General features: G+C 47.9%; 1 protein-coding gene across 8 annotated transcripts; it reads right to left on the bottom strand.

Moving 5' to 3' along the window:
- Nucleotides 1-18,847: 18,847 nt before the first annotated feature.
- TLE3 (TLE family member 3, transcriptional corepressor) lies at nt 18,848-70,712 on the bottom strand. 8 transcript variants are annotated; one of them, XM_080982134.1, is made up of 20 exons: nt 69,630-70,712; nt 68,879-68,979; nt 67,524-67,587; nt 65,016-65,060; nt 48,173-48,235; nt 46,513-46,617; nt 37,430-37,634; nt 36,254-36,270; nt 33,789-33,908; nt 33,417-33,467; nt 32,757-32,909; nt 31,208-31,340; nt 29,714-29,898; nt 28,857-28,933; nt 26,999-27,248; nt 26,028-26,275; nt 24,518-24,665; nt 22,570-22,720; nt 21,138-21,214; nt 18,848-20,422 (listed from the first exon to the last, which is right to left on the bottom strand). In XM_080982134.1, exons 1-20 carry the CDS (start codon nt 69,651-69,653, stop codon nt 20,315-20,317), a joined length of 2,325 nt encoding a protein of 774 aa, XP_080838260.1. In that variant the 5' UTR covers nt 69,654-70,712; the 3' UTR covers nt 18,848-20,314. The 8 variants fall into 8 exon arrangements, with proteins under 8 accessions (XP_080838260.1, XP_080838263.1, XP_080838265.1 ...); XM_080982137.1 differs by having other exon boundaries at nt 37,430-37,631; XM_080982139.1 differs by having other exon boundaries at nt 37,430-37,631; nt 46,543-46,617.
- Between the last annotated feature and the right edge of the window lie 411 nt (nt 70,713-71,123).

Genomic DNA, 71,123 nt, shown 5'->3' with positions numbered 1-71,123 from the left:
GGGTGTACGAGACATCCATATCTTTCTGGTATAATTCCTCTGTGTATTCTTGCCACCTCTTCTTGATGTCTTCTGCTTCTGTTAGGTCCTTACCACTTTTGTCCTTTATTATGGTAATCTTTGAACGAAATGTTCCTTTCATATCTCCAGTTTTCTTGAACAGATCTCTGGTTCTTCCCATTCTGTTGTTTTCCTCTATTTCTTTGCATTGCTCGTTTAAGAAGGCCTTCTTGTCTCTCCTTGCTATTTTTTGGAAATCTGCATTCAATTTCCTGTATCTTTCTCTATCTCCCTCGCATTTTGCTTGCCTTCTTTCCCCCGCTATTTGTAAGGCCTCATTGGACAGCCACTTTGCTTTCTTGCATTTCCTTTTCATTGGGATGGTTTTTGTTGCTGCCTCCTGTATAATGTTGCAAGCCTCCATCCATAGTTCTTCAGGCACTCTGTCCAGCAAATCTAAATCCTTAAACCTGTTCCTCACTTCCGCTGTGTATTCATAAGGGATTTGATTTAGATTGTATCTTACCGGCCCAGTGGTTTTTCCTACTTTCTTCAGTTTAAGCTTGAATTTTGCTATAAGAAGCTGATGATCTGAGCCACAGTCAGCTCCAGGTCTTGTTTTTGCTGACTGTGTAGAGCTTCTCCATCTTTGGCTGCAGAGAATAGAATCAATCTGATTTCGATGCTGCCCATCTGGTGATGTCCACGTGTAGAGTCGTCTCTTGTGCTGTTGGAAAAGCGTGTTTGCGATGACCAGCTTGTTCTCTTGACAGAACTCTATTAGCCTTTGCCCTGCTTCGTTTTGCTCTCCAAGGCCAAACTTGCTAGTTGTTCCTTTTATCTCTTGATTCCCTACTCTAGCATTCCAATCCCCTATAATGAGAAGAACATCCTTCTTTGGGGTCACTTCAATAAGGTGTTGTAAGTCTTCATAGAATTGGTCAATTTCAGTTTCTTCAGCACCAGTAGTTGGTGCATAAACTTGGATTACTGTTATGTTAAAAGGTCTGCCTTGGATTCGTATCGAGATCATTCTATCATTTTTGAGATTGCATCCCAATACAGCTTTTGCCACTCTTTTGTTGACTATGAGGGCCACTCCATTTCTTTTGCGGGTTTCTTGCCCACAGTAGTAGATATGATGGTCATCCGAACTGAATTCGCCCATTCCCGTCCATTTTAGTTCACTGATGCCCAGGATGTCAATATTTATTCTTGCCATCTCATTTTTGACCACATCCAACTTACCCAGGTTCATGGTTCTTACATTCCAGGTTCCTATGCAATATTTTTCTTTACAGCATTGGACTTTCCTTTTGCTTCCAGGCATATCCGCAACTGAGCGTCCTTTCGGCTTTAGCCCAGCCGCTTCATCAGCTCTGGATCTACTTGTACTTGTCCTCCGCTCTTCCCCAGTAGCATGTTGGACGCCTTCCGATCTGAGGGGCTCATCTTCCAGCGTCATAACTTTTATATGCCTGTTATCTTTGTCCATGGAGTTTTCTTGGCAGGGATACTGGAGTGGCTTGCCGGTTCCTCCTCCAGGTGGATCACGTTTGGTCAAAACTCTCCACTATGACCTGTTCATCTTGGGTGCCCTGCTCGGCATAGTTCATAGCTTCTCTGAGTTCTTCAAGCCCCTTCGCCACGGCAAGGCAGTGATCCATGAAGGGGATTCTGGAGTTTAGCCGAGGTCAAACGAATATTGAAATGCAAGCGAGGCTCTTCTGTTGGATCTCTGTCCACTATGAGTTAATGCCTTATCTTTAAGTACATTTGCCATGTTACAACCCCCCCTCACCCCCCTCTCTCAAAAAATATGCAGTAGCTGGAAGGATCTAAAAATGATTAATTAGAAAATTACATTTATATAACCCTTTAATCTGCATTTATAGGTTGCCAAGGGCAGAAGGTGAGGTAGGGGAATTACATCCAGATTAGCTTTGATCCCAAAGAAGCCGAGATCTGAGATTATTTTCCAAGAAAGAAGATGGAAAGTACGAGTAGTGTGCTGATTTGGGCAGGGGGTGGGGGTGTGCTGGGGAAAAAAATTAGGTTGCTCTTCTCATTTGTTCCTTAGTCAAGAGGAGGCTGGTTGGAGGGAGAGAGGGGAAAACAGCCTCAGGGATGCCTTGATCTTCCACAGTTTACTGTGTGGCCTGAGCAGTACTGGTTCCAAAAAACAACTGGGCTATAAAGCTTGGGAGGAGGGGAGATTACAGAAAAAGCTTATTTCTAGCTGAGCACGGCCTTCAGCTTCCTAAACAAAATTGCTTTTATTCTCCTCAACATGTGTTCAAAAAGATTAAAGAGCTGTAAGCTTGCACAGCTTAATAAGAGTGTGCATTAGAGGAGAAGGCCCAGAACAGCAGAACAGCCCACTCTCCGCTCTGGCGACGAGGATTTGGAAATCCTGTTTATTGAATTATAAAGAACCTTAAAGGATAAAGGATATTGAAGTAGGGATTTTAATATTTTGTAGCATTTGGGGGAGTTATTTGATCACAACAATCATTTAGAAAGTATTTTGCTTCCTTTTCCCTTACTTCCTTTTAAATAAAAGCAGGGAAGCCAAATTGACCATTAAGAATTAACGGGGGTGGAGGAGGATGCGGTGGCAGCGGGGGCAGGGAGGAGAGAATCCACTGTCCATGTGGCACTGGGCAGTGTAACAGTCCAGAGAGTGGCTCCTCAAAGAGAATAGCTCTCCCCTCACTCTGTCAGCACCAGGGCACAGGGTCAGGCCAATGCCCATCTAGTCCAGCATCCTCATACTGGCCAACCAGATGGCCCAATGAGAAGCCCACAAGCAGGATTCAAGCACAAGAGTCCTCTCCCCTCCTTTTGGTTTCCAGCAACTGGTATTCAGAAGCATGGCTGCCTCCAGATGTGGAGACAGAGCAGAGCCATCATAGCTAGTAGCCATCATAGTCCTCTCTTCCAGGAATTTATTTAATCCATCTTCTCCTCCTGTGGGAGGGAGTTCCAACTATGAGCTGCGGGAAGAACTTTCTTTTGTTTTCGAAACAACTTTTTGTTTACAAAACAGCTTACAGAAGTGTTTTTCTTTACTAAATTAAACCCTGTTTCATCTGTTCAGGTGGGACCCTGACTGAATAACGCTTCAGATGCTGGGAGGCAAGGCAGGAACGAGCAAATCTATCAATTTCCTTTCATTTCAGAGGCTTGTCATTTCTGATGTTTCCACACCACATTTCTTAAAAGTCCTCAGAAAGTTTCAACAGCGGTTTAGTGGGGATTTTTCAAGGCAATGTTGCCCAATATACACATTCCCCCTAGTAAGGTATATTATTATTATTTTGCACATTTCCCACTAATTTAGATGAGCACTTTACCCTAGCATATAAATGTTGGTGCACATTCTTTGTCTGGAGAACTGCATTGCAAAATTTGGAGAAATTGAGATTTGAAAGGGCAGCTGCGTTTCGTGTACTATTTCAGAAACCACGAATTAGGCAAATTGGCCTTTTAATGCAAACTGGATCAGATTTCTTTGCTGTCCCTGACCGTGAGGTGAAGGTGGAAAGCTCTCTTGACAAGTGCCCATGAGGAGCTGTCCAAAGATTTAATGAATTTTTGGTCTAGAAGGACTGGCTGGGGGGGGGGGGAAGATTCATATCCCTTAAAGAGCCACATTCCCTGTGTTAACTTACGCTGTTCTGCTGTATAAGAGGATTGTGCAGATTAAATGAAATCATGAGACATGCCATACAAATTACATCCCAAATCAGATTTTCTAGCAGAGATTAGAGGTGTGGGGCCCAGGCGGGGTGGAGGAAAAAAGAGAGACCGAGGCTGTGTAGCACCATACATTTGAAACACATCTCCCAAAGCATCCTGGGACTTCTCCCAAAGCATCCTGGGAATGGTAGTTTCCCCCAGAGAACTACAATTCCCAGTACCCATAACAAACTACAGCTCCCAAGGTTCTTGGGAGGAAATCATGCGCTTTATATTTATGGGGCATATGCAGCCACAGAGAAAAGGCCTCAGCTACAGGATTATACATTCTAAAAAAACAACAACCCAAAAAACCTTCCCCCTCATTTTATTTGTGTGCTTTTCCGTTTTCCTACCAAGCTTGGGGGAGCAGGAGAATCTCCACCAGCAGGGAGAAGTGGAGCGCTGCCTGTTCACACTCTGCATTATGCAAGCTCAACAGGGGGGGGGGAGCCCTTTAATTACATCTGGGCTCCAGATCAACACAAGCATCCTTCATGCTTTTAACAGATTAGGGCCTTTGACAACTGTCTGCTTCTCACACAGGGCATCTGAGAACAGAGAGAATTGTTGGGGGGGGGGGGGGAGAAAGCTGCTATGTGTCATGAACCTTGCCTCTAAGAATCTGGGGTGTGTGTGCTCAGCCTCCACTTTCTTTGTGTCTTTCTTTTTAAAATAATAATAATAATCCCTTGTGTGTCCTCCATTTTGGACCACTGAATGATGGATTAGAAAACAAAAAGACATTAGCAGCTCCCAGCTCTCCCACTTTCCTAATCCACCACAAACTGATCTCATTTTCAGGTGTGCTGCACTCTTCCTGCGACAATTAATTAGGGATCTAGTTCTTCCTCTGAACTCTGAAATAACTTGGTCATCACCATCATAAAAAATTTTTTAAAAGCCCAACCTAACATTGCATTTGTTCGTAGGAAGGACATTCACGCTTGCAGCAGCCTCAAAACGATTTGCTGCCTGATGAGAAGTGCTACTTATTTATTTCTTTCATTTATATCACCCACCTTTTTTCCTCCATGGAGCTCAAGGTGGTAGACATTGGTTCTCCTCATCTTCATTTAACCCTGTGAGGTAGGTTAAGCCAAAAGAGGCAGGAGACTGGCCCTGTGAGGTTCCTGGCCAAGTGGGGGATTCGAAGTCAAGAGTCTAACCGCTAGGCCACACTGTCTCACTGGAAAGGTGTGCAGAGAGTGTTGTGATAATAATAATAATAATAATAATAATAATAATAATAGTAATAAATTTATACCCCACCCATCTGGCTGAGTTTCCCCAGCCACTCTGGGCAGCTCCCAATCAAGTTTTAAACACAATACAGCATTAAATATTAAAAACTTCCCTAAATAGGGCTGCCTTCAGATGTCTTTTAAAGATAAGATAGCTGCTTACTTCCTTCACATCTGAAGGGAGGGCGTTCCACAGGGCGGGCGCCACTACCGAGAAGGCCCTCTGTCTGGTTCCCCATAACCTCACTTCTCACAATGAGGGAACTGCCAGAAGGCCCTCGGCGCTGGACCTCAGTGTCCGGGCTGAACGATGGGGGTGGAGCCACTCCTTCAGGACCGAGGCCGTTTAGGGCTTTAAAGGTCAGCACCAACACTTTGAATTGTGCTCGGAAACGTAGTGGGAGCCAATGCAGATCTCTCAGGACCGGTGATGCCTTTCCCTGATGCAAAGTGCTTAAAACACATACATTTTCTGTTTTCACAGGCATTTGGACAGCACAGTCATGAATATGTTTTTAATAAGTTTATGTGTTTTTACTGCTCGGTTTCATTCTGGTTGTAAATTGCTTCAGAACTTTTGCTGGGGGCGGGGTACGATTCACCAACCCAGCAAACCCAACCTGAATAACAATTCCATTCATATTCTCAGCAGGTTGGGACCAAAGGGAGGCCTTCACAATTCTGTCTCTGTGGGGCCTCTGTCCTGATCCAGAACATTTTCCCTGCCACTAGCTCCCAGCATAGAGCCCTCAAACTGTGCGCCCAGTGTCGCCACACTTCGGTAATGTGGGGAAAACCCTGAACTCTACATTTTGTCATTAGCTCACCTTATATTTTAGGCCCTTTTGCCAAACATCCTCCTGGCTCCATCCTGCTTGAAAAAAACTTGGCTCCTTTTGTGCTGTAAATCAGGGTTGCTACAATTTAAGCCCCCTGCTTAAATTTAAGCTGCCTCCCAAACGCTCTGCGGTGAAATTTACAAAGAGGCTTTTTAATAAGAACAGTCACACTGTGTGTGTGTGTGTGTGTAGTCAATCCTCAATGTCATTCGGTCTTGCTTCAAACCTCCCCCCGCCCGCCCCCTGCCCCTGACAACTCAGGTGGATACGCCTGCAAAGCAGCCAAAGATTTTATGAGGTTTAATTTCAAGGGATTTGGTGGTGGGGTGAGGCCGCTTCACCCTCCTATAAATCTATATGTGTATATATCAAAAATCTGCAGAAGGCAGTATATGGTGTTTCATTCACATATAACAGGTCCTCAGGCTGCAATCAATTAATGAGCACAATTGTGTCACTAGAGCTATCCCATAAATACAACAGAGGGCTTTGCCAAGTCCTTGGCTGGAAAGCTCATTCTTTAAAAAAAAAAAAAAACTTGGGTGGAATGATAAACCCAGTGTGTGTGTGTGTGTGTGTGTGTGTGTGTGTGTGAGAGAGAGAGAGAGAGAGAGAGAGAGAGAGAGAGAAATTTCATATTGTTCCTAGCACACACTCTTGGTGAAAAGATCATTATACAGCAGGAATATACAGCGAGAAATCTTGTTTTGTCTGTTGCTGTACAGATACGTCCCCCTTGGGATGTTAATATCCAGCCTCCGTGATGAGCATGGAGAAGATTGGAAGATGTGCAGGCAGCGCATCTTTTCAGCAGCCTTTCCCAGGGTGGTGCCTTCCAGATGTTTTGGACCACAACAGCTGTGTTATGCTGATGGCAGCCCAACCTGGGGCTGCTGGGAGTTGGAGTCAAAAATCCCCAGCTTGGGGGAGGCTGTTTTAGAGCAAACCGGGAGCGGAGAACCTGCAGCAGCCCTCCAGGTGTTGGTTGCCACCTGTCCTGTATAATACAGGATTGTTCCATATTTCAACATAAAATGCTAGGCCCTGTATTGATACAGTTTTGTCCTGTATTTCAGGTCTTCTCTCTCTTTCTCATTGTCAAGTTAGGGATCCTCTCCAAATGCATGAATTTGAAAGGGTGTGTGAAAGGTCCTGTATTTAAGCTCTGGGTAGCCAAGCACAGCCAAGTCCCTTTACCTTTACCTGGGATGTGGGTGGCGCTGTGGGTTAAACCACAGTGCCTAGGGCTTGCTGATCAGAAGGTCGGCGGTTCGAATCCCCGTGACGGGGTGAGCTCCCATTGCTCGGTCCCTGCTCCTGCCAACCTAGCAGTTCAAAAGCACGTCAAAGTGCAAGTAGATAAATAGGTACTGCTCCGGTGGGAAGGTAAACGGCGTTTCCGTGCGCTGCTCTGGTTCGCCAGAAGCGGCTTAGTCATGCTGGCCACATGACCCAGAAGCTGTACGCCGGCTCCCTCGGCTAATAAAGCGAGATGAGCACCACAACCCCAGTCGGCCATGACTGGACCTAATGGTCAGGGGTCCCTTTACCTTTACCTTTAGCCAAGCACAGACAGATTTACAAATCCATGTGTATGTGTGTGTACATGCATGTGCATTCATGCGCATGACAAATTCCAGAGGGGCATCCTATTAGGCTGCAATATATTGTAATGGATTGCTTTGAAGCCACTTCACACACACACCCCAACCATCCCGCCCTGTCCTGTATTTTGCAGAAATAAAGGTGGCCACCCCAGGTGCAGTTCCCATCACCTCTGGCCATTGGCCATGCTGCTTGGGGCTGGAGTACTACAGCATGTGGAGGGGCAAAGGTTAGCTGCCCCTGGAGGTTACTCAATGCTTCCTTCACAAAGGTACTTTGTTGCCTCCACACACACCCCAAAAACCTCAGGCTGCCTCCTCCTCCTCCCTTTCATTGCCTCCATCCTTTGACAAAGTGCCTGAAATGTATTCAGAGTCGAGAGTAGATTTCATGCTCTTTATTCAGCTCATAATGGTGAGGAGGAATGGAAGTTCCCCCAGAATGTCTGCTTTATATACATTATTTACACAATGGGCCCCACGTGATTGGCTAATTCTGGGATTCTCCTGTAGACCAATCAGGTTGCGGATTCACTTCCACCTGGAGCTGGATTGGGTGGCTCCTGTGGACCAATCAGACTCCTGATTCTGAATCCTATTGTTCTAGAACCAATCAGACTCCTGCATGCTGAATCCTATTGTTCTAGGACCAATCAGACTGCTGCATTCTGAATCCTATTGTTCTAGGACCAATCAGACTGCTGCATTTTGGATCCTACTCAACTCAGTACATAACAGTGCTCCAAACCTTTGGAAAATCCAAACCCATCATTTCCGTTCTGTCAGCTTAGCCTGTTAGGAAGCTGCCTTGGGCCACATCAAAACATAAACAAACGCCGGGCATGCACATCAGATTCCCCAAACTGAGTTGCTCCATGTTGCCAGCCATGCTCACCCCACCTCTCTCCCTTCCCTTTACCAAAGCAGAAAGCAATGGTCTTAAATGTAAGGACTCTGCCCCACACCCCAGCCTTCCCTCTAACAAATCCCACCAGCAGCTCTTGGACGCTCCTACTTCTCTGCAGTTTCATTGTTGATCCAGATCTGCCCGGAGCTTATAATTGACATTTAAATTACTCCGCAGAACAACAAATCAATATTTATGGATTGCTGGGCCAATGTGTTGGCCAAATGAGTTGTTCTGGGATTCCATCTCCCAGCAAAAAGGCCGACCAGGGTCAAGGTCAAGGCTTTGGCTAATGAGGAACCGAGGCCCCGTCAACAAACCACCAGACGGCATTTAGCAGGGATGGAGTTCCCGTTAGTCGTTTGGCATAACATATTACACTCTTTGTTCGTCTCCTGACTTATCATTTTTTGCCTTGAGAGCTGCTCAGCAGAGATACAAAGGCTGCTTTCTCCTCCCACAACAGACCACAAAAACTACTCGCCTCAGCTAAGACCAAGGAACTAAAATACTGTACAGTGGTACCTCAGGTTACATATGCTTCAGGTTACAGACTCCGCTAACCCAGAAATAGTACCTCGGGTTAAGAACTTTGCTTCAGGATGAGAACAGAAATCGTGCTCCAGTGGTGCGGCAGCAGCAGGAGGCCCCATTAGCTAAAGTGGTGCTTCAGGTTAAGAACAGTTTCAGATTAAGAACGGACCTCCAGAACGAATTAAATACTTAACCTGAGGTACCACTGTACTGCTTTTATTCCCTCTTTCCCTCTCTGTTCACAAGATAGCATGTCTACCCCCTGTTGACATCTGGAATAACTGCTACACTTGGGTATATTGACTGAATGTTTTCCTGTGTGTTCTTCATGGAGCTTAGAACAGATCTTACAACAACCTTGCAAGGTAGGCTGAAAGATGAGGTAGTGGCCTTAGAGTCAGGCCATTGGTCCATCTGGCTCAGAAAAAAAATGGCCAAATGGAGATGATGAAGTGATTCCCCTATTACGAAAGGTTGCTGCATTTGGGACATTTTCGTTTAGAGAAAAGAGTCACATGATGAAATTATGTATGGCACTGAGTAATTTTCTCCCGGAGAGAGGATGTTTTTCTGCATCTCTCCTAACACAAGAAGTTGTGGGCATCCAATGAAGCTGAAAGTTGGGAGATTCAGGGCAGAGAAAAACAAAGTCCTTCTTCATTCAGCAGTATGGAACTCACTTCCGCAGGAGGCACTGATGGCATTAAAAGAGGATTGGACGAATTCATGAATGAGAGGGCTATTGATGGCTGCTAGCCATGATGTCCATGCTCTGGCTCCACTTCCCACAGGCATCTTAACCCTAAATCAGCCTTTGCCAACCTGGTGCCCTCCAGAGGTTTTTGGAAATGTGAGCTGCTACAACCCTCAGCCCCAGCTAGCACAGGAAGGTCAGCCCTAGGAGACCTCAGGCCTCAGTGAGTATTGATGAGTTACATGAGAATTGGCCTCTGCCTGTGAAGGACGGGTTAGTCCTTCTCCTCTTGAAGAAGCCTTTGTCCCTGGAGAGCTGACAAGAAACAGCAAAAAACAGGCAGGATTTAGGCCCTCTTTAATTCCCCATCATTTTATAATCACCCCCCTGGTGGCACTGGCTGCTTCCAATTAACCCCAGAGATGCCCTTGACTTCTCTAAAAGTTTTTTATCAGCTGGTACAGCCAGAACCCCCAACGGCCAACCTCCAAGGAAAGGCGGGGAGACCCCAAAAAAACATTCCCTGGGAATCCAAAACATGCACCCACACTCACACCGCATTCAAGTCATACGGTGGAAAATTTCTTGAGGGTATTAAAAGGCAGGGAGGAGCGCTGCGGCTGCTTTTGAAGTCCTCTCTTCTCCCCTTTCCACATTTTAGGAGACCAAACGGAGGATGAAACTCCAATGACATGGAGGAATAATCCCCTATTCAGCCCTGAAAGGATTATTCTAATTACTTTGATTATTAAAAGATCAGACAGGTCCCTTTCTGCAATCCTGCTTCTCCTCCCCGCTCCCCGCACCCACCCACCGCACAGCCAAGCCAGCCTTTAAAAAAAGGGCTCTGCAGTGGGAATTGGAGAACGTCTTAAGTAAACAGAGAGAACAAATGGAGGCCGCCAGAGGCCCTGGGCAGCTCCTGTCTGCTCCATGAGCTGTCCGCCCAAGCGCTGCCTCGCTGGGGCCTGGGTCTTTTGTGAGCACCTCAATAGGTACTAAACAGGCCTTGAAATCGGAACTCTTTGGGGCTTCTCAAGTGCGCAGAGCGTGGCTGGCTGCCTCCTTTATCTCCATGGCGAGGTGGCGGTGTCAAGCAGAGCCGCCATGAATGAACCAGAGAATGGCGGCTTTCATGGCCGTCTATTTCCCTCCCCTCTCTCTGCTAAGCCTCCTCCCTCCTCCCTTGGGAGTGGAGGGGAGAAGAGAAGCACAGATGGTCTCTCCTGACCTGCTATTTATCATCCTGGCAAAAGCTTTCCTCCGCTCAATGCGGCGGAGCAGCCCATGGAAGGGAGCCTGTTTGTTTCTGCTGATGAGGACCGTCAATTTGCACAGCCGTCTCATTAGGCCTAAACCGCCAATTAATTTCTTTTGTTCTCATTAAACTGGCTGATTCCTAAACATTTCGGGCCTGGCAATGAGGGGCCCGGCGAAGAGCTTCAGTCCAGGAGGCAATAGCAGACACAAACGCCATACACTTGGCCAGCCCTCTGGGCAGCTGCACAGAGTCCTCACCAAAAAATGCCTCTGGGAGTTGGGCCCGTTGAATTTCTCAACTTTCACATTCCAAAAATGAAGGGTGCTGAAAAGTTGTAACATGACTTGGGAATTTCAAAAGCTATTCTGAGTTAAATTGATTCAGTGTTGTTTTGCATGGTCCATAAATTGTATAGAAATCATTAAAAATGACCGCCGAGTTTGCATTTAGGAAGGGACATTTCCTGAAACAATTCTCCTTTCAAAATTTGTACTTGTTCAACCAGGTAAGGTGTCCCCAAATGTGTATGTTAGGTAAATAAAGATCCATTTGTGAAAATTGCATACCATATTTTTCCGTGTATAACTCGCCCCCATGTATAAGACGACCCCTATTTTGGGGGGACAGCAACAAAAACCAATCACATGCCCAACTGCCGCTGCCAATCTCCTGCTGGCTGCTGCCACCAATCACCTGCCCCCCCTGCTTTCCGTGTATAAGACGACCCACAATTTTTGCCTATTATTTCCAAGGAAAAAATATCGTCTTATACACGGAAAAATACAGTACGTTGCTGCATTGGATTATGCAGAAAAATGTGTCTGTTAAGAAAAAAATATCACTAAAATGCTGGCAAATGTCCAGTGAGGACTTTCTTAAATAAATAAATAAAATTGCAAACAGGTGTGGAAATATGGAGAATGGAATGAGAATCGGAAGGAAATTGAAACTGACCGATTTGCCCATCCCTGCCCCCAACAGGGGAATTAGCTTTACGCTGCTCAAAGTGGCTTGTTAAAGGGACGGTTGGCAACTCCAGACTATTAGAATCAAAGAATCGTGGACCTGGAAGGGAGCCTAAGGGTCATCTAGTCCACCCCCCCTGCAATGCAGGAATCGCAGATAAATAAACACTAGCAATATTCCATAGGGCCCATCCTTACAGGGGGAGTTGCTAAACTAGTAATCTGCCAGAAGCCTCTTTTGGCACTGAGTGGCACATGAACAAATAAATAACTAAAAAAAATTTTTTTTGTCCAGTAGCACCTTAGAGACCAATTAAGTTTGTTCTTGGTACAGTGGTACCTCAGGTTAAGAACTTAATTCGTTCCGGAGGTCCGTTCTTAACCTGAAACTGTTCTTAACCTGAAGCACCACTTTAGCTAATGGGGCCTCCAGCTGCCGCTGCACAATTTCTGTTCTCATCCTGCAGCAAAGTTCTTAACCCATGGTACTATTTCTGGGTTAACCGAGTCTGTAACCTGAAGCGTCTGTAACCCAAGGTACCACTGTATAAGTTTTCGTGTGCATGCGCACGAAAGCTTATACCAAGAACAAACTTAGTTGGTCTCTAAGGTGCTACTGGACAATTTTTTATTTTATTTTTTATATTTTGACTGTGTCAGACCAACGCGGCTACCTACCTGAAATAAATAACTGTAAGGCAGAGATTTTGCAGCTCGGTTGTAGCTGGAGACAGAAAAGAAGGGTCTGAGTTTTTGGAAGAAGCAACTGCCTTTAATTCATACCCGCTGCACTGAAAGGAAAAAAGCCAAGAAAGCGTTTGTGCATCTTGGCCCAGAGAGCTAAGCAGCCCTCCTGAGTTGTAAGTTTATGGTTTCTGTTTCACGTCCTCTTTCCTCTTTCCTCCTTGCTTCTGCTGCAGCTAGTAATGGCTGAGGTTGGGGGGGGGGGTTTGATGTGGGGGGAGTATGGTTGAGGTTGTTAAGTAAAGGATCCAGTTTACAGTTTATAGCTGTGTCTGTCTTCCATGTAGCAAGATTTTTAAAAATAAAAATAAATTCTACTCTGCAGCATGAGTTTGGGAGCTATGTGGGAAAGCTGTCAAATGTGGGGTGACACCACATTTGGGGGGTTGTAAGAACTTGGAACCAGTTTACCTATGAGATGCCTTATATAACGCTCACTCGACAGATTTGATTGGAGGAACTGGCCCTGTTATAGGTGCCACATAATATCTGTTCCACGTTTGTAAGAACTCAGCCTTTTAGAGTGGTAGGATCTACACTTTGGAACTCCCTGCCAATTGACACCAGGCAGGCGCTTTCATTTTTTTCGGCACGTGCTAAAAAACATTCTTGTTTAGACATGCCTACTCAGATATTTAGAAAATTGTTGTGAGTTTTAATCCATTATTAGTGTGCTCATTTTAACTTTTCAAACGCTTTAAATTCTCGCTGCAAATTCTTCTTCTTGATAACATTACCGCTTTATCCTTTTTGCAAACCACTCTGAATTACAGTGGTACCTCAGGTTACATATGCTTCAGGTTACAGACTCCGCTAACCCAGAAATATTACCTCGGGTTAAGAACTTTGCTTCAGGATGAGAACAGAAATCGCGCGGCGGCAGCAGCAGCAGCAGCAGCGGGAGGCCCCATTAGCTAAAGTGGTGCTTCAGGTTAAGAACAGTTTCAGGTTAAGAACGGACCTCTGGAACGAATTAAGTACATAACCAGAGGTACCACTGTATTGTCGTCTTTACAATCAAGTGTGCAAATTGTATGAATTAAATAAATAGTCCAACCTGCTCTGTTCTGGCTGAAAATGTGACATTTGTAAACACACATTACAACACACCAGGAAAATCTCCACTCTTTCTCCTCCAAAGACAACTCGACCTCTATTTAGGGTTTTTCCATAAACTATCACCATAGCAGATTCAGAGAAAAGGGAGTCAGTGGGGTGTGTGTCTGTAGATTTCCAAACAGTGCCTTCCCCCTTCCCGCAAGGCCTTTCCACACCTCAGCAGAAGGGTTCGTGGGCTGCTGCATCATATACAAGGTGTGCCTGCCTTTGTGACATGCTCACATTGAAAGAAGATTCCACCTAAACATTAGGAAGAACTTCCTGACAGTAAGAGCTGTTCGACAGTGGAACTTGCTGCCAAGGAGTGTGGTGGAGTCTCCTTCTTTGGAGGTCTTTAAGCAGAGGCTTGACAACCATATGTCAGGAGTGCTCTGATGGTGTTTCCTGCTTGGCAGGGGGTTGGACTCGATGGCCCTTGTGGTCTCTTCCAACTCTATGATTCTATGATTCTATGATTCTACATTCCTGCTCTGGAAAACAGCCAAGCTCCCTGGGGGGGAAGCTGGTGACGTTAAGTGTCAGTTGATTATTGTTTTCCCCTGGATGGGTGAGATGATTTATGGTGTCACCATGGTATGGAAACCTGGGAAGGAGCGTCCCCAAGCAATGTGTCCCAAGTGGCCAAATTGATGGGACGGAGCAGAAATGGGGCTGTAGTGGCGATAAGAACCACTTTCTGCAGGGTGTGGGCCAGGTTGTCGCAAACAGCAGAGGAGGTGGTGACCAACTGGACTCTTTGCACACAGCTGTTGGACAGTGGAACGCACCACCTAGGAAAGTAATGGACTCTCCGCCATGGGAGATTTTTAAGCAGGTTGGGTGGGTGGCCTTTGGACTAGATGACCCTTGGAACCCCCTCCACAATTTCATGATTCATATATGCTGGCCTGCACACAGAACACAGCCCCCCTTTTCTCAACATGCTAGTTTTGAATTTGTATGGAACAATGTTCCGTTTTTGAGAAGCCTGTGTATAAAATCTTGCATAATTTCAATTCCAGTAATGCTCAGTTTGCTCCCATTTCCCCATGAAAACTGATGTGAGTTTGAATCTGTTACAGGGTTTCCCAAACTTGGGTCTCCAGCTGTTTCTGGACTACAGTCCCCATAATGCCAGACCACTGGTCCTGCTAGCTAGGTTCTCCTTCTGGTTCTCCATCCTTTGCCACCCTGACCACCCCCACCTCATCCTCCTGCAATGTCAGGGCCTGGCCATTTGCCTGTTCCTTTATCTTCTGAAGACCATTGGAGGAGGAGATCTGCCCTGTCCCCCGCTTTCATCTTGCTCAAGGTGCTCTATTTTTGGCTTCGACCTTCTCTGCTTTGATCTTTCTTTCCCTTTGATATCTGGTGTTTTTAGAAACATATTGACTTCCTAAATTCCTCATCCTACCAGGGACCAATGTGAAAGTCAGTTGGTGCCTTGTCCCCATATAAAAAACCCAAGCACAGCCTAGCAGATAATCTAACAATGGGGGAGAACACAGTTCAGATGCCTGCTTTGCAATAGCCCACAATGGATGGGCCAGAACCAAGTTTCACGAAACTAAAAATTGCTTGCAACCTGAATCCCTAACCCTTTACCCCTAACCCGAACCACTTCATCTAACAGTCATCTAGTCCAGCCCTGGCAATGCAGGAATCTCAGCCAGCGATTCCTTTAGCTCTGCCATTACGGCATGTCAGCAACCTTCAACCCAGCAAATAGAACTGGATGTGTTTGTTAGATGGAGTGTGGAATGCATAGAAATTCCCCCTGCCACTGCAGACAATGGCACTGCGCAATCGTTCATTATAACTCAATTACAGTAATTAAAACGGGTGGGATGCAGCAGTGGAACAGATGAAGTGATGGGGGGGGGAGAGACCAACAAAATTTTGCACGCTGCCATGTCGTCAACTCAAGAGAGCAGCAGCTGACGGCATGCACCAAGCTGCCTTCTGCCATCTGCTCCAGGATGCAAGAGTGGCAGGGCGGTGATGCTGCCATTGTGCACTCCACAGGGTTAACTTGAGGGGGACGGGGACAGGTGACATTAAAAGGCACAGAGGACTACTCTGCATAGAGATGCCATCGGGAGAGGCCGCAAATATCCATGCAGGCTGTGGATGGAGCAGACATTTCATCCAAAACGAAATGTGGGCCGGCCCATCTGTTAGGCAAGCAGTACCACAAGGGCGGGTGTCAAATCCTCCTGTGCTCTCAGACCACCTGCCTGCAGAGCTGCCTTCCACCCAGTTTGCTGACTGCCAGCAGCACTAGCCAAATGCAGAAGCTCCTCCCTGGGATCCCAAGAACCAAAGAAAAGGCCTGCAGAGTCCAACATCCTGTTCTGGCAGCGGCCACCCAGATGCCCCCCTGGGAAACCTGCAAGCAGGACCTGAGAGCAACAGCACCTTGGTCACCTACAATTCCCAGCAAGTGGTATTCAGGAACATCCCAACAGTGGAGGCAGAACCCAGCCACTGTGGCTAGGAGCCATTGATAGCCTTCGTCTCCACGAATTTGCCCGGTCCTCTTTTAATTTGCCCCATCCCGCTCCTCCTTGTGGGAGCAACCATTGCTGTGTGAAGCCTCCAGCATTCAGCTCCACTGGGTGCTCCCAGTTCTGGCATGAACAAGACTCTTCCCCATCCCTTTCTCCACTTCCTTGTTGCAGCGAAGCAGCCACAATAAAATGCTCCTCGAGGCCAAGGCCTTCGTCTGAGGAAGACTTCATTGTGGACGAGGTGGCTTTGGCGAGCGCTTGGTTCACACTGCAGTACTAGGGAACTTTATTATTTGCCTCTTCAAATGTGCCTGCAAGGCCAGCTTGCTCCAAAAGCCGGAGGAAGAACCCCATTCCATAGAGCAAAGCAAGGGCAATGTGCTTCCAAAGGCAAGCAGGAGGCGACAGGAAGTGGCCCACTTTACCTCATGAGGCAAATCTAGTGCCGGCCCTGACTTCATTGCTATTTATTTATGGCACCTTTTTCTTCAAGGAGCTCAAGGTGGTGTACGGCGTTCTCCCTCTCCTCATTTGATCTCCGCAACAGCAGCCCTGTGAAGTAGTTTACGCAGAGGCAGTGACTGGCCTAAGGTCACCCAGTGAGTAAGGGGATTTGAACCTTGTTTGCTCCCAGGTCTGCTACCGCACACTGGCTCTACTGAAGTCTCTCCAAGTCCATCTCTACAAGCACATTCTGAACAAGAGGGGGATGAATGTCCATATTTCTTTTGCCTCCCACGAGGCCTGGAGATCTTTAAATCCATCCTCACCAACATGGCTCATTAGCCATGGAATGTGGCTTGTCCGGTGCTTAGCCATCCACCTTCTTTCGGGGGTCCATGCCTGGTTTGGTGAAGGCTTCAAGCCTACACACAAACACCATCTGTTGACCTGCCCTCACAACCGTTTCCTGGAATCGCTTGAGCGTCACAGATCTATTCCCCCACTGTTGCCTGACATAACAACTTGTATCAAATGGAGCCACTGTCAGACTTTTTCCGGAAATGAAGCCTTAACAAGACACAGAATTGACTGGGATATTAATGACCTGTTATTTTAGAGCTTAGTGTCTATTGGGGGAAGAGTCTAGCCATGATGCTCGGAGAGTGTCAACGACTGCCAGGAATGGTAGGGATCCTGAAATTTGGACCAGGCACTGATCTCAGCTCTCCTCCTCCTCCTCCTGTCCCTCTGGCCACATTTCCACCATACATTTTTAGCACTAGAACTCCCCCAAAGAATTATGGGAACTGTAGTTTGGGCAACGGTGCCAAGTGTCGTTGGGAGACCTCCATGCCCTTCACAGCACTGCAATTCCCAAAATTCCCTGGGAAGAGGCCTTGACTGTTAAACCACTCTGGGAATTGTAGCTCAGTTTTGGAATACAGTTGTTATTTGAACTCTCATTGTGAATTCTGATTACACCTTTCCACTCGTAACAAATGTCCAAGGCAGCTTATATTAACAAAATTAAAAATGCAGGACTCTATCCTTCCAGATTCAGTTCATTAAAAAGAAAGAGATTATCCTGCAACTCGCCTTCCAAGTCAAGTGCTGAAACTCACAAGATTTACTCATCATATGCCAAGCCTCATAAAACCAAGGCCATTTTAAGCAAGCAAGCATAAATATGTTTTGCTCCATCCCATGTTATTTTAGAGTTGTATCACCCAACACAGAGCATCTTGAAGAGCTAAAAGCATCCTTAAAAAACAAAACAAAACATGATAAAGAGGAATTAGTGCTCCGAGTTCTCAAAAGCTGCAATAAGACCCAGAAGAGACATAGGCAGGAAGGGCCTTTGAAATAGTGGCAAATGGAAAATGGATTTAGGTTATCCATAAATTTAACCTTTCCAAAAGTGCTGACTAGGCAAAGGTTATAGCAGAGATGAATCCGCTCATAAAGGGCAGAAGACTGGAGGGAACTGGCGGATGCAACACCTTCTGCACAGACTGTGCCAGGAGGGGGACGCCACTCCCAGCCCACAAATCCATCTTCATTCCTTACTAAGGCTATTGGGGGATTTCCGGGTGGGGGCATCTCCCTGGCCATAGTCCCAGCTACCTTGTTCCTTTCCCACCTACAACTCAGGCTTCACCTTTCACTGTGGTATATTTTATTGGAAATGTGGGTGGTTGCTCTGCTCTTTCCTCTTCCAGCCGGAGAAAGTTCGGGAACCGCTGCTGTAGACTATTGAGCTAAATGGATCAATGGACTGCATAAGGCACCTTCCTGTGTCATCTCTAAAGCAGAGCTGGCCCTATTAGTAGGCAGAGTGAGGCAATGGCCTCAAGTGACAGATGGAGGGGGCGCAGCAGTGGGAGCTGCCTTCCAAAAAAAACCCAGGTTGACAAAGACTTGAGTACAGAACAGAAGAGAAGGCACACAATGGTAAAGGGCCCCCAAAGTTATTTGCTGCTGCTGCTGCTGTTGAACTGACCTGCATTGCAGGGGGTTGGAATAGATGACCCTTGGGGTCCCTTACTCCTCCACAATTCTGCTTGGATGCCAGTTGCAATTTAAAACCACCACCACAATCAAAGCACACCCGATCAATTTCTGTACCACCGCCATTCAGAGACTTCCCTTCCACTCCATCCGTGTTCCTAACTAGAGCTAAGGAACACCCCCACCCCCACCCTGAAAGGCCCAGGCCACCAAAGAAAAGAACAACCAGGAAAAGAATCTCTCTCCACTCCATCGTCCTTTATGCACCGGCATGGCCTTTAATAAAAACAGGTAGTTTTTTTTTCACCTTTTAAGCCATAGTGTTTTGTATTTTTTTTAAACCAGATCAAAATCAAAAATTAAAAAATAATCCATAAAAATGTGGTATAAAAATTCTCTTCCATATGCTACATTACAGGGCAAGATCTTCTGCTACACAAATACGTAGATTTTTTCCCGTGTTTAAATCTTATTTTCTCCTTTAGTACAAAAAACGTCAGGAGGGCGAGTCTCCCTCCTCCTCCTCCTCCCCTCCCAACTTTCACTTGATCCAAGAGGCTGGGAGAGGGAAGATTTACCAAAGCCACGCGAAACCCCCACTAGATGCCAACGCCACCCCCAGTCCCCGTCGCACAGAAATCGCTTCGTGTTAGTAAACTTTTTAAAAACAACAACAACCTGCATTTAAACGTTACCATCTCTATCACTTTTACTTTCATTGGAGTGTTTAAAATAAAATAAAAAAGCCCACACAAGTTGCTATTTTCTTTTTTTTTCTCTCTGGCTCCCTGAGCATATTGTTGAACGTTGCTTTCTTGAAACCCCTTCCTCAGCATCTAGGCCTGAAGGTCTCACGTGACAGGCATGGTGGGGTCCAAAACCTAACCGGACACGGACCTCTCATTGCTTCGCTCCAAAGACAGAAGTGCTTTTAAAAAATAAAAAGAAGAATTCCTATAGAAGATGGTGGTGATTGTTCCGTTGCTGCCGCCCATCAGCGGCTAAAGGTTGCAATCCAGACAAGGGCTTGGGTCTTGGAAAAAGAGACAGCGGATGCTTCACAGGTACGGCAGTAGAAGATGGGATGTCGGAGGGGAATTTTGCTCCCGCTAGGGGCAAGTGGTGGGTCAGCAGAGTGTCTCTACCAAATGAGTGTTTGGAGGGGGGGGCAGGAGAAGGATGGCCACCACCAAAACCAAAAAACCAAAACCCCAGTGGAATACAGTTACAGCAGACCAAAGTAAGAGGAGAAAAAAAAAATACACAGCTGGCCCCCGAGGCCAGAAGGAGTCCCCCACCGTATTAAAACTCGTCCGCTATTTACATTTCCCACAAGTCTTACAGAGAGACAAAGAAGGACGAGTCTCTGCCGGGAAGCAAATCTGGTCCGGAGTTTGCTTCCCTGAGATCACAGGCATGAGAACCAAGAAGTTAAAAACCAGGAAAAACCACAAGCCGGCTGAGGTCTCCGGAGAAGACGTTTGCAAAATCCCGCACAGTTGGACCAAGCGCCAAGGTCTCAATCGCCACCCGAGCAGCAACCCTAAGAGGGCGATGGAAGATCTCCCCCCGCCCCACAGCCAGGTGGCGCAGCTTCCACAACAGAGAGCATCATGGGAACGTGCTCAGGCACTCTCGCCATCTGCCTGCTGGAGTCCCAACCGCCGCCTGGTCGGATCGCAGTCTGCCTGGAGTGTGGTGGCCCCACAGAATCCCCTGGGCTCAGTAGATCACCTCGTAGACTGTGGCCTTCTTGTCCCCCGAGCCCGTGACGATGTACTGGTTGTCTGCCGAAATGTCGCAGCTCAAGACGGAAGAAGATTCTTTCGACTGGAGGCGGGAAAAGAAAGGGAAAGGGAAACTCAGCAGGGCTATAATCAGCTTCAGCAAACGCTGAGGGAAGTCAACATGTCAAGATCTAGCAATACTCAGAGACAATAAGGGTATAAGTGACGTATCAGAAACATGGTGGAAATGGTGAGGGCTCAATGGAACACAAGAGTTAAAACTGGGTTCCCCAATAAGGTTTGGGTTCCCAGGGTTAGACTGTACTGGTGGTGCTGTGTCGTTCTGGAAAGTGCCGATGGATGCAGATGATAGAACTGACCAACTACAGACACATCTGTCAATGCTGCTGCAATGGATCAAGCCCTCCCCTCATCTACAGGGCTTGCCAAGGGCCTCAAGGAGGTATCCTGCACCCTCAGGCTCTGTTTACAACCCTACCCCTTTCCGTCAGTCCTTTATCAACCCAGCCAATTCGCTTCAGTTCCACTTTGCCTTCCAAGGTCTGTAACAACTCACACCCCACTCCACCCCTGATCTGGTTACTCAAGTTAAATGGGGAAAGCACTCTGCTCATGCTCAGAGGTGCTATTTCCTGTCCCATCAAGTCACACTTTCCAGCTTGCATCTTGGCACCAAGATGGAATGGTAGAATCTGATCTGTGCAGACACACACACACACACACACACACACACACCCTTTCCATTCAGATGGCACCCAAGGCAGGATTTGGATCCTGGTAGCAGGAATGACCCTTACCTGGAATATGCTTGCTCCATAGGGAGTCCTCCAAGCGTTGAGGAGGTTATCTTTCCCGGTGCTCACAAACCACTTCCCTAAAGGCACACAAAGCAGAGTTTCAATTCTCCCAGGTCAGAAAGGAGGCCAGAATAGTGACAGAATCCAGTGACGTGATCCCCAGAAACCCTACAAAAATCTCAACCAGGAAATTCAGCTCTCAGTAGGATTTAACCTAGGAGAGGGAAGACTTGTGGGGTCTCTTTTTTTAACTAGAACCACCAAGAGTCAATGTGGCATAGTGGTTAAGTGTGTCAGATTAGGACCTGGGAGACCCGGGTTCAAATCCCCACTTAAGCCATGAAGCTCACTTAATGACTTTTGAGCCAGTCACTTAACCTCCCTCACAGGGTTGTTGTAAAGCAGCAAGGAGAATTATGTATGTCACCTTGAGCTCCTTGGAGGAAAAGTGGGATAATAATGATATAAAGAAATAAAAAAGGTCTACCAACCAGGGCATGGTACAAAAGGCGTAACACTTGGAATTAAATAATTCTGAGCCCAAGATTTTGCTTTTGGGGACTAGAACTGAACTGGACCCACAAAAACCTTCACTCCTGGTTCCCCCAAAGCTTCTTTCACTTCATAAGTAGAATTTACTCCCAGGGAATGGGGAGTCATTTACTTGTTGCCATTGTAAAACCATGGGAAATCCTTGCAGATCTACCACAAATCACCCAGAGATGGACTGGTTGACTCCAATTTACCACCTTGTCCACCACTCCGATCTAACTTTTGTAAATGACAATAATGGGTTCATACTCTCCTGCAACATATTCTATGACATCCTTCCCCAACCTGGTGCCCTCCAAACATTTTGGACCACAACTTGCGTAAGCCCCAGCATCCTAGGGCTGGCTGGATCTAGTGGGAGTTGATGTCCTGAACATCTGGAGGGCCCCAGGTGGGAAGAGGCTGCTCTAAGTCACAAGAGCAGCCACATCTCAGGTTCCACCATGGAAGGAAAGGAGGTAAATAAACAAAAGCAAGCCACTCCATCATGTCAAGACATGTTCTGATGTTGCTCTCCTATACCTCGTTCCTGCCACCCAACCAGGAATCTCCCCAGAAATTAAGGTAAGGAGCAGACCAGCATTCACCCCTCCCTATGGGGCTCCCTACAATGCACCTCCCACGATGATAAAATTGTCTCTTAGCAAGCAATATAATCCAAGCACCATTTTGGCAGCTGCTTTGCACTGAGTCTGTGGTTTATCAAGCCCAGTCCCCTCTATTTGGAAAGGGCAGAGGGCTCTCCAGAGTCTCAAAGAGAGAGAAGGGGGACCTTTCTTGGTGCAGCTACACTGAGGATTGAATCTGGGACATTTCAGACCCTGCAGACCCTTCCCCAAGAAAGAGGCAACTAACTCCGTTAATATTCTGGGCCCCTTACCGCAGTAGGCAAACTTCAGCGACAGGACACAGCTCTCGTGAAGGTGGAGCTGGTATTTGTCCGGCTTGGTGTGGTGGAGAACTTCCACGTTGCTGCTCTCCATGCCCACAGCCAGCCATTCACCTGTGGGGCAGTAGCCCAGCGAGAAGATCTGTGGGGAAGAAAGGAGAGCAGGCCTGAAAGGGGCGTCTCCTCCAGGAAGCAACCACACTTTGAAGTCTGCTTGGGAGGACACACACATACACTCAAGCTTTAAAATTCAATCCCACTGTATATGGCAAGTGGAAGGAAGAGAAGTTGCACACTGGTAAGAGATGGGGAACTGGAGGAAGAGGGTGTTGGGAGTTTCCATTCCACCTTTAGTAGCAGACATGGGATTGTAACGTGTCACATGTCTGTTTCTTTGTCTTGATTTATGATTAATAAATCCGTAGGTATTAGTATGTATCCACAGCCTCAGCCTCTTCTGTTTGTGCGGTTTACACTGCTACGTATAGTGTGCTCAAGTCAGCTAGCTTGAGTCGCTGATTTACGTCAGAACCAGAGGTTGATGGAGCTCTGCAGCGTGATGACTGAGAGGGAAATGATCCAGCTGGGGGCTAGCCAGCTGGCCTTTTGACCACCGGATGCTGACGAGTTCTCCACTCAGGGCCCTGAGGCTGCTGCACATTCAAGACCTACCTCCTTCAACACACCCCATTGGTAAGGAGGCAGCTCGTCTGGATCAAACCATCTCCTAACCCAGTGGGTCCCAAACTTTTTTGGGCCCCCACCCCCTTGGTTCTATAAACTCATCCCCAGTACCCCCTACTCTACCAAAAGCATTATTCAGAATAGCACTTTGCCCAACCCACTAAGGAAGGTAATAGCACAATAAAATCCAAAACAATAATTGCATATTTATTCAAAATCCAGTTCAAACTATTGAGTTTAATTCAGTCGACAAAATTGATGGACTTGATTCAGGGATACCAGCTACACCTCCAGTGTCATCTTGCTGCCCCCTTGACTCTTAGGCCCCTCCAGGGGGTGGTACAGCCCCACTTTAGAACCGTTGTCCTAGACAGATTTCCAGAAGAGTTTCCCAACTATTTAAGGGCTCCTTCTCAAGCACGGAGTGCCCTCTTCCTCCTTCAACTCTAGCACTTACTGGGGTGAGATCCCTGCCGTGGATCAAGCTGCTCAAAAGCTCAGCTGTCCCACAAATGCACTCCAAGTCAATTCTCACCAGTACCTGGAGCTGGGTGTGTGGGGTGATGTCTGCAATTGCAGGAGGAAAAGTAAATATAGGGGTGCAAAGGCTCCCCTTTCCTGGCCTTCAGAATTGGAGCACAGCCTAGCATGGAGAGGCTCCCAGCAGCAGAGGCTCCCCTTGTCGGGGTTGCACAGAAACTCCCCTGTCCCATCCACCGGGGCCTCCTTTCAACATCAGAAAGATGCCATCATTTCCACCTCAGCAGCAAGTTCCCAAAGTGCCCCATGAAGGCTCATGTGTGAGGTCCAGCTGAGATAGGGAAGGAACTCAGGTTGCCTGGACTGTTCAGCCTGAGGCTTGCAGGTCCAAGAGATACCACTATGAAAGTTGATAAGGAATAACACTGCCAAGCTTTGCTAGCGAGCACAACAGATGCTTTTGAGCTGTCTGTCCCCTTGTCCAGGCTTTTTCTCTGCTCAAAGCTTCCAGTTTCTGAGCATCCCAAGCAGAGAGAGATGCTGTTACACTCGGGTCCTGCTTGCGGGTTTCCCATTGGGGCATCTGGTGGGCCAGTGAGAGGGCAGGATGCTGGACTAGATGGCAGGATGCTGGACTAGATGGCCTGGTCCAGCAGGGATCTTGGTATGGTCTTCAGAGTTGCTTCTTAAGGAAGCCCTCCATCCTGAGCAGGGCAGTTCCTGGAGGGCTGCTGCCTCTAGGAGAAAAGGCTGAGGGAATCCCACAGCAGCTTACCTGGGAGGTGAAGTCGTGCTGCTGCAGCTGCCTGCCTTCCCGGAGGTCCCAGGACCGCACCGTGTTGTCCAGGCCTCCTGTCCAGAGCTTGGTGCCATCGTGGGAGATGTCAATACAGCTGGCCCCGTCCGTGTGGCCTTGGAATTGTCTGAGAGAGAAAACCAACATTCAGAGACATTTAGGAGAAGGGCTGTAAGCTCACCAGTGCAGGACCTGCCTTGCAAGCAGCAAGTCCTAGATTCAATCCCCAGAATCTCTAGGTAGGGAAGGGAGAGAATCTTGACTGAAAACCCTGGAGACCCACTGGCAGTCAGTGTAGACCAGGGGTTGGCAACCTAAGGCCCATGGGCCGGAAGTGGCCCACGGATGCCATTTAACAGGCCCCTGAACCAAGCTGCCCGCTCAGCGAGTCCCCATGCACTGCACTAAACCGACGCAGTGCGGTGTGGGGACTCTCTTCTGTGGCTTCAGAAATTGCTTCTGTGCATGTCCAGATGCCGGAAATTGTGTCTGCGGTGCCAGAAATCGCTTCTGCACATGCCCAGATGCCAAAAATCGCTTCTGCGCAGGCACAATTTTCAGCGTCAGGGCATGCGCAGAAGTGATTTCCAGCACCACGGACATGCGCAGACACGATTTCTGGCATCGCACTGCGCTGGCCCGGCCCATGGAGGATCTCCGCAGGAGTGATCCAGCCCATGCCCAGTAAGCCTTGCAAACCCCTGGTGTAGACAATACTGAGCTAGATGGACCAATGGTCAGACTCAGTGTAAGGCAGCTTCCCATGTTATAGTGAGAGGGGGGAATTTAAGCCTCTACTATCAGGGTCCCAAAGGTCCTTATCTCCAGCTTCCAGTTATTTGGGAAGGGAAGGCTTGATAGACACAGCTGCTGAGGAATCCTGCATTCGGGTTGCAGATAAGGACCTGAGCTGAGCATATTGGGGGGGCGGGATGACAACTTAGGAAGCCAGGAAGCTTAAAAGAAGTCTCAGAACAGAGGAAGGTCAGTCAGAGCACTGGGCCCAGCTAGCTTAGTGTAGTCTACATGACCCGGCAGCAACTCCCCAGGGTCTCAGACATTCCCTGTGAGAAGGGCCTGCAGGATCAGGCCAAAGGGATCCCATCAAGTCCAGCATCCTGTTCCCACAGTGGCCAACCAGCTGCCTCAACGGGACAGCAATAGACCCAAGCACAAGAGCCCTCTCTCCTCCTGTGGTTTCCACAACTGATATTCAGAAGCATTGCTGTCTTCGGCTGTGGAGGCAGAGCAGAGCCATCATGGCCTGACCTGGAGATGCCGGGGACCTTCTGCATGCGAAGCAGGTGCTCTACCCCTGAGCTGTGACCCTTCCCACTCTTCCAGAGCAAAGGGTGAATGAACATGGCGCAAGAATGCAGCTCTTTGAATCCCTTGGTTTCATTTGGACAGATGCTTCCTGCAGAATCTCCTTCCCCATCTACCCAAGATTTCTTTGAAAGCACTTCCTTACCACCAGGACCTTACTCACCTGACCAGTGTTTGGTTATGGAGATCCCAGACAGCAATGTTGCCGTCGCTGCAACAGGAGAAGCAGACTTTGGCGTCCGGGCTGATGGCCAAGGCGTAGCAGGCAGGGGCGGAGGAGGTCAGCTCTGCCTTGATCCTGGGGGTGGGGGAGGCCAGGTCCCAGATGGTGAGGGTGCTGGCCTCGCCCCCCACAATCAGTGTGCGCCCGTCCGGGAGGAGCTTGCAGGAGCGGATATAGTTGTCCCTGTTCTGGGGGCAGGAAAACGTAACGTCAATGAAACAGCCCAGCTTCTAACTCCATGCAAACAGAGTCCACACAGTTCAACTAGCTAACTTTGGGACATTTGACCATTCCAGATACATATAGGGGGATGTTCTCTTAAGAATTAAATATATATATATTCCCCAGAGCAAAATGGACTTTGGGTGCTGAGTTAGGCAGTTTGAGCAAAATATTAATTCTATTACCATAATCTGATTTTTTAAATTGAGACATGATTAATCAGAGGCGAGAATATTATTACGTTTTCACTTTTTGCCAAATAATATTGATTAGTTTTCCAAATTTTTAACAAATCAGTGCCAAATTACATCAAGTTTAATACAATTTTTCCAAAAAGGTGACTTCCGGCTCTTCGTCCTAGAAAATTATTACATTCTTGATATAAATGAATAAAGAAGAGGTTGCATTGAGCATGGTAAATGTCCTCTGAAATATATACCATTTCCAAATATAGCAAGCTTATATGTGACCCATGCAAATATTGCTATTGTTCATGTGCATTTATAATGTTTATTTACATATAAATCCATTAAAATACACGGAGAAACAAATGAAGGTGCAAAGAACCCAGGCTGAGTTCCCTAAGACTGGCTGCTGACATGGAAAATCCTCAATCGGTGGCTCAATCGGACCCAAAGACCAAAGGCTCCTTGGACTTGAGTGGAGGGTCGTCCATCCCCGCCACTTACCAAGCAATCCAGCTGGGAGATGGGGCTCTTGGTGCCAGGCTGGCTGATATCCCAAATCTTCACACATCCTTTCCCACCGGTGTACACGTGCCGGGTAGGGTTGCTGATGGTCACAGCACACACCACCTCGCCATGGCTCAGCGTGTTGATCTGACGGGCATGCCGGGGGATGCCGGGGCCAGCCAGGGCGTCGTGAGGAAATGGGACAGGTTGCATCTGCCCATCAGCACTCACGTGAAAGGAGTAGGCTCTAGGGAGGAGACAAAGGAAGGGACGCTGAGACTGGTGGTGGTGGAGAATGAGGGCTCTGAAGACCAGTTGCTGGGCACTGAGGTTGCATTCAGGGCCTGATTGCAGGTTTCCCACTGAGGCATCTGATTGGCCATTGTTTTAACAGAATGCTGGACCAGATGGGCTCCCTTTGGCCTGGTCTCAGAACCTAATTTAGATTTCTTCTTTTCCAGCCTAAAAAAGCTGATAGTGACAGTGGCTTCCATGAAAAGTTATGCCTCTATTTTAGAGGGAGTATATAAGTAACAGAGTTCAGAGGCATCCAAGGCAGGGGGAAGTGTAAGAGAATGATTTTAATCCTCAGGTTTCTTTGCAGCCCTTCATTAAAGCGTCTTGCACCATAGCAGTCTAGTCTTGAGAGGTGATGATAAGTCTAAATTCAACACTTATCTGCTATATCATGCTGGCTTTTCTACTCGTAGTCCTTAGTGTGCGTATTTGAAATATATTGTATAAGATACTGTTTTTTAATGTTTAGATGTTTTATTATGTTTTCACATATGCTGTAAGCTGCCCAGCCAGATGGGCGGGATATAAATAATAAAATATCATCATCCTATTCATCCAGCAGCCAGGTTCTTCTGATGCTCTTGTCTGCTACACCCCCACCAGTCTCCTAGGGCTGGTGTAGTCCACCCTTCCTAGCAGTTGCCAACTGATTTCTGGGTACAACTCAAGGTGCTCGGATTGGTGTTTAAAGCTCTAAACAACTCGGGCTCCAAATATATGAAAGACCCCCTCCCTCCCTACAGGCCTACTGGGAAGTGAAATTGGCAGAAGGGGCCCTCTTGGTTGTCTCCAGGAGATGACCTTCTTTGTGGTGGCCCCTAAGCTGTGAAACTTGCTCCCCACACAGGTGGCCTCTGGCACCTTTATTCTAGTTTTCAGTGCATCTCTTCACCCAGGCCTTTGAGGTGCACATTTTTAGCACCCCGCCTTATTTTTATGCTTGTTTTAAATTATTTTCAATATTGTGTTTTAATGCTGTAACTCACCATCGGGACCTTAGGGTGAAGGGCAGGCAATAAACAAAAATTAGCAGCAGTCCCAAGGATTAATTAAGACATCACATCGCCTAACTGTCGCAATGCTATGCAAGTGTGGATGGTGCCAAAACAACCACGAGGAACATCCCACGGGAACATCAACACTTCTGTTCCCTTTTCAAACCCTGCTTGCCTCTTCATTTGAGGAGAATGGGATTTCTGCAACCAGAAACCTCGTCACTGTGCTTGCAGCATTTTTTTTAGACCAAGAAAGCACCCAAAACTTCCACTGGTGCCTCTATCTGGCTCCCTTTCCCCTGCATGTTTATTTTAGACTTGGGGGGGGGGGGGTTCTGGTTTGGTTTTCAGACTTTTTCTTTCCTTTTTATTAATTCTGATTACGACTCAGGCAGACATATTAAGCCACTCTGATGAGCTCTTCCCTGCCGCCAAATTTACATGGGCAAGGAAAGGGTTAGGGTCTTCCTTAGAGTAGGCCCCCTGTCTGGAGATGGGTGGCAATTGGTTTTCAGACTTGTGGACTGAACGCTTTGGGGGAGAAGGTCGAAGGTCTGACTTACGGCTTCCCTCCGGGGATGGATGCCAGGCTGGTGGACAGGACGGGGGTCCTCATCGGCGGGTGCGGGTCAAAGCCAACCTGGGAACCAGAGAAAAGTGAAGGCATCAGGAGCCTGGGAAAAACAAAGATGTACTCTCACAGGCTCCCACAGAAACCACCCAGCAAAGTGCTGCTGACTAGAGTGGAAATTCAGTTCTCACAGAATTGCGGTCAGTTGGTTTTTTTCATGAGAGGAGGGGAGATAGTTAGGGAAAGACCCCTCCTCCAAGGCTAGAAAAATGAGCATCCAATTCTTAAGTCTGGGGGCTTTCCCCTTGTTCCACAGGCACTTCAGACCAACATAACATGGACTAAATGGCACAGAGAAAGCTGCCCTATACTGAATCGGACCATTGGTCCATCTCACTCAGTACTGTCTGCACTGACTGGTAGCGGCTCCCCAGGGTCCCTACCTGGAGATGCTAGGAATCGAACCTGGAACCTTCTGCATGCAAGGCAGATGCTCTGACCACTGAGCTACAGGGGCCAGAAATGGAAGAACTAGCAAACGATAAACTAGGAAGGTCCTGCTAGGCAACAGGCCCAGAGGGGCATCAGAAACTGCCTCAAACCATTGGCCCATATAGGGCCACTTTCACACTCTAAATTTAAAGCATTCAAATACCACTTTATATACAATCATGCCTTTCCCCCAAAGAATTCTGGGAGCTGTAGTTTGTTAAGGGTGCTGAGAGAGATCTCCCTCACAAAGCTACAGCTCCCAGAGTTCCCAGGATTGGTAGTTAACCCACCCCTCATCCACCCACCCCCCATTGAAAAAGGAGCTAAAAAGGTTTTACGTACAGCTCCAAAGCTCACCATTGGTGACCGGCCATAGGCAGCGGCAGCAGCGGCGGCGGCAGCCGTCATCTGAGGTGGGATGTTATGAAGGCTGGCGTAGGCCCCAGGGCTGGTGAGGGAGCCGTTCATTTCATGGTGCCCCATCATGGCAAAGGGGGTGGCATAGGAACCGGCGATGGAAATGGGTGTCCTCAGGGCAGATGCTGGAGAAGGAGAAAAAGGGAAAGGGGGGGTGAGTGGATCAATTACTTGGGGGAAGAAACGCTGACTATGGTCACCAACTTGGATGGCTTTGAAAGAGGATTGGACAAATTCATTGGGGAGAGTTGTCAGTGGCCAGTAGCCATAATAAATAACAACAACAGTTATTGTTGTTGTTGTTCTTTTATTTATATGCCACTCATCTGACTGGGTTACTCCAGCCACCCTGGGCGGCTCCCAAAATATTAAAAACACACAAAAAATCAAAGATAAAAAACTTCCCTGAACTGGGCTGCCTTCAGATGATCTTCTAAAAGTCATCTGTTTGACATCTGATGGGAGGGTGTTCCACAGAGAGGGCGCCACTACAGAGAAGGCCCTCTGCTTGGTTCCCTGTAGGTTCACAGCTTGCTGTGAGGGTACTGCCCAAAGGCCCTTGGAGCTGGACCTTAGTATCTGGGCTGGGCAATGGAAGTGGAGATGCTCCTTCAAGCCGTTTAGGGCTTTAAAGGCTATGCTCTGCTTCCACAGCTGAACACAGTAATGCTTCTGAGTACCAGTTGCTGGAAACCAAAGAAGGGGGGAGTCCTCTTGTGCTCTGGTCCTGCTTGGGGGCTTCTCTCTGGGGTCTCTGGCCACTTTGAGAAGAGGATGCTGAACTAGATGGGCCACTGGCTCATTTATATCTCTCACCTTTCCAAGGTTATGTACATACTTCTCCCCCCCCCCTTTATCCTTACAACAGCCCTGTGAGGGAGGAGAGGCTGAGAGGCAGCGACTGGCCCTTGGTCACCCAATTACATTCATGGCCGGGTGGTAATTTGAACCTCAGTGCCTTAGGTCCTTGCTCAACAGTCTAACCACTACCCCACACTGGCTGGTGATTTGAACCTTGGTCTCCTAGATCAGAGCTTTCCAAAGTTTTCATGTTGGTGACACACTTTTTAGACATGCGTCTTTTCAGTTTTACTAACAAACCAGAGGTTAAACTAACCCCTTTCCAGCCCCTGGAGGAGCGTTGGGAGTGTCTGTGCCGTGACACACAGTTTAGAAAGCTCTGTCCTAGTCCTACATTCTAACCACTGGCCTGCGCATTCTCTTCTGTGACAGGCTGCTCAGATTCGTAGAAGGAGGGGTGGAACGGCGGGTCAGACAAGCAGGAAGCTGGGAGTTCCCTGTCCATTCCACACAAACGCTAAAACCTAAGCCCTCTCTAGGCCAGTCTTTTAGCACCAAACATTGCTTTGCCTTGGCAGAAGTGGCAAACACCCGAACCACACGCACAACAACCCTGCGAGGGGAGCCACATACCTAAGGGATCCATTCCAGATGGCTTGCCTGGCATCGGCCGAAGGCCCGGGGTGGTGCTTGTCCCAGGCGTTGGGGCATCGTTCCTTGGAGTAGGGGTGTTGGACTTCAGCCCTGGGGTGGAAGATTTGTCGTTCTGGTGCAAAACAAGATTGGGGAAGATGGGTTGGCATCAGCAAGATCGATTCCACAAGTGCTTGTGGGGTCTCTTAGCAAACAAACAATTTGGGAGGAGGTTTTGGCTCAGTGGGAGTGCATCTGCTTTGCATGCAGAAGGTCCCGGATTCAACCCCCAGCAGCATCTCTGGGTAGGGCCGGGTGAGACCCCTCCCTGAAAAGCTGGAGGGCTGCTGCCCATCAGTGCAGACAGTACTGAATGAGCTGGACCAATCGTTTGACTCAATGGTCTACCTCAGGAACCCAATTCTGAGATCTGCCTCCATTTGACATTTTGGCAAGTTTGGCTTTCTGCTTTCTTCCTACGAAGGATCCTCAAACAAAGTCAGTCTTCTGCATTTGCTGAGATTCCCGAAATGAAGAAGACTCTCTGAGCAGAGCCACCCACCAAATCTGAAACCTCAAATAACTCAAATCTATGATCAAACCCCTCCTCAGTTTACTCCAAGATGGAGTTTTGAATTCTTCTAGTCAAATGTGGACTCTCCTATATTTCTTCTTAGCAAGCATGGAAAATTTTGAACATTCGTTCTGGCTCTTGCTTCAATGCAGCTCTTCTCAAATGCCAAGGAGTTACCAAACATTACACATCAAAGCATGTTCCGATCAGTAAAGCATTTCCCTGGATCCTTTGGGTGGGGGTTCTGTGCCCAGCGCCCCCAACTATTGCCCCAAGGCAAGCATGTTCTTTGCTTCTCCAGCACACAGATGGGGAACAAAGGCCTAGACTGTTGACTTTAAACTGGCTCGAAACGAAAGCTGCTTTCTGGACCAATGATCTGCTCAGCAAAAAATGGTCCCATCCACAGCAATTATTACCATGCCCTCTTCTATGTGATCAGGTCTATTGAATCGCTCCTGATCTCCACAGTCCGATTCATGCATTTATAGGTCACCTTTTCTTCCAAGGAGCTCAAGGTGGCAAACGTTCTCCCCTGCCCCCCTCATTTAATCCCCTGAACAACCCTGTGAGGTAGGCTAGGGCTGAGAAGCAGGGAGTGGCCCAAGGTCACCCAGTGAGCTGAATGGCTGAGTGGGGTTTTGAACCCTGGTCTGTCCCAGTTCCTAGTTTCATAGAATTGTAGAAATGAAAGGGATCCTGAGGCTCATCTAGTCCTGAAATGCAGGAATCTCAACACACGGTCCCCCATCCAATTTGAAACCATGCCAGACCCTGCTTGGCTTTGCAAATGTGCTAGCAGTTTTATTGCTGCGCCACTAGGTTAAAGACTCTAATCACTACACCAACGCTGCCTTTCTCTACATTCGCTCGTAAGCTGGACTTCTGCTCCTCCAGGGAGAACCAGCCCCACAGTCCACCCTCAGCAAGCATTCCCAAGAGGGCAGAGGCATCTTCTGCAAGGCCTTCACTTACATGGCCCAGGTCTTTAGTCTTGGAGGAAGGGGTGCTGCTGGATGAGGCCACCGAGGCAGGGCTGTTGGGGGCATCCTTCTTCAAGCCACGGGCTTTGTCGATCCCGTTCTCCGGAGGCGAGTGGGCAGGGCTCACCCGAGGCGTAGCAGGATCCTGGGGAGCAGGGAACACAAGGAGGCTGTTAGCAACAGGGGCACCATGGAGTCCCTTTGCCAAAGTAGGAAGGAGGGGACCGCAAAACACCCTAACATAACACATTTACTTGGTATACTAAAACATATTTACATGTGTGAGAGAAAAGAGAGACTTGCAAACTTATGAGACTTTAAAGACTTATTCTGAGGCACATAGCAGCATAAAACAAATTGCTGCTGCTCTCAAAGAAAAGTTCACTCTCTACAGTTGATAACAGACCTAACCGGTGCGGGGGGAGGGGAATTGCCTATTGGGGTGACATCCTAGGGTTCTATACTGCATTCACTCTTTCCAGAGCATTTTGGATGCAGCCCTGACCCCCCCGTAAAGCCACTGGATGCCCACAGCTTCTGCATCAAGAGATTATGCACTTAAAAGAAGCCTGGCAAATCTGCTCCATCTCCATATAAGGTTAATGTGGACTTCTTGTTTCAGACTGAGAGGGAGAGGGACCCTCTGTCGTACCTCATTGGAGACGTCCACCACCAAGTCATCACTCTTGTCACCGTCGCTGTCCTGAAACAAGAAGCAGTGACTCAGTTGAAAGACAGAAAACGCCTCCTCCTTAAAGCCTGCAAGGGCTGCCTAGGACGACACCCCCTTTGCCTACTGCGAAGTAGTGGATGAGTCATTATTAGTCCTGCAGCTACACTGCCCCTTGGCAAGATGACAGGTTTGCACTTGGGGGGGAAATATGATGTGACTCTTGCAATTGTCACAGTTTGAGGTTTGTCCCGTTATCATATGTGTTCTGTTTTTGTGAACCGCCCTGAGATCTATGGTCCTTGGCCAAAACAAGGTCAGATGGAGAGCACAACAGGGACCTGTAAGACTTACATATCGGCTCATGCTGTCCTTCTCCTCTGCTTTCCGCTTCTTGGAATCGATGCTGTAGTCGGTGGGATTCCTGTGCTTCTCGCTGGCTCTCAAACTCTCTGATGGGGAGATGGAGTTATTCTAGAACAGGAGGAGAAAAAGAAGAGAGGGTTGTGCTACCTGCTTGCCTCTTAGCGCCCCCCCCCCTTGTTATTATCTCCCCCTGCCCTGCCTTGAGGTGGTACCACCCATTTTGGGAACCACTGCCCCAAACCATCCCAAGGCAGAAAAGCACAACAGCACACAGCCAACTTGTGTGCACGTTTCAGACACATGAATTAGAAACTGTGCACCAATCTTAAAAGTGAGAAGCAAGTTTGTTTCGATTTGTGGTCCCTCGTCCCCTTTCTAGATCTAAGACTTCCTAGTGCGGTTTTCCCAGCCCAGTGACACCTCCAGGTGTTCTGGACTACGAAACCCATCAACCCCAGTCACAGCATTGATGCCAAGGGCTGATGGGAGTTGTAGTTCCAAACACCTGGAGGGTGCCGGTTTGGCGAAGGACATCCTGTCTCGCAGCCAAATAAATGTGCTTTTTAAAAGTTTTGCAAGTATGTGATGGCTTTATATGTTTGTATTGCTCTGAACTGCTTTGATGTATATTTTTATGCAAATAGTTTTATTAATTAATAATTGGGGGGGGTGGGAAGCTCAGGCTTAAACTTTACTGCCACTGCATGTTGCACACAGAACGCAATTCTGAAAACAGCTGCTGGCCTCTTGGCATCTCCTGCCTCTGTAGCCAAAATTACAGGCATTTTGTTTCTCCACACAACTCAACCCTCATCCCCCCCCCCCACCCGGCAAAAGCCTTTTGCTAAAGATAAAGTGACTCTAAGCCAGCCCCCATCCTCCCTTTCTTTCTCCTCTGAATGGGAGAAGCCCAGCAGTTCATGTTTCCCTCCTCGCATCCCCAATAAGCTGCTTTGGGGATCAACCAGCCGCCTTTTCTTCTCAGCCAGTCATGCTGAAAAGGCTCACGGTTCCCGAGGAAGAATCGCATTAGGGCCTCTGGAGGCACTGAGGCAGGCAGGCAGGCCACCAAGAATCTCCCCTCCTCAGAATACATCTATCTCGATATTTTTGCTGCTGCAGCAACCCAATTAGGAAATGTGAACAAAGCAACCTGGAGATGGATCTATGAGTGTCAAGGCCCTGCCCCCCTCACCCTAATTTGGCAAAAGCTGCATCCCCCAGAAACTCCCCCACCAGCCCCTTCATGAGAGCTTTCGGGGGAGGGGCTGCTGAGGACTATCTCCCCATGCCCTGTCATGGCTCTACCCTGTCATGGCGTCTGACACTCTGAGGGGCCGTTGGGCAGGAAATCAAAAAAGGGGGGGAACTTTGCACCTCAGGGGCATCCCCTCCTCCAGTTAGAGCTGAGAGGTGGAGAATAGCTACAAAGACCCCTCCCTCACCCTTCCTCATATTCAAAGGATGATGATAATGAGGGTTTGGGCCACTTCGTTCCTGCTCTCCTCACAGCCTCTCTTCCAACACAGAAAGGGTAAGCGGAGCCCTCATAACTGTAGCTGGAAGCTGAGCCCCATCAAGGACCATTAATGTCCAGATGGATGACGACGAGGGAGCAGGGCGGGGGGCCGCCGTCCTCAAGAAGCTGAGTTAACTGCCTGACCTTCCACGTCCCTGCCTCACACAACATAATCACCCAAGTCCTTCCCAAAAGATTAGATGACCCAAGATAATGGAACAGCTACCAGCAATGAAATTGCTTCCTAATTGCTGAGGGGGCTTCTCGCTTCACTCCCCCCCTCAATCCCCCAGGTCATCAGCTCAGACTGAACCGCTCTCGTTGGCAACGGTTGAGACAATATCAACAACAGCCAAATGGTTAGAAAAAGCAGTAGAGAAGTCAACCTAAATCAGTGGTTTTCCCTCCAGGGAATCCCACCACTATGGGCAACCTTTGCCAAACTGGTGCCCTCCAAGTATTTTGGACCACAGCTCCCTCCAGTAGGGATCTCGGATGTTGGGGGTGATAGGAGCTGGGTCCATAACACCTAGAGGAAACCAAGTTGGCAAAAGCGGATGCCAACCAAGCTGAATCCAATGATCTCAAGACCATGCAAGTGGCAGGGAAAGTCTAAGCAGAGTGGAATCCAAGGAAAACAGTGGCAGAACCAAAGCTCAGGGGTACAGCAGCTGCCTCGCATGCAGAAGGCATGAAGTTCCATGTTCAAGGGTGTCTCCGGATAAGGCTGAAAATGTCCCCTGCCTGAATCCCACGACAGCCCAGCCCAGATATTCCTGACTCTGGAATGGAGAAACGTTTTTCTGGGGAGTTGAAGTTTCTAAAACAGTGACATTTGATGGAAGGAGAGCCCAAGCCCAAGGAATGGCAAAACTCATCAAGCGTTCAATACAAAGATGGTGTGATGTCCAGAGGGGAAGAAAAGGGGACTTACTGCGCTGGCGTCCCGATCTTCCAGGAATGAAGGCCGAGTTGGCACGGAGGACGGAGGCAGCGGAGTTGAAAGGGAGCACAAAAAGAAGTGGGTGGGGAAGGCAGGGGGAAAGAGAGAAAGTCTTAAAATAGAACATCAACCCAACTGTTCCTTTGCACGTAGCGATCTCTGGTCTGGCTTGATAAAAAGCCCCGCTGGCCTTTTCATCTTTGTTCTCTGGAAGGAATCTTGGCCCAGACGGCAGCAACCCCCTCGCTCCTTTTATTTTATTTTTTGGCAAACAATTACTGGGCCAAACAAGCAGCACCACCACACAAGGGGGGAAAATGGAACAGACATACAAAGAGGAAAAAGGGCAACTAAAAAATAAATAACTGCAAAATGGTTTGTTGACACGTTTCTTTCCAAATCTGGAGGAAGAAACCCATTTCCTTCCCATGTTGGTCCTTAGACAGAGAGATTTCTCCGGCAACTAACTAGACGGCTGTTTTCTGTCAAGGGAAGAAGGCTGGAAAAGCCCTTTTGCTGGTGGAAGAGATCCACAGATCCTTTGGGGGGGGGGGGGATGTAGGAATTTCACTAGTCTGGGAATGGATTGAGACATGGGTGGAGAACTTCAGTCCCAGAGTGGCCCTCAATGCATTTCTATCTGGCCCCTGGTCACGCTTTTCCCAGGCCCTCTCCTGTCCTCTCCCTCAAGTGCATTTTCCTGCCTCAAGAGGATGGAGCTGTGGGCATGTAGAAACACCTGCCTTTTGTTTGGTTGGGCCAAGGGCACAAAAAGAACCACACCCAATTACTCTGCCCTCTCTTGCCTCTGGCTGCCTGCGAGAGGATGCTGCCCCTGAACTGATAAAGAGTCCAGCCCCCTGGATTAAGGCAAAAACATTTTGGGGAAACAACATGTCTACATTAATGCCACCCCCTGAGTTTCCCAGACTGCATATGTCCACACAAGACATTTAAAGCACATGGCTCCCCCTAAAGAATTCTGGGAACTGTAGTTCTCCAAGGGCCTGGGAACCGTAGCTCTGTGAGGGTTAAACTACAGTTCCCAGGATTCTTTGGGGGGAAGCCATGCGCTTTGAATGGATGGTGCATCCTTCCTGAATGGAAATTACATCCACAACCCACTTTAGAAGAAGGAGTTCAGAGGCCCGCCTGCCCTTTTCTCACCTCGGTGGTCCAGGTCGTGGTGGTTCTTCTCATCTTTCACCGTCAGGTGGGCTTGGCTCCCCAGTGCCCCGAGAGCCAGGAGCCCTGAGCTGCTCCCCGTGACTGGTGGGATCCCAGGTGGTGGCAGGCCCGAGGGGTGAGGCGGGAGCTGAACAGGGGGGCCGTGGGCCGCATGGGAGAGGTGTTGGGCCTGGAGCTGCTGCTGCTGCAATAAAGCCAACGGTAAGAAGCGCTGCGACGAGACCTGGTGCATCACTCTCACAAAAACCAAATCAAATCCAGATGGTCAAATTACATTGACAAAAAAGGAAGGAAAGGAAAACTTGAGCTTGAAAGGACAGTGGCTGCAAAGTTGGGAAACGGTTAGTACTTCAAGCCTTCATGCAAGAAAAAAATAAATACAAAGTTGTAAAAAGTTGCTTATGTACTTTTGGGCATCACACCCATAATTCTAGATACAACTGAGTTTACATTGTGTGTTTTTTAAAGGTGAAACAGTATAAAGGTTATGCACTTTGATACGTGCTAAGGATAAGCATTTATTGCCTTGAGTTTTACTGACAGTACTTAAAAGCTCTGCAATCTGGAATTCCGAGATTTGAATGGCAAACCTGGGCCAGGTTTATTTTTGGCTTTAGGCCTGGGGAATCAAACCTAAAATGAAACATTAAGCAAGTGAAAGTGCAGGCTGCGGAGAAGGGAGGGGGAGGAGAGAGAAAGACACAGAGAGAGAGACTTTCAACAAGAACTGCAAACCAATCAAAAGAAGAAGAGAATGCAGGCAAGATTAGGAACATAAGAGGAGACTGCTGGATCACTCAAGTGGCTCATCCAGTCCAGTTTCCTCTTCTCATAGTGGCTGACCAAATGCCTGTGGGAAACCCTCTCCCCTCCTGTGGCTTCCAGCAACTGGTATTCAGAAGCACAGCATAGCCACTGGTTTTTGTTTTGTTGCCGGCGACCCTGAAAGGATTTAGCATCCTGAAAGCCAGGATGATGGTGGTGGTGTGGTGGTAATAACAAGGTATGCAAACTTTCCCAATCCTAGCCAAGGCCAAAACTGCACCGATAGCATTTGCCTTCCTGCCAGAGCATTGGAAAACCTGAAGCTTGCGCCTGTCCTTAGTTAATTATCCCCTCCTTTCCTCTAGGAGAGTCTTTGTCAACTTGCTGCCTACCTCCAGGTGTTTTTCCACTGCCACTCCCATCAAACCCAGCCAGGCACTGGGGGGACAGGCCACACTCAATGCCAGGTAGTTAACCACACTCACTTGGGGCTCACAATCAGGGTGGCAAGAAAGGGGAGCACTTTGCAGTGCTTCAGTGTGTGTTAGCAGGAGTGTGGGGGGGGGGGTTAAAGCTACTTCCATTTTAAAAAATGAAGGGGTGATAGCTCCCCCGCCATTAGTTGCACATAACAGTGTGGTCTTGTATGGCATTATTTATCAGTATGCATTTAATATTAATTTACTTATGGACAGATTAATGTTTTTTGGGGGGTTGGGTTTATTAACTGTAGTAATATTAAACTTTCTCTCTTTTTAAGGAATCCAATCTTACTTATTTCACAAAATTTATATACCACTCGATTGCAAAAAAATAAAACCCTCACAGTGGTTTGCAAAAAAAAAAAAAAAAAAAAGATACACAGTGTTATCAATAAAAAGAATTAGCAACCATAGTTTAAGATTTCCAAAAGGTTAAAATAACAACAAACTAAAAACAGATTAAAACTCGCGTCAACTTTCTCAACATCTGGGTAGGCTTGCCTTTAAAAAAAATGTTTTTAGGAGGTGCCCAAAACAGTACAGGGAAGGTGTTTGCCTGATATCAGTATCTTGTGTGTTTGGCAAACCTGCGTAAGCTGAGACAAACAACATGAGCAAAAGTGTGATACGCGCACATGCATTTTCACCAGAGGTTTTTAATCAGAGGTTGGCTGGCCATCTGCCAGGGATTCTTTAGGTGCGATTCCTGCACTGCAGGGGGTTGGACTAGATGACCCTCGGGGGTCCCTTCCAACTCTTACCATTTTTCAAAAATAGAAACAAACCAAGGAATAAGTATGCAAGTGATCTCATGACAGCTGCCTGAAGCTAGGAACCTCTTGTTGTCCTGTCCCCTCGGCCTCCCAAGTTCATCTCAGCGGATTACACAAGATCACTTAACAGGGATCAGTTACCTCTATAGCACAACACAGGCTCACCGGCAGGGCAAAGGGGAGAGAGGGGGGGTGTTAAAGAGCATGTGCCAGATCCCTTTCATTTGCTGTGGGTCAAGGTGGGGTTCCTGGGAGCAAGGAGGTTAAATGATGCAGGGCAAGTTGAAAGCCTGGAAATTCTCCCTCCCTCTCAGTTTTGCCCCGATCTGGGTGGAAGGCTGGCTTGCAAGTCCGTAAAGCCAACTTGGGTGGTGGGTGGGAGCACTTATATAACGGTGATACAAAAGGATGCCATATGTTCAGTGTGCAGGGAAGAATTTCTGTTAGGATATGAGAGGTTACGGCCACCATATAAGGACGTCTGGGCAGATGAATATCTTGGTATGTAGAGTGGTTTTAATTGGATTATGTACATCCTGCTTCATGGCTTTGTTAACCGATTTAATGGTTCACCACTTGCATTAAATTTAGTCAAGTCTTCTAATCATTTCCAGAGCTACAAAGTGAATCCAGGGCTCGGTTTCAGAGGCTTGAAGCAAGGCAGGGGTGGGGAGGGACAGAAAGTCAACCGCTTTGAGGTTTCTCTATAATCAAGTGGCGTATAAATTTTATGAAACACACAGCAAACAAACAAATAAATGATTGTGCCCTGGGTGCACAAGGCGACTGGGAGGGAGGAGGAGAGCCAAACATGTGGTCATGTTGAGCATTACTCTGATGCTTCTGCCTTATGTGTTCTTTCTTCCAAAAAGGTGCAACGCTGGACAGAGATCCTGCACTTTCCTTATAGCTCTGAGTGCAGTGCAGGAACTGGCAAGGAGACACAGTTGTTGTTGTTGTTTAGTCGTGTCCGACTCTTCGTGACTCCATGGACCAGAGCACGCCAGGCACTCCTGTCTTCCACTGCCTCCCGCAGTTTGGCCAAACTCATGATGGTAGCTTCGAGAACACTGTCCAACCATCTTGTCCTCTGTCGTCCCCTTCTACTTGTGCCCTCCATCTTTCCCAACATCAGGGTCTTTTCCAGGGAGTCTTCTCATGAGGTGGCCAAAGTATTGGAGCCTCAGCTTCACGATCTGTCCTTCCAGTGAGCACTTAGGGCTGATTTCCTTAAGAATGGAGAGGTTTGATCTTCTTGCAGTCCATGGGACTCTCAAGAGTCTCCTCCAGCACCATAATTCAAAAGCATCAATTCTTTGGCGATCAGCCTTCTTTATGGTCCAGCTCTCACTTCCATACATCACTACTGGGAAAACCATAGCTTTAACTATACGGACCTTTGTTGGCAAGGTGATGTCTCTGCTTTTTAGGATGCTGTCTAGGTTTGTCATTGCTTTTCTCCCAAGAAGCAGGCGTCTTTTAATTTCATGACTGCTGTCACCATCTGCAGTGATCATGGAGCCCAAGAAAGTAAAATCTCTCACTGCCTCCATTTCTTCCCCTTCGATTTGCCAGGAGGTGATGGGCCCAGTGGCACCCCGTGGTGAAGGGGCTTGAATAACTCAGAGAAGCTATGAGCTATGCTGTGCAGGGCCACCCAAGATGGGCATGTCATAGTGGAGAGTTTTGACCAAATGTGATCCACCTGGAGCAGGAACCAGCAAGACACTCCAGTATCCTTGCCAAGAAAACTCCATGGACAAAGGAGACACAGTACCCGCCTCTATAGTTCTCCCTTGGCTTGTTCCTTCCAGAAACACGGAAGTTGGGGGGATACACCTTTTCTTGGGTGCTGCAAGAGACACATTCTCAGACTGATGCACCAGACAGGCCTCCATAGGAGATGTACCACAAGCTAAGTGGCAGAACATGTGCCTGGCATGCAGAAGGCCCCAGGTTCAATCCCCAACGGCATTGCCAAGAAGAACTGGGAGAGTTTCCCTGAGAGTCGCGGCCAGTCAGTGCAGACAACACTAAGCCAGATGGACCAAGGACCTGACTCGTTACATGGCAGCTCCCAGTGTCAAGAGAGCGCTGCTTCGGTCTGCATCAAGGGATAGGAGATAATCCAGGAAGTCTCTCTTGAGACTCCAAAAAGGCTCAAGGCATTTCAAGTGTTATAGTTAAGAATCTAAAAAGAGCCTACAGGATCAGGCATATGGCCCATCTATCTGGTCCAGGATCTTCTCACAGTGGTCTACCAGATGCCTGGAGGAAACCAGCAAGCAGGATTCGAGCGCAAGAGCCCTCTCCCCTCCTGTGGTTTCCCGAAACTGGTATTCAGAAGCATTGCTTCCTCCAACTATGGCAGCAGAGCAGAGCCATCACGGCTAGTAGGTTTGTCTGAACAAAAATGTCTTTAGCAGGCACCAAAAAGAGTACAGTGAAGGCACCTGCCGGATATCAATAAACAGGGAATAAGCATAAATCACTCCATGTATGAGATAAGCCAACAAGTGCAAGGTCGGCCAAGGCAATTGCTATGTTAATGGCCCAAGCCTAACTATAGGTGATAAAGGCATGTCAGCTCATGTGTCTTGTGCTGTGTGTCAAGGTCAGTCTTGAGAAGTGAGTTCGAGTCTGTACAATGTCTAGAATTGTTGCAACAATAGAAATACTTAATGTTCTGTATCTGCAAAGCCTACTAGCTATATGTATTTATCAACGTCCAGAACTGTGTTACTGAAGCCTTATCTTCTGCAGCAATAAACTATTTTGGACTTTAAGCTGCCTCTGTGGACAACTGCCACTACGTAAGATTCCCAACAGTTAAGGGCTTTATAATATAATAATAACACCCTGAACTTGGACGGTAGCAAATTGGCAACCAAGACAGATCTCTGAGCAGAAGTATAATATGCTGACAAGGCTCCCACTCCTGTCAGCCATGCATATATTTGAAATTTTGCCTTCTCCTCTCTCTCTTATTCTCACCACCACCTCAGTCTCCTGGGTAAGAGTCATTTCTTGGTTGGTCCTCAGTAAATGTGAAAGCAAGCTACATTTCCGCCTAAGCCAAGCGCAACCTTGTCAGCCTTCTGAGTCAGAGAGAGAGATCCACAGGAGCACAATAATTCCTGCTTTGGAGAAATCTGTCAGGTGGGCCATTATCCGCTCTCAGAGCTGAGAGAGGCTTGCACTCCATCTCATCCAGGAAGCAATTACCTGCTGGAGGAGGGCGGGGGTGGGGTGGGGGGTTCAGAGGCCTCCATTGTTTACCTAAATTGAATTCCAATATCTGCCTCTGGCTGCGGTGACCTGCCTTGCAGCCTTTGAAAAGAGGAGCCCATCCAAGCACACAGCAGTCTCCCTCGCCCCCGCCCCCATTTCATACTCTTCCCCCACACCAAGCAGCAAAGCCCCCCAAAACAGCATTCACACCATCCATTTAAAGCACTATGATGTCCCTTCAAACACTCATGGCTTCCCCCAAATAATTATGGGAGATGTAGTTCATTAATGGTGCCGAGAGTTATTAGGAGACCCCTATTCCCTCCACAGAGCTACAATTCCCAGAGTTCCCTGGGAAGGAGGGATTAATTGTCAAAGAACAGTAGCCCTGCAAGGAGCATGTGTGTCTCCTAACAATACTGAGCACCCTTAATGAACTACAACACCCAAGATTTTGGGGGGAGGAAATGTTCCACAAACATGGGGATACCACTGAGAAGGGCCGTTCCATTCTCTCATCACCACCCTTCGGGTATCTCAAGTGTGGCACCCTGAGAAGGGTCTCAGATTAAGACGATGAGATCTGGGAAAGCTCATGCAGTCAAAGACCTATAAAAGCAGAGCTATTTTTCTAGAAAAAGAGGTGCTGGAACTCCCTATAAATGCCTCCCTTGTTCGCTTATAATGGTAATGGTGCCCACCTGAGAGGTGCCCGTTCCGGCAAGTTCCGACTGAAAGAACAACAATGTGGCTAAGATATGAGGGTCCTGGACCCTCTTAAGACTTCATAGGTCTAAGAACAATTTGGCAGCCAGTACAGTCAGGACATAACTGGCAACGTATGTTTGGACTTTCTGGCCACCGTCAAAAATCTGGCTGCCAACAAGCACAAGCAGCTGTTTCCAAACAGTCTTCAAGGGCAGCCCAGAGTTTAACACTGGTAATCTAACCTAGACCTGACAGGCAGTAATCTAACCTAGACCTGACAGGCCTCTCCGTATGAAGTTGTCTCAAGGTATTTGGAGACTAGGGTGGTTGCGCCAACTGCAAGGCACCCAGAGGGGCAGCGAAGTGGGCCCCACCCACCACGAACAAACAAGGCCCATTCAAAGTGTTTCCATATGTCATCACATTCCTTTGTCTGCAATGAATGGGGAAAGCTTTGATCTGCACATTAAAGTTCCTCCACTCCAAAATACAGTCCCCCCCTCCAAAGGAGTCCTTTGCAGAGCAAAGCAGTCTTGTCACTGTTGCAAGAAGTCTATTTCCATGGGCCATTATAACCATGCAGGAAGAAGAGACACACACATAGAAAAATATGCCTAAGAAACAAGAAATTTGTTAAGGGGCAGAGGGATGGGGGGGGGGGGTTGAATCTGGTGTCATAGCAAGGCTGTTTTTTGACCCAAGGGTTCATCTACCTTCATTTTCACAAGCAAACATGAGAGAAAACAAACACGTAGAATTCCAAATACTACCATTCACAATCAGAAGAACTACAGCAGAAAAACAAACAGGAAAGAGTTCCAGGTCATGTCATGTTAGCAACATCAACAGGAACAAGAAGTTAAGTAACTAAAACATCCATTATTGAGGGAGGGACTCAGCTGAACAAAGGCAAAGCCCTGGCTTCCCTGTGACCTAAACCCAAGGGGATTCTTTCTTGCCCTGACTCTGCATCACTGGCAGCCAACATGGGACTCTATTTTGAACCACAACTCTCAGCAGGTGGGGATGATGGGAGCTGCAGTCCAGCAACACCTGGAGGGACAAAGTGTTAGCCACACCTGTGCTGCCTCAATGCATTTGGGAGGCTGTTTACCAAAGAACCAGGAATCAGCTCAGAAGCGGCAGGTGTTTTGAGTCAGCAAATAAAACCCAGTTAGATAGAGCCTGTAAGATCTGCAGCACCTCCTGGAGCAAGGCAAGGCAACGGAAACACCAAACTGCCCCAGTTCAACATCACACATTGCACTACAACGGCGAAACAGAGACAGAACAGACCTCAGCGAAGCCAGGAGAAGGGCTAGCAATTTATGACCATTTTTTAAATATGTGTGTGTGTGTGTGTGTAACACAAAGGAGAATGAACTCCAAGATTCTTCAGGAACGTTTTGAAGCAAAGCTTCCCATATTGCATCCTGCAGGATCTGCTGAGGAGCAAATAAAAAGGTAAAGGGACCCCTGACCATTAGGTCCAGTCATGACCAACTCTAGGGTTGCGGCGTTCATCTCGCTTTATTGGCCGAGGGAGCAAATACTCTGGGCTTAATTTCATAGTCTAGTTCTAGATTTGCCAGGCATGCAAGGAAGGTCGTCTTGCAAAGAATGTATATTTTTTTAAAAAACAAAATTCACAGAGGGATTTAAGTAAGGAAATAATGCATTAAATATATATATATTAGTGAATGCTTTTCACATTCCATTAATGCCCACATTTACTCCCTGAGGGGCAGGTCCCTGTTGGCACCATTTTGCATTAAGCCAGCCAGCCCATCTATGTCACAGCAGGTTTTCCCAACTGGGCCATGTCAAATTTGGCTGTAATTCCTGCACTGCAGTGGGTGGTGGAGGGGGGGCGGTGTCAAATTTTGGGCTCGCTTCCCCCACTCCTTGTGGGACAAGGCAGTGTGCAGCCAACAGATTCCATGTCAAAGCACTCTAGAGACCCACGTGGTATGAAAAGTTGGACCGCCCTGGTGTGGATGATGTTGAGCTACATTGGCAAAAGGGCCTGACTCTGTATAGGGCACCTGCCTCTTACAGTTTATCTGCACATTGGAGGTGAAGTAGCTCCGGGACTGGAGGGGAAGATGAGCTTGCTCCATCAGGCCCCCTCAACTGTCATCTGGGGGGCAGTCATTGCCTCAGATTGACGCCATGGGAGAGATTTGCTGGAGGCCCAGCTCTATTGGGCATCTTCTGCCCTTGAACTGCAGCAGCAGGTCATTCTAGAAACAAGTGTTCAGAACTTGGAGATTTCATTTTCCTCTTTCCTCCTTGTCCCCTTTCCCTTGAATGCCTTGTCTTTTTTGGATTGTAAGTCTGTGCAGGCAGGGGCTGCCTTGTTTGGGTCAATTGTATGTATGCCCCTCTGGGAGCCTTTTTGGCTGAAGAGCGGGGTACAAATGCTCTGAAAGCAGTGGTTCTTAAAGGGGGCAGTATTGCCCTCCTGGGGGCAGTGGGATTACTTGGGGGCACTAGGAGGCAAGGGGGCGGCAGAAGGTCACTAGAGGCATAAACAATTATTGGACTTTGAAAAGCTGGCATCACTGGATCATGTTCATCAATTTCATTGAATTAATTCAACTAAATAGTTTTAACTGGCTTTTGACTCAATGCACAATTGTCACCGTTTTAACCCGATTGCGTTACTGTCTTCCTTAGCGGGCTGTGCAAACTGCTATTCTGAATAATGCTTTTTATAGGGCAGGGGATGAGTTTATGGAACCGATGGTGGCCCCAAAAACATTTTGGGAAATAAATAAAGCACAGGATCACTCATGAGGCTGCTCAAGAGCCCAGCAGCCAAAAAACGGGGGGGGGGGCACATTATAATTAAAACCATGTGTGGGCAAGAAACAAGACAGAAGCTCTTTTTGCCCCAGCTGCTGGGAGAAATTTAAACCAGGCATTTGGTCTCCAGCCCTCTGGAGACACAGCAGCAACATGGGCCTAGCAGAGAGGCTGCTTTTAGCTCAGGGCAGCAGCAGTGTTGTTTGCAAACACAGCCCTTCTCTGAAGCCACGGCAGGGAGGGCAGGGCTGTCTCTGTTTACGGTAAATGGTAGGAATAAAGGGGTAATACACACGGTGAGAGGCAGATTGGGAACTCCACGTACCCCGATGATGGCGTTCAGCTCCGTCATCGTGACCTGCTTGGCACGCTCAACAGCCTGAGCCACTTGCTGTTGGTGCTGCGGGGACAGAGAGAGAGAAAGACTTGAAGCATCCTACATCCAAGGAAAATGCCGACAATCGAAAGGTACACCGGTTTGGCTTTACAGTGGTACCTCTACTTATGAACACGATCTGTTTCAGGGTGCCATTTGCACCCTGAAAAGTCCATAAGTAGAGTGCTGCTTCTGCACGTGCATGAAGCGCACAGATTGCATGTGCCAGTGACGAACCCGGAAGTAAACACTTCTGGGTTTGCCACATTCGTAACTTGAAAAGCCGCAACATGAAGCAAATGTAACACGAGGTATGACTGTATTTAATTTACAGCTCAACTTTTCCTCCAAGGAGCTCAAGGTGGTGTACACAGGTCTCCCTTGTCTTATTTAATCCCCACAACAACCCTGTGAGGTAGGTTAGGCTCAGAGAGGCTGGGACTGCCCCCCCCCCGGTCACATCCAATGAGCTTCATGGCAGAGTGCAAGGGGTGGAGATTTACCCTGGACCCTCCCAGCTCCTAGTTTGACACTCCCCACCGAGGGAATTCTGGGAACTACCAAGTCTGTGGGGCACCCCAGAGAATTCTGATAGCTAATTATCAGCATCGCCCCAAAGCCACGCTGCCAAGAACCCTCTGTGCAAGGAAGGCATGGTGATTAAAGCCAGATTTGTGGAGTGGATGTGTCCCAAAGGACTCACAAAAACAGAGGGGAACAGAGGGGAAGTGATGTACTCAAGAGATCAGAAGCTGCTTCTTAAGAACTTGGTCGTACATCAGTATTTCCTGTCTTCTGGTACGTTTCTCTAAGGAAAGGGGGCTGGGAAATCTTTTCAGGCTGAAGGCCACAATCCCTCTTAGAAAACTCTCCGAGAGTCATATGTCAACACTGGGTGTGGCCAAGCAGTCAAACACCCTCCCAGCCATTTTATTTTGGGGGGGTTAGAAAAAAGCATTTCATTATTTCAAGCCTAATTAGGGTTAGGGCAAGAGACTGTGGCTGCCCTTCAAAAGTCACATTCAGTGAGCTTCATGGCCGAGTGGGAAATCTGAACCCTCGTCTCCCCCAGGTTCTAGTCCTCATGTAATCCCCACAACAACCCCAAGAGGTAGGTTAGGCTGAGAGAGGCAGTGATTGGTCCAAAGTCACCCAGTGAGTTTTTGGGGTTTTTTTGGCCAATTGGGGGATTTGAACCCTGCTCCCTCCCAGATCTTAGGCCGACACTCTAACAGCTACACCACACTGGCTCTCAAAACTGGCTGCTAACACTGCTGTGTGGACAAGTCTCAGAGACGCAAGTCCATCCTCTGGGGAACTTGCAGGAAGCGTTTATTGGCTAAGAAAGAAGTAGCTCAGGATGGTATTGAAGCAAAATGGTGGGTCAACAATTATCCCACACTTGACCAAATTAAGTGGTGATTCTTCTGCATATCCACTGACCCATCACTGCATCAGTCCAGCCCTCCTGTCTGCAACCAGGTCTTTAAAATGAGAGGAGCATTTGGTCTCAGCCCTGCAGGGCTCCTCCACAGATTTGGCTTACTTTTCCCCCAGCAAAACCCCTTGGCATCCTTACCTCTTGCGACAGAAAAGGCATGATCTGGGCTAGAATGGTGTTCAGCCTTTTAGCAATCTCCGTCTAGAAAGAAGATAGGAAAGAGAGAGAGTGTCAATTTACCGTCATTCAGATACCATATTACAGGTGTGTGCGGTGGTGTGGTTTTTTTTTGGGGGGGGGGGGTAAGGGGAGAAGACATGATCCAGGGTTTAGAAGCAGCTGCAACAAAAGCTTTGCAACCCCTGGAACTGCATGCCCACATCCTTAGCTGAGATTCCTGCATTGCAGGGGGTTGGACTAGATGACCCTTGGGAGTCTCTTCCAATTCGACATTTAAACGATCCTATAATTAGTCAAGTTTCCAGTAACCCAAGGCCGAATGAAAAAGAGAAGTCTTTGGCTCAGCTGCCGTGCAGCAACTACAGATTCCATATGCATGTTTGTAACAGCAGCACTATGACTACATTTAAACCATACATTTAAAGCACTATGATACTATTTTAAACAGTCAAGCCTTCCCCTAGAGAATGCTGGGAGCTGTAGTTTTTAAAGGGTGCCCCCCTATTCCCCTCCCAGAGCTACAATTCCCAGAGTTCCCTGTGAAGGGGGACTGATTGTTAAACCACTCTGGGAACTGTGGTCCTGGGAGGGGAACTGGAATCTCCTAACACCAATCAGCACCCTTAATTACAGTTCCCATGATTCTTTGGGGGAAGCCAAAATTGGTATCACAGTGCTTTATGTTCCAGGCCTATTGCAGTATCCTGCAATTCTGTAGTTGGGTGGGGCAGGGTGAACAGGGCACAAGCACACATCAAGTTTCTAATCCTCATGAACCCACAGGTGAGCTTGGAAGTACACAGAGAGCATCTGGCGAAACTTCAGGACTCGGACATCCTTCACTGCAAATATATGCAAAATACACAAGAGCACTTCTTTATTTCAGGAGGTATTCAAGGATACCTAGTATTGGCACCTCTTTTGTTGTTGTTAAAAAGTATGGCACTTCCTATAACCACTTCATGGTGAGTACCGGCACCTATTTTTCGGGAGGGGGGGGCAGGAAGCATTGTACAAGCCTGTCCATTTCATCCAGGATGTAGAACCCAGGTTTTCCTAGCACAGAGGAAGCCTCCGTATAAGGAAGGGTTAATAAAAGACAAGCACTCCTGGACCAGGGCAGCTGTTAAAACAGTTCTGGGTTCCAAGGCAAACAAAATCTGATCACTGGCCAAGGAATCCACAAACAAGGCTAACAATGGAGGCTGGTCAAAAGCACACATTGGAATGGAATCAAATGATCCAAAATTCCTTTTCATAAGTCAGAGCAGCTTGTTATCAATAAAGCATTTAATTTTTAAAAATGATTTAACAACTCAAGACACATCTCCTGAAAGCCAAAAGGTCCTCTGTTCTTACAAGCTGCTGATTTTCCAGTGAAGGCTATCCAAACAATATCTCTTCTCCTCTGGACAGGAAAAGCTACAGCGAGCATGATGCATGTAGTAGAAACTATTTCTCCTCTAATGGGCTTTGAAAACTGTAGAGGAAGCCTCTGATTCCTGCATTCTACTACTCTTCCCCTTTCACAGAACATCAGCTGCAGGAAACATTTATATGCAATGTTTTAACGCTTGTTAGTTAATAATTGCTGCTCCCAGGATCAAAGGAGGGGGCACTATTTCCCCCCTCCCCCATAATATTTATATACCACTTGATTGTAAAAAACCTCTAAGTGGTTTACAAAAAGAATAAAACAACAATCTTGTTACTAAGAACAAAACACACACACCCAAATTTACAAACAAGCAATTAACTAAAAACACATCAGCATTCTGCATAAAACAAGAATGTTTTTAGCAGGTGCTGAAAAGAGTACAGGAAAGACCTCCCTGCCTGATGTCAAGAGGCAGTGAGTTCCAAAGTGTACGGTGCTGCCTACACTTCCAAATGTGGAATGGGTGTTATGCAACACCTGTAACAGCACCAGTTCTGCAGACTGAGGCGGTCGAGAGAGCATATATGGAGTAAGGGAGATTAGGCGGGCTGATGGCAGGAGAATAATCCTCTCTCTTCCAGTGTCATGGCAGCAAAGGGTTAACCAACAATGGAGTGAACAGCAGATAAACAGGAGCATTCCACCGAAATTTGATCTGCCATCTCCTCCTGCCCCCAATTAAAAAGTTCAGCTAGGAAGCAGCTCTGCATCTGCAATCTCCGGAAACCCCTTTTCAAATGCTTTTCTATTCTTTATTTCTTTGTCTTGGAGGGGGAGCTGAAATTTAAAGAGCTGGACCATATTGTTTTTAAAAGAGCATCCTGGAACAGATATCAGAAGCAAATAGTAACCAACCAACCTTTCCCCACTCCCCACCCCAAGAACAGGCAATCAAAAGGAACAGCATCCTGGTTTGCCCAGAAAGAGAAGCTTTTTTCCCAGTGGCACAAACCCCCAGGCACACACCCCTCACCCTACAGAGAGGCTCATAGGCAAAAGAAACAAGGGCTGCTCACTCCAGAAACCACTGCCAGCAAGACACCACAGAGTCCTGTGGCCTCTGAAGACAGCCTCTGCCAACCTGGTGCCTTCTAGATGTTTTCGACTAAAAGGTAAAAGTTAAAGGAGCCCGGGACAGTTAAGTCCAGTCAAAGGCGACTATGGGTTGTGGCGCTCATCTCGCTTTCAGGCCATCATGTGACAGCTTTCCGGGTCATGTGGCCAGCATGACTAAACCGCTTCTGGCACATGAAGGACCATGATGAGTGCCAGAGCGCATGGAAATGCTGTTTACCTTCCCACCGAAGTGGTACCTATTTATCTACTTGCACTGGTGTGCTTTCAAACTGCTAGGTTGGCAGGAGCAGGGACCGAGCAACGGGAGCTCACCCTGTTGTGGGGATTCGAACCGCTGACCTTCTGATAGGCAAGCCCAAGAGACTCAGTGGTTTAGATCACAGCGCCACCCGCACTATCAATGCCTCTTAGCCACGATGGCTATGTTCTCCCCCCACCCTTGGTCTGATCCAGCAGGTTCTTATATTCCTATGGACAACAGCACTAGGACTGATGAGAGCTGAAATCCAAAATGTCTGGAGGGCACCAGGTTGGCAAATGCAGCCTTAAATACACGATGGTTTTATTGTGGTGGGGGATTCCACAGGTTAGAGGACATCCAGCCAATCAGGGCTGGAGAAAATTCTAGGAGGATTAAGACAAGACTTGCTACATTCTCTCAGCAGCCTTAGAGTCACAGAATTGTACAATTGGAAGGGACCTTGAATGCAGCAACCACACCTCGACCGCTACTCTGGCTGGAAATTCCTCATGCTAAATCTTGCTACCAAATGTATTCCCTTCGCTCTGCTCCTCCCTTCAAGTCCCTCAAGGCAGCCCACAAGGATACGGAAGCCGTTTAAAATCAACAAGCAGGCCACGAAAACTCACAAAATTAAAAGTTATCATTAGAGGCAGCCTAAAAACTAAACACTGAGGTACTCTGGGGTCCCAGACAGGACGCAGATGGCCCTTTTGTCACAAAGCCTGAGTTGTAAATATTTCTGCCGTTGGCAAGGATTTCAGAAGCAAACTTTTGTTAGATTTTTGTGTGTGTGTGTGTGTGGCAAGGGGGGTGAGTGGAAACCTCCAAGTTTTGCGTTCCGAAACATGGCCTCACATCAAAGCTACACCTTCCCTCTTAACATCCAATTCAATAGTCCGTTTAAAAATATTTGTTCACTTTAGTTAAGTTTGACAAATGAAAAATTTAAAACTCGCTTGTCCCTGGTTAAGGCTGAATGAAGGCCTGCCAGGAGAGAGGAGGGGGTCTTGGAAAATGCACCTTCCTCATAAATTCACCCCATTCATCACAGCATCTCTGCCCCCTCGCCCCTCCCCACCAACCAACCTTAATTCATCACCCTCCCGTTTCCACAGCAACCCTAACCCCTCATTCCCCACTAGGACATTATGCAAATAGCTCCTTTGCCTGACCGCAGCTCTCTGCAAAAATCACAATGCCTGTGCCAAGGCAGGTCACATTCTGCTGAGTGCAGGAGCCGCCAATCACGTTGGCTCCACAAATTAACACTGGATAAAAGCCACACTTGGGAGAGGAACGGGCAGCTGCGGGTGCAGGCAGAGACACTGTCAAGTGAGTGATGGTGAACAAAGGCAACTTCAGCCCACTTAGGAAAAACAGATTCCATCAAGTGCAGTGAGTCCAGGAGCCAGGACCAGAATTCTTACCATATGCACAGAATGCTTACGAATGCAATTTTTGGCCAGGTCTGTGACACATCCCAAGAGATGGCAAGGAGGTGGCAGCAATCATTGGGCGTGATTTAGATAAAGTCAGCGCCAAGCAGGAAGGGTCATGACCCACTGAAAGGCAATTGAAAGCCTGTGTGGTGGTGGTGGTTATAGTGTCAGACTAGGACCCGAGAGACCAGGGTTCAAATCCCCACTTGGCGTAGTTCAGTGGGTAACCTTGGGCCAGTCACTCAGCCTAACCTACCTCACAGGGTTGTTGCGGGGACTAGGACCTGAGGAGACCAGGGTTCGAATCCCCACTTGGCCATGAAGCTCACCCTCTTTGTGCTGGGAGATGACGCTCACAGGAAAAGTCAATTTTTAAAGAAGGAACCTCTTTTTAAAAATATTTTTATACCAACTAAAGAAAGAACCTCTCAAAGCTTTAAAAGTTACCTCACCTCAAGACTGAAGAACAAACTCACTTTCTCTTCTGCCACACATGAGGCCAAACTCACCAGGGAAGAACATTTGGGGGGACAATCACAGCACTCAAAAGCAAGACTAGCTGCCTGCTGACTTAAGTCCATCTTGAAGGAACACGACCCTGAAAATCTCTCAAAGAAATGGATTCTCCAGCCTCCCTGAGTTGTTGCCAACTGACCAGATGCCCACCAACTCCACCCCATGTCCAAATCTTCAACTCTACATGCCTGCCACCCAAGCCTATTGCCCCTTCTGCTACCTATGATCTACACAGACTCGCCACCCTTCGTATCAGGGGGTAGACACATGTGGTGCCCATGAGGGGCGATGGGAGCAGGAGGGCAAGACAGGCAGAGGGCACCCACTTGGCTGGCCCACAGTCCAGCAAGCTGTGAAAAGGGAAACCCAAATGGTCAAGGGGAGGGAGCGACTATGCAGAAGAGGTTGCACTGTTTGGGGTTTTTTAGAGAAAAGGAGAGCAAGAAGTGACATGTTGGAATATTCAGGACAGATAAAAGGAAGTCCTCCTTCACCCAGCACATAGCTAAACTATGGAACTGGGGGGGGGGGGGCTTTAAAAGAGGGTTAGACAAGTCCATGGAGAAAGGCTATCATTGGCTACTAGGTATGGTGGCTGTGCTCTGCCTTCAGAGTTGGAGAAAGCAATGCTTCTGATAGCAGTTGCTGGAAGCCAGAGGAGGGAAGGGTGTTCTGGTGCTCGAATCCTGCTTGCGGGTCTCCCAGAAGAGGCATCTGGTTGGCCACAATGAGACAGGATGCTGGACTAGATGGGCCATTGGCCTGATCCAGCAGGCTCTCCTTATGTTCCTATTTCTGCCCGGTCAGCTCTTTAGACAACCCCACTGCCTTACCATCATTTTTTATTTGTATGCCGCCTTTCCACAGTTAAAAAAACAATGCTGAAGGCGGCTTACAGCATAACAAGATTTACATAATTACAAAAGTCATAAACAATAAATAAACCACATCAAAAAAATACACAACCAAACGGGAAACAATTTCCACATAAATCAAAATCTTAGATCTTATTGTTATTTTATTAGGTTTTTTTTTCAGCTGTGGGTTGTTCTTTGATATTGCATTTTCTGTTGTTGTTGTTGTTGTTGTTGTTGTTGTTGTTGTTGTTGTTGTTGTTTTATTTGTACCCCACCCATCTGGGTTGCCCCAGCGACACTCTGAGTGGCTGTTGTTGTTGTAACCTGCCCTGGGGACCTTAGGGTGAAGGTCAGATGATGATGATTGCCATTTGGGTGCTGAACAGTGTTCATCCATTTAGTCCAAGGGTTTCTGCTTGGGCAGCAGGACTTTCCCCTCTCCTCTCACTCGCCAACATTCTTCCCCACCCTTCCCAAATCTGCTCCAGAAGGTTGTGGGGGACTCCTTAAACATATTTAGGGGGGACGGCAGGAGAATCGAGCCCCCCAGGGGGTGAGCAGAGGGGTCACCAAGCACCTCTACTGACATTTGGCTTGGCAGAGCAGGCCAGCCAGCCAAGAGCATAAACGAGTTGAATTCCTCCCTTCCCCTTTTGGAAAAACAACAACACACACAGCCACCTATCTGCTTCTGCATACCACCCTCCAGTTTCCCAAGGGCAGTTTCTTTAAGGGCAGAGGCGGGCAGGGGAAAGGGATGGGGATGAGGCCATCCGCCCAAGTGCCTCCAGCATTTGTTGAAAGCAGAATATTGTCTCTCTAAGCAGATGAAAATAAGGTCCTTGAGCCTCCAAGCGGTTCTCACTCGGGGAGACAATTAGGGGCACTTCCAGCTGTCTAGCACTCGCTCAAGTGCGCTCTTCAACCAGGCTCTCAATGGCGTGTTGAAAGCTATTTGCGGCAGCAAAGCGTTATTAGCCAGGATGGAGAGCGCCGCTGATGAGAATTAAATTCAGGGAGGAGTGTGGGCGCGCGTGGGCGCAAACGGTTATTACGGATTTGCCAATCGCACGAGGCAAACGAGGCCGATTCAGGAGATAAAAATAAGGACGCCCAGCCAGGAGATTCAACAGATATTTGGGGCGGCAGCGAGGTGGGTGGGTGGGGGTTTGTAATGTGAATCCAGGCATCCCTGCCATTAACTAAAGGAGCCGAGCTAAATGGGAGGGGGCTCCCGCAACTTGGGGGATCTCAAGCACTTGGCAGATTCCTAGTATTATCTCTTAAGGAGATCACTAGCTGGAGCTGATGCAATGTTCTTGGAACCTCAAAGCAGAGAGGGCCGGGGGGGGGGTGTCACCAGCAGGTGCCACCAGGCTAAAAAGGCACTCTGGTTTGGACAAACAGGCCAAACCCTACGCCAAAGGATAAAAGTAAAGGTAAAGGGACCCCTGACCATTAGGTCCAGTTGTGACCGACTCTGGGGTTCCAGTGCTCATCTCGCTTTATTGGCCGAGGGAGCCAGCGTTTGTCTGCAGACAGCTTCTGGGTCATGTGGCCAGCATGACTAAGCCGCTTCTGGTGAGCCAGAGCAGCACACAGAAACGCTGTTTACCTTCCCGCCGGAGAAGTACCTATTTATCTACTTGCAATTTGTGCTTTCGAACTGCTAGGTTGGCAGGAGCTGAGACCGAACAACGGGAGCTCACCCCGTCGCGGGGATTCGAACCGCCGACCTTCTGATCGGCAAGTCCTAGGCTCTGTGGTTTAACACACAGCGCCACCCGCGTCCCCACGCCAAAGGTTAATGGACATAAATCTGACATCAGGAATCACAAGACAGAGAAACCAGGAGGAGAACACTTCAGTCTCCCAGGACATTCTATCCAAGATCTCAAAGTAGCTGTCATGTTACAAAAGAATTTCAGAAATAGACTGGAAAGAGAAGTTGCTGAATTACAACTTATTACCAAACTTAAAACCATGGAGAGACCTGGTCTGAATAGAGACATTGGATTCTTCTCGTTATACATGATAAAGCTACAGGTTTACCACACCTACCAGCCAATCACCCATTCCCACCACCCTTCTGAGTAATACCCCTCCCCACCCACTTACTATATATAAAGGTCTGGTGACTTTTGTTTCAGAGTACAGTGGTACCTCGGGTTAAGTACTTAATTCGTTCTGGAGGTCCGTTCTTAACCTGAAACTGTTCTTAACCTGAAGCACCACTTTAGCTAATGAGGCCTCCTGCTGCTGCTGTGCCGCCGGAGCACAATTTCTGTTCTCATCCTGAAGCAAAGTTCTTAACCCGATGTACTATTTCTGGGTTAGTGGAGTGTAACCTGAAGCGTATGTAACCTGAAGCGTATGTAACCCGAGGTACCACTGTATCTGAAGAAGTGTGCATGAACACGAAAGCCCATACCAAGAACACACTTAGTTGGTCTCTAAGGTGCTACTGGACAATTTTTTAAGAATTTTAAAAATATATTTCTACTGCGTCAGACCAACACAGCTACCTACCTGGCTTCCCTCTGCTCACCCAATTAGGCAGATACCATCTTTTGGCATTATTTTACCTATTTTAAAGCACAAGGCTTAAACAGCCATTTTAACTGCTACAATACAGCACAGAGTTAAAACTATGGAATTCACTCCCACAAGGAAGCTGGGATGGCCACCCATCTAGACAGCTTTATTTTTTTTATAAGATATTTATTGAAATTTTCAAAGTGTTACCAAGAAATAAAAGCAGTAGAAAATACAAAATAAAAATAGTTAACAAAGTAGAAAAAGAAAAAAAAACAAACCCCTTCCAACCATATGAATACAAATTCAAAAATAAGAAAAAGTGACAGAAAAAAAAATACAAAAATACATCACAAACAATTAAAAACATTTAAAAACAAATTCATTATTCTCAAATCCTCAACTGTCATTACCTTCTTTCTTTGACCTCCTCCTCCTCCCTTTCTTTGTATCCTAGTTATTAATTATCCCAGCAAATCCTTTCCATATTTCATAATATTCTGTTATTACATTACCCTAAACTGTTTTAATCTTATCTTTCTATAGTAAAATAAACCTTAAAACTTAAATCTTATCCTTACCAACTTCTCATAACCATAATATTCTTTCATAATTCTTTAAACATCTTTACTAAAGCCAAGCAATTTCATTCCAACATTTTTCTAACATTCATCAATTTTATAAAACAGTTCTAATGGTAGAAAAAAGAAATACAAACAGATCCAATCTTCATCCAACGTCCCTTCCTCCTGGTTCCGGGTTTTGTCAGTCCTTATTATCCCGTCGATCTAGTTCATTAACCTGGCAGCCTTATATCCGAGGCCCTCAAGTCTCTTCCATGTCCCTTCCACAGCTCTTCTTCATATTTGTAACTGTAATTTCCCTTGTCTCCTACTCGTGGTAACTCCAGCTTGGCAATATTTTTAACCCTTCTCGACAGATCAGCCCCTTTTCCATATTCAACACTGAATTCCATATGGTATTTAAAAGCATGTTTCAAAGACCCTCTAAAATTAAGAGCCCCCACAATCCCAAACATCTCACGGCCCATTGCCAGATTTGAAAAGTCCAAACATCCCAGCATAGGGGGGTCAATCCAGCCCCCCATTTCCAAGCCAAACCAAACTTTTTCTTTCCAAATCTGGCTTTTTCCAAGTTCATTTGTCAAATCCGAAAATTCATATTCCTGTTGGGCCTGTTCTGTCAGGACACACTCCTGATTTAATTCCTGAGTGGGCTCCACATATTTTCCCACTGTCTGTTCAAAATTTCCCACTGCCTGTTCAAAATCTCTAGTCGAAGTCGCCATCCAATTCACCTTCTCATGTAATTGTTCCAGTAGAGCATTTGTTTTATAGAAAGCACACAACAAAGCTTCTGAATACATTGTCCTGCAAGGTCAAATGCCTGTTCCCACGATTGTAATCTGTAACAGCTGCCGGCTCCCTGGAGTTGGTTACAGTTACACAGTCTCCCTCTAGGGGGAAAACTTCTATTTGTTCTTGCAACAAAGTTTCCCTTTTTGAGATACTTTGTCAATATTTGTTGCTTAAAGATGCGAAGGGAAGCAGTGGAATCGCTATGTTTCTCTTCTTTTAGCTATCTGTCAAAAACGCTTGTCTCTGGTCAATGAACTTCAAACGTCAGTCCTGACACCCCGCTCCAGGATCAGGACGGAGGAAAGTTACTTTACTTTAAACTCACTTTCAACAGTCCGAAAAAGATCCCCCTCCTTCTCCTGCTGTCGAAGGGGGGTTCAACAATTTTAAATGATGAAATCCAATCCTTTAAAGGTGATTTTCTAAGCTCTAGTTTACGTCTTTGCTTTATTCTGTCTACAGAAGAACAGAAGGCTGACTTCCTGTTTAGACCTTCCCGTTCCGTACCAAATTAAAATAGGTTTTTAAAATCCAATTCCTTTCCACTTGCAAGTCCTTATTTAATTTCTAGTTGTTCAAAATCTAAGTACTCACGGGTGCTTATTTTAGAGTCCAAATTGTCCCAGGAAAAAGGCAGCGCTCTCCGGCAACGGCTGTGCAGCTTCGCTCCACGGAAATAGCAGTTGACTCACAGCACCGCGCCACTTCCCCCTCTTCACTTCGGAGCCCGTTAGTGGGTTCCTTAGTGAGTTGGGGGGGGCGCTAAAGGTGCCCGCCGAGTCCCATGGTCACAGGCTTCATCCGCCTGTGATTTTTAAAAGGGTCCCCGCTTCGCCGTAGCGGAGAAGACCCGTTTCCCGCGGAGCTAGTCCCTCCTGTTCAGAGGGAGTCCGCGATTGCCGATGGCGCCACCCCGGAAGTCCTCCCATCTAGACAGCTTTAAAGGGTTACCAAAGAGCATCAATGGCTGCTAGCTATTATGGCTATGCTGCCCGCAGCTGGAAGCAGCAATGCTGAGTGCAGTTGCTGGAAACTGCAAGAGAGGAGAGGACTCTCGTGCTCATTAGCTTGCCAGAGGCAGGAGTTCTTGCACCACACAAAGGACCACTCACAGGCAGCTTAAACCTGCTGTGAAATTTTGCTTTAAGAGCATCCTTCAATCTGTCTGGATGTCTCCTAAGTGGAGACAAGTTGTACTTGATGCATTTTTAGGCCTTTTGGAGAAAGGCTCAGTGGCAGCACCTGCTCTGCGGGCAGAAGATCCCAGGTTCAAACCCCAGCAGCATCTCCAGGTAGGGTTGGGAGAGAGTCTCTGCCGAAACCCCCGAGAGTTTCCACTGCTACCAGTCAGTGTAGACAATGCTGAGCTAGATGGACCAATGTTCTGACTCAGTGTCAGCTTCCCATGTTCCCAACTTCTCCTAGTTATCCACTGCTCATCAAAGCCTCCAGACAGCCGCACCCGCTGCCATTTCCCCAAAAGAAATCTCCTCCGTTTTTTATATACTCAAAGACAAACATCCACCAAGGAACCCTGCGCTTTGCTCTGCCATGCTAGTCTGGAGGGCACAAAACAGCATGAATCATTCAAGCGTCTACCCGATGGTGTGCAGATAAAGCTAATACAGGTCACCTGAGAAGTCTGTTAGCTCAGAACCTCCTTGCTCAGCATCCACACCACTATTAGTGGCTGGGATTTACTTGCAGGAATATCTTGGCCAGAGGAGGAGCAACAGGGGTCTTTTCATTCAGGCCTTCTATTTAACACCTCCTGGCTGGGTTTCTTCAGTGTGTGTGCGCATGTGTGTGCGCATGCACACAAACACATATGGCAGCTTGTGTTAACAGCTGTTCTCATCCAGCGGCTAAATCATTTTTTTAAAAGATTGAACCCTTCTCTCTTCCCACTCAGGATTCACAAGTAGTAAAAGCCAGTCAATGACTAATCCTTAAACAGAGGCCATTCAAAGGCAGCCTGCAGAAAACCCGCCAATGTTTTCTCATTTGATAAAATTTATACACTGCTTGGCTGTTGTTGTTTTTTTAAAAAAAGCTCAAAGTAAGAGAAATTAACAATTTAAGATATTCCAAAAGTTAGCATAAGAATAGACTAAAAACAGGTAAAACTTGCATCCAATTTCTAAACATCTGGGTAGGCTCAGCTGAACAAAACTGTTTATAGCAGGTGCTGAAAAGAGGACAGTAATGCACCTGCCTGATGTCAATAGGCAGGGAGTTCCAAAGTGTAGGTGCTGCCACACTAAAATATCAAGTTCTTCCTCTTCCTGCTGTCTTAACAGTTCCACACTGGATGGATTGTGATGAAACACTACAAATCCTCCAATGCCGGCTGCGTGATGATAGCCTTACATTTTTATGTATATAGGAAGATTACCCTAGAATTCCTTGACTGTTCCCCCAGAATATCATCCCAGAAGTCATGAATTGCCAGATGGAATCCTTTGGGGATGAGCAAGTACTTGTATTACCAACAGACTAAAACACATACCCTGGATCACCATGACACTAGGAGCAGCTGAAACAAAGGAGATAGCAGTGTTGGGGCTCACTCCCACTAGGACTTCAATGGGATGTCTGAAAGCTTTCCATTTCTTATATGAATTGGGGATTGGTGAGGGGCTTTCCCCAGGCAAAGAGGAGTCCACAGGTGGTTTCCAAACCACCCTAAACCCTTTCAAAGCCATGGAAACACAGAGGAAGCAGAATTAAAATTATTCCCCAGGGGCTGCTTGAAACAAGTAACTGCTTTTGAAAGAGTCATCCCACAGACTTCAAGGGGTATTTTTTTTTAGTCAAACAGTGTATAAATTTCATGAAATAAACAAATCCTGCTCCAACTAAAAGAGGGCAATCTCACAAGATTAAGAGTGAAAAGAGTAAAGTATTTCTCTGTTGTCTAAAGACAAATAAGATTGGCAGCAAGCGTGTTTCCTTGGGGACAGTCATCCCCAAACAGGGAGGGCCACCACCAAAAAGGCCCATACTCATGAACCTCCCATGGAGGAGCAGGGGCACATGAATTCTAACACACCTTAGAATTAAACGGTTCTGACATGCTCAGCAATTATACAGAATGTCTTACATTCAAGAGAAAAATACATTTTTAACAAAGACTGGGTGAGGCTTTGTTCCCAGCCATCTCTAGACTTCTCAAGACACCCCAAACTGTCTTTGCTTTCATCCTGTCTTTCCTCTGCCCCACCACACCCATTGCAGGGACCTCACCCAACTATGAACGTTGTTCCATGGGGTCCCAGATCAGGCCAGGTGAGCACATAATGGACAGCCTCACACTTCTCTCTGACGTCACCAGGCAGACATTTGCCTTCAGATCAAACCCTACAAAAGCCATAGTCGCCCCAAACAAGTCCCATTAGACCAACTTTCTTCATCCTGGCCACTTTGCCCTCCAGATGTTCTGGATGAAAACTGGGAGTCGCCATCCAAAACAGCTGGAGGACCCCAGGTTGGCAAAAGCAGCATCAACGTGAGTGGATGGGCGCGAAGGCAAGGTGAGAGGAGAGCCAACTCTCTGCTACCAGCTGAGCCCAGCAAATCCTCTTCCCAACCTGCTGGAAGAGGCAAGGCGAGAAGGCAGATTAAAGGATCGGTTTTCCCTCCCCTCGCAATCAAGGCAGCTCATTTCATTTCGTTCAATAATCCTTAAAATGCCATCTCCAACCAAAAACATCACACAGACACATCGACTACAAAGCTGCCCGCCCACCCCCTCGCGCAGATATAAATCTGACATAATTACCAGCCAGGGAACCCAGCATCAAAAGGAGCCGTCCCCCAAAGCAAGACGTAGGCTGGGAGGGGTTTGCTTGCAGAGAGTGAATTATCCCCCCCCCAAAAAAAGAAGAAAAACAACAACCACCCAGCCAAATTGCCAAGTCTGAAGAGTCCCTCTCTGGCACTTTCTTCGCCTCCACAGGCCTTTCAAAGCTCGAAATCTGCAGCCGCTAATTTACGACTCTCTTAGAGGGGCGAAGATATAAAGCAGCAAATGGAAATAGGCCTTTAAATCAGGTTTGAGAGCAGAGTTCTGGAGGGCAGCAGCCACACAATCAGCGGGGGGGGGGGGGGGGAGAGAGAGAGAGAGAGAGAGAGACTCTCTCTCTCCACTGGGCCAGAAAGCTTTGTCAGGAAAAATACTAAAGTGTCTCTCAGTACCCTGGTTCAGTTGCCTGGGACAGCCAACCGAGGTATCAAGAGACTTTTGGGTATTTTCCCCAACAGCTTCTAAACTCTCCTTATTTCTTTATTGCAATGGTTAGTTGCTCTTTTGGTTGTAAGTGACTTGTAGAGAGTGGGGCACATGTTGAAGACCAGTTTAAAAAGCAGAAGAATACAAAAACCTATAAAGCGCAAGATCTCTTATGCCTTGGTCAAAAAGCCCACCTGGAGTCCTGTGTCCAGTTCTGGGCATCACAGCTTTACAAAAGATGTTAAGTTAGGACATGTGCAGAGGAGGGTTTGTTTAGCAGAGATACGATAGCCATTCTCAAATTATCTGGAGGGAAGATGGCGCAATCTTGTTTTCTGCTGCTCCAGAGGGTAAGACCAGAACCAATGGATTCAAATGACAAGAAAGGAGATTCTGGCTAATCGTTAGGAAGAATTTTCTGAGGGCAAGAGAAGAGGAATTGACTCCACTGGAACCTCCACTCCTGTTGTTGGAGGTTTTTAAATGGAGCTTGGATGGCCATCTGGCAGGGATTCCATCACAGCCTAAGAAGAGCCACTGGGTAAGGCCAGCATCCTCTCCCCACAGCGGCCAACAAGATGGCTGAGGTTAAATCACCAAGCAGGCTTCATGCACAATCTCCCCTCCTATGGTTTCCAGAAACTGGTGTTCAGAAGCATTGTCTGCCTCAAGCTTTGATGGCAGAGCGTAGTCATCATGGCTGGTAGCCATCAATAGCCTTCCCCTCCAAGAACTGGTCCAATTCTGTTTTAAAACCATCCAAGTTGCTTCCTGAGACTGTTTAACCATGCGGTGCATGAAGAATCAGGGAGCTGGACTAAATGACCCCTGGGGTCCCTTCCAACGCTACAATCCTATGGTTCTATGGTCCGCTGTTAAGCTCCAGCTCTTCCCCTCCAAGGCATCACAACTAATCAGGCCTGATCTCAATAACTTCATTCCTTGAAGTTTTGCTATCATGCGCCCAGGCCCTAGGCTCCTTAAGGTTTTAAGCTTATCAAGGAAGCAAATCGCATTCCCAAACAGCTCAGCTTGTTCTGCCCTTGCGGGGGAGAAGGGGGGGCGGGGAGCCATTAGAGTAAGACAGAAGTTGCCTCTTTGCCAGACAAACAGGTGGGGCTGCAATAGTCATTAGATGCTATCGCCTGGAAGAGGAGTTTAACTCTTTGCAAGCCAGTCACTCTCGGGGGGGGGGGGGGGGGAATGGTGGCAGTTCAGCCAAATTTGACTATGGGGTCTGAACTTCGACACTTTCAGCTGTAGGGGCTTAGGAAAGCATTCCAAATTCCCAGTGGTCCAAGTTTTTTTGGGGGGAGGGGGGATCTTTTACAGCACCCTTTGCCAACCTGATGCCCTCCAGTTGTTTTGGCCAACAACTCCATGCTGGCTGGGGCTGATAAGAATGGTTGTCCTAAAACATCTGGGCAGCACCAAATTGGAGAAGGTCATCTTACAAGCACCGACCAAATTACTTGTTTTCTGCTACTCCAGAGGGTAGGACCTGAACCAATGGATTCAAATGGCAAGAAAGGAGATTTCAAGTCAACATTAAGAGCAACTTTCTGAAAGCAAAAGCTGTTCAACAGTGGAACGGACTCCCTCAGAAGGAGGTGGACTCTCAGTCATTTGAGGTTTTCAACAGGGGTTGGATGATCATCTGTTAGAGAATCTTGCATTGCAGGGGATGAGACTAGATGATCCACAGGGTCCCTTCCAATTCTAGGATTCCATGACCACTTTCACAGTCTCATCTGCCTTGTATCCATCCCTATGTACGTACCACTGTCTACTCCCTTTTGGCTCTGCCCCTTCTTTAAAGAAGCAGGCATTCGGTGAGATTATGTAACAAAAAAGTGTGCCCTTGAACATATACAAAGTACATTTCTATCAACACTCATTTATTTCGAGGAGTACTAATACACTGCCCTTCACATCATCATCATCACAGAGCTATGTACACATATGAAACAAGGACAAACCTATTAACTATACCAAATTAAACTTACAACAATAGAAAAGCAACTTCCATAATCCAATCTTTCTGAGGGCACCATCCAAACACCCCCACCCCCCTGGACAATGTTCTAAGAGATAATTACAACTTTCAGTAAGACCTGGGTGCTTGACAACTTCATTAAGCATCAACTTCATTAAAACAACAAAAGTGACTTTAAACACAAAATGCTCCAGGTTTCTGCTAATTACTTTGCTGCTTTAAAAAAAACCACCTGTGCTATCCTGGAACAAAATTTAAGCAACGCGCAGTGAGGTTTCCAAAAAAAGAGAGCAGTAGGTAGGTCATTGAACTCTTCTGTTTGGTTTCTACCCACCCAGGTACACCTATAGCCAGGCTACAGTTTTTATTTATTTTAAATGAATTTTTAAAAAAGAAATCAAAACTACAGTAGCTATAAAAGTCTGTTATGTTAAACAGGTCAATGCTTCCAACTTTTGACCACAGCCCAGTCACTGCCAGTCAACTGATGGACTTGATGTGCTCTCCAACCCCACAGATCTCCTTATGCCAGGATCCCATGTGAACAGCACCCCACTGCCAATGGTGCATTCCAAGGTGCCAGCAGACAAACTACCTCTGCGATCCTGGGATCTCCACAACAGTGAGGTCACCAATGCATTGCAACGCGTCATGTGACAGAAACGGGCGTTGAAAAAGAGGAAAGTGCAACTTGGTTGGAGAAGGGGCAGGATGTGGATGTGCTGAGAGATGGGGGTGGAGGGAGTAAGACTGCTCTGGTGCAACACAGCAACCGCAAAAACACAAGTATTTGCTCAAAACCACAGTTGCGAAAGGGTCAGAGTTCCACAACTCCAAAGCCCAACGAAAACAAAGGAATTTGAAAAGCCAAATAAACGCCACCGTTGTGCACACCTCTTCACCTCCCACAAGTCATTCTGAATTGAGTCCAAGGGGGCAACATTTGCAGTGCCCTGATTTTCGCACAAATCTCCCTGGCAACAGCTTAACGCTCTCTATCCCCCAAGCCTTGTTCCTGAAGTAGCCGAAGAGAGGGAGGGGAAAGGCAACAGACCACTGAACAGGGACATAGTAAGCAAAGACGCTCACCTGCTTGTGCATTTCAATGTTCAAGCCATAAGACATTTCATAGTACTGAAAAAGAGAAAAAAAAGGGGGGAGAGAGATCTTCATTAATCATGCAATAAATGTTTGGAAGCATCCTGAATATGGTACCCAGTATCTCAAAGCGAAGCAGGAGGAGAAAAGAAAGGTTTGCCATCGCTTTGCAGGAGCCCAAGAAACGGCTGCAGCCGCAGAGTGTCCGCCCTGCTTGACATATCTTTAACAAGACGACAATGCTTTGACACGCCTGCCTCTTCTCCGAAAGCTGCTTAGGAGAGCTCTAGTCGTGAACTGCGTGCTCTCTGTCTCCTGGATGCAAGACAACCCACACAGGCTCTGGGGAGACATCTTGAGCTATTTCTGCGCTGCGCTCAACATCACAGCTCAAGGGTGTAACACACCACACATGTAGAAAGGCGCTTATTTGATAAGCAGCACCTGTCATTAAGGGATTTCAAAAAGCGGGATTGAGAAAACCCGCTACCTTTGACCAGGAAGGCCTACGTCCAAAAGGGCTCTGCCGGGATCCAAGTGTCCTACATTGATGAACACAATGTTTTTAATTGTTAATTAAAGGTTGTGCTGCACAGCAGCTGAGGATGGGGCAACACACCAGGAATTCACTGCATTGCTTTAGACATGCTCTCTCACCCACACCCTGATGCACAGACAATTTGACATAATACCACTCAACTCCCTTCTCAGATTGTTGTGAGGTTTACAATTTATTGAGTTTATTGCATTTATACACCTTATCCTCCAAAGAACTCAAGGTTCTCCCTCTCAACAACAACCCTGTGAGGTAGGTTAGCCTGAGAGGCCCATGACTGGCTTCAGAGCTGAGTGAGGAGTTGAACCCAGTCTCCCAGGTCCTATTCCAACACTAACCACTACACCACAGTAGCTCTCAAGCCCTTTCAATACACCAGGGACTGGCTGCATGCATGCTAAGCCGGGGGCATGTATATCTGTTATACGCACAAAGGAGGTAGGACCAATTGCACTCTGTGCTATATGCAACTGAGAAAAGCACAGCCAATCCGGACTTCTCCAGATGTGTTAGTCCACAGCACAGCCAGTGGAGAAGGGTGATGGGAGTTGCTGCCCACATAGCACATCTCCTCAGGAGCAAAATCCAGTGAACATTGTGGGTCTTATTTCTGAGTATAACCACCTATGAGCTGCATTTGTTACAGGGGGGCCCACAATCTGTCATTTGACGTGTGCCAGCTACAGGAGGCAAGGGGGACATTTTGGAAGCCGCAGACGCACCAGAAGTGGTCAACCTGTTTCAGGACTGTACCACTTTCCTCGGGTGTGTGTGTGTGTGTGTCTCACAGGCTTCAACCTCCTCCAAATATGAAACCAGCAAGTGAAAGAGAAACTGAATCTAGACCCCTTTGCCCGGGTGTTCTACATACAAGAATGTCTGCTGCTCTTTTAAAATGTGCAGGCTAGACCACCTCAGTGAGAACCCAGCTGAGAAAACGAGATGCCCTTGATCCAAGTCCCCTGCAGCCTTGCATTACAAACCCAGGGGGTTTTGGGGGGGGAGGCAGAAGGGGGGGCAAAACCTCATTTGGGCGTCTGGTGTGCTCATGAGGCTCCCAATGAGGTCAGACCCAACCATGCCTGGAAGGAGTAACATGGTGAATAGTCACTCAACTCAACTATTCTGCCATCTAGCCAGCAAGAGCCAATCCATCACATTTACCGCAAAAAAGGACCCTTTAAATGCCTTTGAGCTGCGTACGGCCGATCAGTTTCTGACAGCCATTCCCCAATACCTGGTTCTGCCAGGGTTATTAACCTCTGGCATTCCCAGAGCTGCCACAACCACAGGGATTATTAGCAACTGCAAGGACCACTTCCCGGAAAAGTCTTTCCTGTAGCAAAAGCAACAACTGACCACACACCGCAGCGATTAGGCATTTACACAGCTATGGGGACTCAAATCCCACTGGGGAGGCTGCACTGGCTACAGCTGGGCTGAGTTAACTCGCGAGGAGCTGAATCAAGGCACTTCCTGGGGTTGTGGGTTTTCTTCGGGGAGTTTCCTGCGGCAAAGAAGCAAAAGCCCAGGTCGGGCACCCACCATACCACCAAGGGCTTATAAACACTGTGGTTGTTCACATATGTCCGCAGGGAGCCAACAGCTATTATTTTTCAGATATGGAAAAACCTTTCATATTAGCGGAATATTCCATAGAAGAGCAGAAAGCGCTCAGGACTGCCTAAGAAAATCCTATGGACATGGGCCATTTAGCCAGGTGTGTTAAAGTGCTTCCCTGAAAGCACAAGGGCACACAAAGGTGGACAGGTAGAAAAGTGTTTGTGGAGCGGAATGGGACAGGAACCTCATATGAGACCCCGTGAGTTCTGAAAGAAGCCTTCCACCCAATGTTTTGGGTTACAACTCCAAGTGACCCAGTCTGGGTCAGAGAGGTCCGGTTTTCCCCAGGAAAACAGTCACCATCAAAGAGTCTCTCTTACCATCACGTAGTGGCGCTGCATCTCTGTCTTTTCATTCGCAAGCTTGTCGTACTCTACTTTAAGACTAGAAAAGAAAAAGAGAGAGGGTACCCGTCACAACTCAGAAGTCCCAGAAACACTCAAGTTGCTAACAAGACGGGCAGGGTGGGGTGAGGGGAGAGTCAAGGAAAGGGTACCTGGAAGTCACACCTTTTCACCCAGAAACCCTTCCTTCCCCATTAACTCTGCAGACATGCAAACTATGAAAAAGGATGCACTCTGCATATGCTCCAAGACACTTGATCCTTCACAGAGCCGATTCAAAACAGAGTCACAAGGCTACAGGTGAGTGAAGCACAGCTCTTGTGAGGCAAGAGACTTACTAGATTTTTTTTTTTTTTAATGAACAAAGTGTCACTGGAAATTCAGCAGAGCCTGAATTATATACACTGCCAATGAGTGGCATTTGTTCGTTTATTTACTGGAGATTGTGATAAAGTATTTTAAATCGGAGGTACCCTCAATGAAAAGGCAGCCTTTTTCTGACAGATGAGTTGCAAAAAAAATCTGAAGAAATAGGCTTGATTTTTTTATGCCTTACCGTCAGAGCTTCAAGTACAGAACCTGGAAATGGACCTGTCTTGAACCTCTTAATGATGTCAGCAAATTAAAAGCCAGAGAGTTGATATTGAGGTGGAAAGGTAGGGGGGGGATTAGCATGAAAATTTGGGATCTTCTTAGCAAATCCTCCCAAAAATGCCTAGAAGCTGTGCAGATTAAAACTCTCAGCTCTGAAATAACATGCCCAATTTACTTTTGGTGTTAAACACACAGCCTCTGACTGTGTGCCAGCAGGCTTTCTATGGAAGCCTGCTTGGGACTGCCTCTTATCTGAGAGTAAATCCCCCCTAAAATAAATGGGACTGACTCCCAAGAAAACCTAGATGGGATTGGGCTACAAGTAAGGAACCTTAAGAGTGCTTGATGGTACCACTTGGGGTGTTCCTTGCAATCAAAACAGCTTAGCAAGCGTTGGGGAAGAGGAACACATCTGAAGGCAAGGGGGTTGTTTTCTTCAGCTAAACAGCTACTAACTAGCAAAGACAACGTGCAGGAAATAAATGGATGTTCCTAGCAGACAGGGCTGCAAAACTCCTTTCTGGAAACTCCCCCAAATGTTCTTAAAGAAAGTGAAAGGGGGGGAGTGAGCCCCAAGTTGACAGAGAGTGGAGAACAATAAGCAGCCTGGATGTCAGCCAGCTCTGTGGTTTCTAAGACACTCCAGACCGCCTGCTCTTTTAACCCTTCAGCATCTGTTAGGATTAATAAGCCTTTCACCTTTGCAAGGTGGGAGGAAGGAGCCAGAGAAAGGTTACCTGTGGTACTGAGCCTGCAGGAACTGGAACTCGTCCTTAATCCTGTCGCAGGATTCGGCAACAGTGAATTTGAAGCCTGGCTGGCCAGGCTGATGGGGTGCCTGGAATGGGGAGAAGACAGCCCCCCCCCCCCGGTTTATCAGTAATTCCTCTGGGGCAGCAAGCCCATCATTAACACACACACACACACACACCCCAGCTGTGGGCACCCAAAATGCCTCCCACAGGACTGGGGGAGAAGTGCAAGTTACATGCTAATCTCCCCCAAATCCTTGCCCCCCAAAAAGCCTACATAAAAAGAAGTTGATAAAAATCTAGTCTTATGACACCAGGCTCCGCCTACAGCTCCCCCAATTAAAAGGGGGTGCTGCACAATTAACCAAAAATATAAACAAGGACCCCCCCCACAATTTTTTAAAAGCAGTAAGTTCTCTGTGACACCACTAGCAGGGGGCTCGATGCTCCCATTCCTCCCCCCCCCCCCCAGCCCCACATATGCACGCGGGCTTGCTGGAGGGAAAAGTGAAGGGGGGAGTGCATGGAAGTGTATGGGGGGAGGGGGGAAAGAGCACCACGACAAACCCCACCCCCCAAAAGGGCGAGTTCCCAAGCGGGCCCCAAGGGGCGCTGCTCCGTTTACACGCGGCTCAAGCCCCCAGGGCCGCGATCCGGATCAAAGGCCACGGGAAGGCCGAGCAGGGCGCCTCCCTCCCTGCCTCCACCCCCTCCCTCGACTCCGCCACCTACTCACCGGGTGCCTCCCTTGGGGATACATGGCCGGCCCCGCGATCGGAGCGACGGTCCCTCCGGAGCCTGGACAAAGGAGGCGAGCGCGGGCGCTTCAGCAGCCGCCGCCGCCACGGCCGGGAGCCTGACGCGCCTCCTCCTCGTCCTCCGAGCGCAGCAGCAGCAGCAGCGACGACGACGGCCGGGCTTCCCCCGGGTGGGCAGCGGCGATGGCGGGCGAGGGGGAGCCGCCGCCCCTTCCGGGCATCCTACCCCCCTCCCCGGGCTCGGAAAGGCTCCCCCGCCGCCGCTCGAGGAAGAAGGCAAGAGACGATCGCCTCCCTCTAACAACGGCACCCCTCCGTTGGTATACACCCAAGCGCGCGTTCACACGCACAATCCGCAGCTACTCCGAAGCCGGCGGACGGCTGGGCTTTCCTTTTTGTTAGCAGATCCAGCAGAAAAAAATCCCTCGGGCAGAGCAGGAGACGAGACAAACGCCGCGGAGTGTTGGAAGCGGGGGGCGATACTTCCTTGCAAATCCGCCCGGCTGCTCTTTCCCTGGCCGCCGGGGCTGCAACGATTTCCTCCTCGCTCGCTCGCAGGGAGACAAGAAAACCACACGAAGAAGAAAAACAAAGCCCGGATTGTTGTTGTTTTTCGTTGGGGGGGGGGCTCTCTCTCCTTCGCAGTAACTCCACCGAGATCCTCTCCGCGCGCGCGGAGCCGAGTCAGACGGGCTCCGTCCCTTGTTCTCCTTCCCACGGTCCTCCCCGTCGCAAGAAAGCGCAGCCGGATCCAGACGGGGTCGCCGCGGTCATGGAGGCGAAGAGAGCGGGGGGGGGGAGAGGGGGGAGGGGAGGTCGCTTCTTCAAAGGAGGCAAATCCTCAAAGGCTTGTAGCGGCGGCCCCCACCCCGAACAAGCCGCGAGCAAACGTCGTTCGGCACAACCCCCCCCCCCACTTCTCCAATCCGGCCTTGCAATGCCACCCACAGAAGGCGAGGCTCCTGCTGCTGCCGCCGCCGCCGCTGCAACACGAGAACTCCGCGTCGCGCTCCAAATAGGGGGAGGACCGAGAAAGGCGAAGCAGCAGCAGCAAACGCCGAGCAGAGAAGAAAGGAAGAAATGAATTGAAGAGCAGAGCGAGCTCTGCGCCAATCACAGCGCGGGGATCCCACGTGGGGGCCGCAGCCACTCGCCGCGTGATTGGTCGGCGCCCGGGTCGAGTGCGGGAGGGGCCGGGGAGAGGAGGAGGGGGTTGGAGGGAGGGAACCTCTCGGTGCCACCTGGCGTCCGAACCGGGGAAAGGGAGGCGAAGCGGAGCAGCGGACCCTCCCCCGATCTACCCCCACCCCCAACGCCGGGCCGCTTCCTTCCTTCCTTCCTCGCTGCAGCCCCCCTCCCCAGCAAGTCTGCCCCCCTCCCTTTTCCTTTTTTTCCCACGGCTCCTGCCCAGGCGTGGGGGGGGGGGGCTTCTCCTTCTCTGCCCGGGGATCATTTGGTTGCGGTTTGGGCTG

This window comes from Podarcis pityusensis, assembly GCF_964106645.2.
Source record: "Podarcis pityusensis genome assembly, chromosome: 14".
NCBI classification, from domain to species: Eukaryota; Metazoa; Chordata; class Lepidosauria; order Squamata; family Lacertidae; genus Podarcis; species Podarcis pityusensis.
This window is presented reverse-complemented; position numbering and strand designations above follow the sequence as displayed.

What these genes read in the sequence shown, in the direction of transcription:
- TLE3 (XM_080982132.1), bottom strand. Translation starts at nt 69,653, where the DNA reads ATGTATCCCCAAGGGAGGCACCCG. An exon ending in ATCCCCAAGGGAGGCACCCG is followed by an intron (nt 68,980 to 69,629) that starts GTGAGTAGGTGG and finishes TCCCCATTCCAG; the next exon opens with GCACCCCATCAGCCTGGCCA. An exon ending in CATAACCAAACACTGGTCAG is followed by an intron (nt 24,666 to 26,027) that starts GTGAGTAAGGTC and finishes TTTCTCTCTCAG; the next exon opens with ACAATTCCAAGGCCACACGG.